The following is a 72,089-nucleotide window of genomic DNA, read 5'->3' as shown; positions in this document are numbered from 1 at the left end:
TAGACCAAACAAATAATTAATTTATCTATTATTAAATCAATTGCCAAGTATTTTGATAATAAATTAAGAGGTTTTATTTTTAAGAAAAGCGTAAAATTTCCTGATTCCATTTTCTGGTGTCTTTACTCCTCTATAACAGTAAAATGAATGAATGAATGAATCTTTGGGTTGTGGGCAAAACAAGACATTTGAGGACGTCATCTGGGGTTTGATCTACATTTTTCACCATTTACTGATATTTTATAGACCAAACAATAATCAATTAAACAAGAAAATAATCAATAGATTACTTACAATGAAAATAATCATTAGTCACTGCCCTAGCTGTTTTTATGAATTGATTTTTTTATAAGGAAGAAAGAAAGAAAAAGAAAATAAAGTTTTGGGAATTTCTTTGTTTTTTTTGTTTTTTTTTTCAGAGAGTCCGTTGACTAATTAGAGCTATCTGTCTGAAGACCTCCTGGTATGATTAGACAACCTCTCCTCCCTCACTTCTCTCCCTTTCTCTAACACACACACACACTCACACACACATACACACACTCACACACCTACTAAGAAAACAAAACCCCACTAATCATTTGAAGCCTGTGCTTTGTAGGTGGGGCCCGGTCATTATCAGGCCTCAGCAGTGCAGGGTTTTTGTTGGTTTTAGCTTTTGCATCCTCAATCAATCGCTAACAGGAAGAACTTTAATCAGGGTTTTAATGCAGCTATACAAGAGGTGGGCCGGCCCATTGTCTGGGTCTGAAAGGGCCGATCGGAGGGGAGTCCTCTCGCGTTTCTTTACATTCACCTGCTGGGCCCTATTGGTTCTCTTTCTGAAAGAAAAGGACAAGGGAAATGAATAAAGAACACAGTGTGTCCGCTCAACCAGCCTATGGGTTAATCAAGGAGCTACTTGTCATCTCCACAGAGCCTCACAGTTCTGGCGGTTAAGCTCTCCCCGTCTCTTTTCCCATGCCAATTCAGACGCACTGAGGAGCCGGGACGGGACGAACAACAGCGGGCCATAACACAACCATGAGCTAATGATATGCTGCTCTGAAATGAATGTATGAAGCAGTGGTGGGAGGAGGAGGGGGTGCTGGGAAAGGAAAATGACAGAGAGGAGAAAAGTTTATGAATCACAGAGAAATCCAGTTTTGAGAGTGTCAGTGTGTGCAAAATAAGAATGAAAGTAAGCTGATCACACTTTATTTACAGTACACAAATACCCTTACTAGTGTTCCATTTCAGACACATTAAAATGGAATGGTTCTGTTAATTAAAGTATATAATTTCCCACTATTAGACCGTCAATAGACTTTATTAGAGAGTAATTTGGGACACATTACAACAGAACTGCACTGTAAACTAAAGTGCAATATGTCCCTAATTACCATCTAAAAAAGTCTAATAATGGTTAAGTGATGTACACATCGATTAATAAATACTTGTAAAGAGAGAATCGTCTGTTTTGATGTAACAGTGAAACCAGTCACTGTGACATTAGGCATTACTTTAAGTTCCAAACACAATTTTTACCCTTGCAGTTCTGATAGATATTATTGAAATATTATAGAAATAGGGCTGGGCAATATGTCAGTATTACACTGATACTAGGATATGAGATTAGATATCATCTTTGGATAGTGTTATATCATGATATAGCACAAGTGTTGTCTTTTTCTGGTTTTAAAGGCTGCATTACAGAACACTGATACGGGGATGTAATGTATGGACATCACAGTACTGTAAACCAAAGTTTACCAAATTAAGACAAATAAGGATCTAATAAAGGGCCTAATACTGTTTAATAAAGAACATTTATTTATAGTTTTGTCTAATTTAATGCGAAGTACAGCTTGTTACATCTTATTAGTGTACTGTCAATAAAGTACAAAAAAATACTCTACTGCAGGTGATAAAATGTCTTTTTCATAAACTTATTTTGGCTCACAGTAGGCCCTCTCAAACTGCACTACAGGCTCCACTTAGAGCAAAAACACAAATGCAACACGCAACACACACACACACACACACACACACACACACACAATATATATATATATCTATTTCATGGCAGGCATACTGATATGTAACAGTAGGGTAAACACAGGTGCCAATGATACTAATTAAGGTCCTGTTCCACTTAGTGTAGCAGAACCTGTTCAGTGAGCAAACATGCACAATAGCAGCACCCTGACCTGAATGGAACAGAACCTTAATTAGTATCAGTGGTAACACCTGTGTTTACATGACTATTTCATGTCAAAATGGCTGCTGTGAAAAAGCTTTATACACACTTTTTTCTTTTGTTTACTCCTCAGCCATTACGCATACACCAATTGTTGGATTTTTTTTTTCTCCAACATTCAAACACCTCCTTCAGAGATTTCACACATGCACAACTTGCTCAGGTGATGTAAGTTCAGACCTCAGCGAGAACCTGGATTTCTAGAAAACCTCAAGAATTAAAGTGCAGTTTTATCAAGGTGTTATTTGCAAAGGTGCAGTGGGGCAACATTTGCTCAGTTTCAAAGCCTCTTAAATGATGCTCTTACCCCATCTAGTGAAAAGAGAGAGTAATTCCCATCGTGCACTCAAGTGACTGAGCCTGTGTCAGTGTGTGTGTGTGTGTGTGTGTGTGTGTGTGTGTGTGTGTGTGTGTGTGTGTGTGTGTGTGTGTGTGAGAGAGAGAGAGAGAGAGAGAGAGAGAGAGAGAGAGTGGTTTCTTTTAAATGAACCTCTCAAGACTCAAGAAACAGAATTAAAAGAGGAAATGAAAGTGTCAATATAATTCAAAATGTCATGTAAGTACAGGAGTATATTTTGAGCTGAAGTAAAAGGAAGAAAAAGCACATAAAAATGAATTTGAACTATTATCATTATATTAATTATATACTGCTTCCGCTTAATATTCCTCACACAAAGACCACAAGAGGGCATTATTTAATCAGGGCATTGTCGTAAAATCTATTACAGATTACACACTGTAGTTGCAAAAATACAAAAAGCTTTAACCTCTTCATATAAAGACAGAAATAGATGAAATGTGCCTGTGCCACTGAAAAATTATTATCATCATCATCATAATCATTATTATTATTATTATTATTATTATTATTATTATTATTATTATTATTATTATTATTAGTGGTAGTAGTATTAGTAGTCTTAGTAGTAGTAGCAGTTGTTTCAGAAAGGACATAAAAGATTAATTATTAATCGATTCATTGCCAGTAAGAATGTAAATGCAAATGATTAAAGATATATTAATTGATAATTAACTGACTGTCTAGAAATGGCAGTAATTGCACCACATTTGACATTGTTTAGTCTGGCAGAGCCATTTATTTAATAAGAAAACTTAAAAAAAGAAAACACATAAAAAAAAAAAGGAAAAAACATGTGTCCTATATCATATTAATTATAAATGATTAATTGATTGTTAGTGTTTTCAACTACTGGTTAAGGAAAATGCACAAAATTTGCAACCCTTGTTTCATCTAACATAAAAACTGAACACACATCAGACTAACTATAAATTCTGTTTCATACCATCACAAAATGGGTTAATATGAATTACAGTTACAAAGACTCTATTAAATAAATAAATGAAGTCATATCATATGATAATAACAGCAGTCACTGTTGAATATTAAATGTATTATATCAGACGTTCTCTATTGCCACACATTAGATGCAATGAGATTTAACTGAGCAAAGGTTCAAATCAACATTTGGTATCAACATGTTTTCTGTAAAAGAGAGAAAAGAGAAAAAAAAAGTTCAGCCTGATGTGTAGGCTATGACATTTCCAGGAAAAACGTGTGCAATTTGTGGAGCACACAGGGTGCTTTGGAAATATGCATGTACTTTAAACATCAGCATTTGTAGACTGGTGACTAATGGCTGATCCACCTGACAGGGCTTTTTGTTGAAGACCACGGGAAGTCCGCAGGAAGCCTTCAGTGCTCTCCAGCAGGGATTGATGCACTTATAAGAATGCTCTCCAACAAAAGGGACGGCGGGCAATTAAGAAAACAAAAGAGAGGAGGGTGCCAGCGATTATTAGCTGGAGCACTCCAACAGCCAACACCCAGCTCTCACACTGTCAATTAGAGGAGCAGCTAAGAGCGTCAGAATATATACCTTATAGTGGTTGATTTGTGAAATAGGTTTTTATAAAAGTCTGTGATTATACTTATAGATATTATATACAGAGGAAATATGGATAAAATCATGATTCAGTCAAAAAATATGTATTTGTATATGTATTTGAGATGAGTGGATCAAAATGAGTGTTATTTTTAATGTCAGAGACATGGTAGAAGATATATTTTGGCATTTTTTCCTATCCTGTCTGTCATTATATTTGGTTTTATTTCCTGGAATAAACGAGGCATGCAAACTGAGAGTCTGTCTGAGTGGAAAATTAAAAAATGAGCATCGTGTTTAATTCATAATGACTGCGTTTAGTCTCACTTGAGTTTGCTCAATTAACAAAATTCATAATGAGTAAAATGCCTTACATGTGTGCACATGCCAGTTCAATTCTATTCATTTAAATTTTTCACAAGCTACATTTAAAGGCTTATTTTGGCTGATTTGTGGCGTTTGAGTGCTGATTTTGACAGGCACTCACTGCAGAAGGTCAGCAATTCACCTGTAAGTCGAGAAATTACCCTGCCTAATTTTTGCTGTCCTTCAGGTGCAGCCTGACAGCCTCCTTTGCATTTTAATGCAGACAACCTGATTATTAAATCTTAGAGGGGCTCTTTTTTTTGTCTGAAATAAATGGCTTGGGTTGCCGGGCAACCATGACTTGATCAAACACGGTTCCCCTCCCCCCATTTTCAAGCTCATAATTCTTCGTCTATATTCAGGCATCCAGTTCTTAATTAGATTAAGATGCAAAGCCCCCCCCCCCAAACACCCCCACTGAGAGCAAATTCACACTGATGTATGAATCTGTCTCTGACACACACACACACACAATATAAAGCTTTGCTTTAGTGATGTACACACCCATTTAAATATGTTGCTTTCAGGGCGAAAGTGGTGCCTAATTTCTAAAGTAATGAATAAACGTTTGTAAAGAAGAATGCATTAATTAAATGTAACAATTAAACCGAAATGTTTAGCTCATTGTGACATCAGGGATCACTTTCAGTTTCAAATAGAGCTTCTAACCTTGCATCCCTGACAGAAATTATATAAATATGATAGAAATAGGGCTGGGAAATGTAGTGATATTATATCAATATCATGATGACAGTAGATATCATCTCTGGATATTGTTATTTGGCATAAGTGTTGTATTTTCCTGGATTCAGAGGCTGCATTACAGTAAAGTGATGCAATTTTCTGACTTTACTGGACTGTTCTAGCTGTTCTATTACTTGTCTTTAACCATTTAGTTATTCTATCCACATTACTGATGATTATTAATAAAAAAAAATCTTTATGTTAATATTTTAAGAAAGTAACAATAGTCATCCTTACAATATTATATAAATGCTTACAGTTTTGATATCGAGGTATTTCATAAAAAATGTTGTGATGGTTGATTTTGTCTATATTGCCCAGACCTTGACAGAAAAAAATTAAATATGTTTAAAAGTAAAAAAAAAAATCTGCCACACAATTTCACAATGCCAAATGCATCCCAGATTTTAGGGCTGAGCAAACTATCATTCAAATCATCATTCATATATCAAATCATATTCATATTGTGATATGAGACTAGATATTGCCTTAGATTATGGATTGTTATACATACGTATTTTCCTGGTTTTAAAGGCTGAATTATAGTAAAGTGATGTAATTTTCTGACCTTACCAGACTGCTCATCGGCACCTTTTTTATATACTGCTGTGTAATCTACACCAATACATCATATCCTATAAGATCATCACATGGTCACACTACTTGAGAATTTACAGGATGTTATTTTATAATGTATATATCGAGATGTATATCCTATATCACAACATGACCTAAAAACATTGTGATATTATTTAAAAGCCATATCACCCAGCCCGACCAAATAGTCAAACACATTCATGCTCAAATACACAAATACACTCCAGGAAAACAGTGCCAACAGACAGACCATACGTTACTATACATGCACCCATTTCACCCAAATGGCCTGGCGTATTTGGAAAGGTGAGGACACGGCACATTGATATAAAGGGTCATTTGGAGGACTTGTTGGAGGTCCGTACAGTGAAGGATTGGATTTTCACCAGAATGGCTGCACTTTAACATCACTCTATCTGTCCTTCTCTGCGTTTCATTCAAAGCTAAAGGTGCTCCGAATGATGGAGAACAACGATGTGTGTGTGTGTATCTGTCTTCACTCCCCACTGATTTAAATCCTGGCCTTTACAAATGAGCATGAGTTACTTTGTTTTCCAAATAAAACATTTCCATCTAAGCTCAAAGAGGGGAGAAAAAATCCGAAACATTTTTTTTTTTTTGCACTGTTTGCATTTGTCTTCAAGGTAAAGTTAAATGGGTCATTAAATTTCACTCAATTCTCACTGGTCTTACTGTTGAGGAAGGAGAAGTTGTATGCATATAGCAAACCAAGGACAGTTGGATTTGCCATAAAGAGCATGCCATTTTTGCTTTCCCTAGAGCTATGGCTTTGATTGAATCCTGAAATGAGTTGAAATGTCACAAATCCCTACCAATGTGCTCGAAAATGAAAATTGGCCTTGGGGTTTTAAGGTTTCCCATTAAGGGTGTGCTTAACACATTCTGTTAAGTGTGGCTGGAGTGCATCAAAAATACAACATAATCACGTGTCTGTGCGCACTCAAGTCACTAAAATATATTGATGCCGAGTCTCTCTGGTGAAGTGCAAAGAGAGAGCTCAGGATCAGGCCTCAAACAGGACTGAAGCGTGAGGAAAGCCAAGGGGCAGCTGGGTACAAATTAAAGCAGAAGGATTTGAGCAAAACGGGAGCAATTATCATGTCAGACTGGTAGCAAAAAAGGTGAATAAATTCTGTATTATCCTGCAGAATGTTTCTGATATGAACTTAAAGATAGAGTCAGTGGGATTTTTCCAAGCTGTTCATAAACGCGCCAGAAAGATGCCAACGTGGTTGGTAAAGCGCCCCGAGCACAGCGAAAATAATGAGAAAATGAGGAAATACAGGCAGAGGGCAGAGTCTCTGCAGGTACAGACAACACCAAACACTTCTAGTGGATCATAAGTGATGAAGGGGATTATGTTTACATGATTCTACACGTTGTTTTGTCAGTAAATGTTGCAATCTATGCCTTTAAATCAATCACCAACTACTTTTTCATTGATTAATCGTTTTGGTAAGATTTAAAAAGAAAAAGTCCAAATTCTCTGATATCAGCTTCTTGAATGTGAGTATTTTCTTTTTTTTTAGTCCTCTGTGAAATTAAAATGAATATCTTTGGGTTGTGGTGTGACATTTTCTGGACAAACTACTGATGAATCAATAAGTCTATACATTATTTCATAAGAAAATGTTACATGTTATGCCTTTAAAAGCAAAATTCTGCATAAATCTGAAATTGCATTCAAACCGGAGCACAAACATGCATGTAAAACTGGCTTCCATCACCAGCTTCCTTTATATATCGCAGCATATCTGGCTCCTTTTGATGTCAAATTACAGTTATGATACCCTCTGCGGTGTCTTGTTTTATTAAAAATAATAAACTCTGCCTAGACATCAGCATCTCCTTTCAGCCTGTCTCGCTCTGAACGCACTGATTTGATACAACCATCCTCCTTCCTCGTCTCTCAGGTAGCTGTATTTTCAGGAAACAGGAAAATGACTCTCCTCACTGCTTAGTATTCACGTCACGTAAAGTGGGTCTGTGTTCCTCATTTAGTTCTGTACTGTACAGCTGGGGAGCTGTCCGGTGTGCGGCGGCAGTATGCAAATGACTCTTGGATTTGAATGGAGATGGAGGTAGACACAAAGCTCAATTAGAGACAGAGAGAGAGGGAGAGATGGTGGGGGAGCATTGAGTGTCTGGAGGGGAGGGGGGGAGGGGAGAAAAAGAGGAAAAAAAAAACCCTTGGCTGCTTAATGCCAACCTGAGGAAACCAATGTACGGACACATTCGAACACAAAGGCACACGCACGAATGTGAATGCACTTAAATAGCCGGGCAGATTTTTGAATTCTTCAGTCAGACAGGCAGCTGATCTCTGAGGGGCTCAGACGGCTCAGCTCTGTGATGCGTTTCGGTCACACCAATCATGCTGAGGATATCCCACATCATCCATATCACACATATCATCAAAACAAAACCAGGCGAGCACAGGTGCACTTTTGTTTAAAAGCTGAAAGAGAGACTCTCCCCATGCGGCAAAAAAAAAAAAAAAAAAAGTATGAGCGGCCATTTTGTTCTTGGATGTTAGTCAGTCGATGCCCAGCAGCAGTACATATCACCTGACCCAGCCAGTGCCTGCATGAGTGTCCTTGGAGGAGTCTCTGACATCAGTGCTGCCACCCCTGGTTGCCACGGCAACCACGGCGCAATCGAGGTGGGGGTGGTTAGAGTAGGGCGTTTGAGCGGGATGGAGGGCAGAATAATTAATATGCACATACAGGGAGTTTGAATGAGGGTTTAATTGTATTTGTTGGTGTGTGAAGCCGAAATGGATTGAACGCCACATGCAGCAAAAAACGAGTGGAAAAAGAGATTAAAGCGAGCTCATTGGTCAGAGAAATCATTTGCATCGTCGTCAAGGTTATTTCCAAATGATTTCCTCTTTCATACAAGAAAGTAACTTCATAGATGAGACGGTGGGGAGGTGGGCCACAGGGGTGGGGATTATCCTCATCCTCCTCCTCCTCTAGATCCTCCTCCACAACATTATCATCATCATGAATAGTTTACAAAGCTGTGTACAGCCAAGGTGACGCTTCACACAGCATCAATCCATCGGTCAACGGCTGACTTTGACTTTTCTTTTTATCATTGTGTCACTACTTTAAATATTTTATTTGTCTAATTATTTTATTTTTAATATATTTATTGTTTTCTCTTGCTCTTTGTAACTGTGTTGTTATAAAGGAGAAATCTGTAATATATTTTACTGTAATAAATCATAAAATGACCATGTGTGTCATCAGAGAATAAGGAAACACTAAATTAAAATACTGGTTTCCCTGATGACACTATAGCTGTGGTGTTCTCCTTTGAAATTTCTATTAATAACTTGTGTTATAATTTGACTGTTTCACATTAATTAGAGTTCAAATTAGTGATGAATATTAACTGAATGAGTTAGTGTCTGTTTATGAGTAATTTATTATTAAAGTGAGTTATTTCGCTATTTATTAAAACATTAATAATGTTTTAGAAGACGTAGATGTTTATAACAATTGTTGTGCAATGTTAATGGAGTCTGGCAGGCAGTAACTGAACTCCAACTCCAGAGTGTATTTTTGTAGTTCAGGATAATAAGCTTAGCTTTACATCGACAGTCGACAGTTACAAACAGCTGATTAACTCAGAGTGTAGGACTCGTCGTTGCTCGTTGTTGTCAAATTACAATGCTGCGCGCTGTCTTTCCCTCCTGCAGTGTTCTGCAACCTACCTTAGCCTCCTTCCTTCCTTTTTGGGGGGACAGTTGTTACATTTTGCTCCTATAACTTGCAATGTGTTATGTCTACTTCTCCACACAGCACCTTGAATCCATGTCTGAGTATGAAAGATTCTTTATAAATAAAATTGCCCTGCCAAATTTCCTGTGTGTCATGAATTGCATTAATAATTTCACCATGCCAGCACAGATTTTAATATGCAGGTGAAATCTAACAGACAGAAGTGCAGACTCGACTCTGGGTGGAGGAGACTAACTTGATCAGGGAGGCTCAAAGATCATTCAGCTGATCTGGTGATGCCACAGAATCATCCAAAGTCTGATTTCCCATAAAACACTGCCTGTCAGGTTAGATAGGCACAGCGTTTAGTCACAGAGACACACACACACACACACACACACACACACACAAGTCTGACCCAACATTTTGTCTCTCTTGTGCAAACCACCAGGCACGATGCTGCACCAGGGCGAGAGTGTGCTGGTCCTATAGGACCATATATATATCACAAATCTACATAGCATTTTGGTACTTTTCATTTTTAAATAAAGAAATATGTAAAATCTAATATCCAGTACCCTTTAATTTCTGATGTTGTGATACACATCTAATCAAACTTTAAAACAAATGCACAGTAGGACATATATCATTGGCCTACAAGTTATTTTTATTTTCAATAGAAATATAATGACTAAGATGGTGATTATAGCTGGGTCGTTTTATAAGTGTGCGCACAGTTAACAGACACAGGCTAAATACAATGTACTTTTCATTGTGGCTGTCCCTTCGATGTTATTGCAGTAATTTCACTTCTGATGTTATGATAGCCATTTCATGTGAAACGTTACTACCAACTACAACTACAGTTGTATGATTAGACATATGGAATAAATGCACTTGCTGGTGTTACATTTTGGATGTATTGTTTTGTAATTATATGGCTCAATGGGTGCTGTCTGGTGCTGAATTCTTTCACCTTTGCATGAGAAAGTGCCTTGTGGTCACTTGTATTATGGGCTTGTAGCTATTTGGTAGAATATTCTTTGGCCTAATACAATGAAAAACTATATTGAATGAGCTGTGCCAGGTTTGTTTTTACTGAAAGAAGTGTGAATTTGCAATAGCTGTGATCAGTTATTGCAACATACATACACAGGTAGATCCACGAGTGTATGCTCTCTCTCTCACACACACACACACACACACACACACTTGACCTCCATGGCTTAAGTGTAAGAGGTGGGACTGAGACACACCAATGGAAAAAGGAACTTTCAAGACCTGTGACACCTGCCACAAGTGTCTATGACAAATGGTTCATGAGTTATGAAAAGGGGCGTGGCTACAGTATTTGCCCCCCACCTTCCCACCCACCAACCCACAAAAATCTAACTAAAAAAATCTGTCAATCTTTTTGTAACAGGCTACTCCAGTTACTGCACTCCTTTAGTCAGTTGCCATCACCACATGAACACAAACACACACTTGACCTCCATGCCAAATTTCAACCCCCTAGGGTGACAACTGTAGCCACCAAAGGGTAGGAATTTTTTGCAGACTAACCAATCAACTGATGGAGCGACCTATCAAGCTGATGGTTGCAGAAGGAAAAAAAAAAACTAAAAACCTTACATTTCAACTTATTTTGAAGTCTTGAAAATCAAGCATTTTCTAAGCACCCCATGTCAAGTCCCCCTTTAGAACTGGGAGAGAAAAATCCTGGAGCCGGCCGTGAAAATCATCTCTCATACATACTCAATACACAGAAAAGGAGTTTTTGCTGCATCAGTGTCAACAGCATCCGTGAATTGCTTCTGTAAATAAACTGCCGGCTGCATTGATCATCCATGCCAAAAGATATAAAAATTCAAGGCTAATGTTTGCAAAAAAAATAAATAAATAAAAATACATGTGTAGTAAAATATTCTAACAGAGGATAAAAAAGACAAAAATAAGTCAGCTACACCACACTGCGGAATTAAGCGAAACAGCAGAAGGAAGGAAAGGTGTTTGGTTAGACTGACAACATCAGACGTACATGCACACAGTCACTCACGCACGCACGCAAACATTATACGCCCTATCAGCGCGCACACATACAGTAAACGTTGCAATGGTCTCATCAATAATGCATCGGTACTTCATGTTTATGCAATTTACAGGGCAAGACCGAGCGATGGATACTGTAGATGTAAAGCCCGGCTGGCGCACAATAAGCGTCTATAGCGTTTTACAAGCGTCTCACAGACACAGCTCACACATAAAAAAGTTAAAATCTTTTCCGCCTGTAGAGAAAGAGATTAAGATAATAAAACAGTCCTCAGCACATACCTGTTAAAGCATTATTTCTTTGATTCTGGTTTATGCAGGCTTGAAGGGCTTCATGATAACAGCGCACTAAGGAAATAAAACTGTAGCTGTGGTGATATGCAAATTAACGGCTCCCGCTGAATGCAAGGGCATTTATTATTCATAAATTACTCATGTTTATGCAAATTACGGTATACGGAAACACTGGTGGGGGTTGAGTGGCTCCGTCTCCAAACATACTGTGTGATTCAATTTCTGTTCTGCTCTTCCATCTAAAATGATCCAAAATCCAGGCATTAAACATGGGCATGAACCCGCTCAGGTTTTCTCAAGTTTTATAACAGGAAGAGTCAGAGAGCTGAGGGCGGGAAATCAAGGTCAGCCTTTAACTGTTTAATCAACTGCAGGGTGTTGGTGTCTGTATTTTTTCAAAATAAATACATTTAGTATTATATTAAATGTGTACTATGTGGGGTTTTCCTAGAAAAGAAAAAAGGCACCCCCCCCCCCCCCCCCCCCACACACAAAAAACAAAAACAAAAACACAACAACAACCAAACAAACAAACAAAAAAAAACTGCAACCACAGAGACAAGTAATTCTAGTCAATCATCACTTCTCAACCACTACAAGATTGTGATGGCGTCTAATGATTCCGCATGTATTTTCTTATTTTCACATTATTTTGCTGTGTTTGGGACACTTCACCAAAACAAATCATCAGTATTTGACATAAACTTCAGCAAGCTCCGTGAACATCTCAGCCTGTGCTCTGAGTACACAAATACAATATAGGGATCAGTTTATTTAATGCATGTCAAGTATGAAGGCATATTTGCACATTTGGTCTCACACCTACATGAAAATGAAGTCTGCTTTTTAAACCCGGTCAGGCCGACATCTGTTGATGCAAGACAAATTACATCAGAATATAAAAGATTTTTGTTGTTTGGCATAAATTTGTCCATCTAATTGTCAGTATTTATTTAACTCTATTTAGTTGTACATACTTCCAGTGACGTTATGATGGTCAGTTTGAGAATTTATCAACTGTCAGTTAAAAGTTATTTGAAAATCTACAGGAGAGTCAAGTCATGGTTGCAGCCATGCCAGCAGTACAAGGAATAAAAATCTTAATGTTTCTACATAAGTCTTTGATCACAAGCAATAAAAATCAATCTGTTCAAAGTTACAATCAGATATTAGGATACTGTATGTTTAATCTTGGAGTGAAGGCAAATATTAGGTTACTTTTTTGGTTACTGTTGCTAGCTTATCTAAAAAGTGACAAGACCACCCAGTGTGAACCAATGAAAATGTGCATCAGGCACACGCTGTGTGACTCAGGACATTAGGCACCACCCATTTGACAATCTGGGACAGAGACTCAACAGTGAACTATCTTCCTGATGGGTTTACAAAAAACAGCTGTCAAATCCTGCATATTCTACCTTTAAGCTTAGATGTGTTTGAAATCTAGAGTCAGTTAATGTGATTTGGCTATAATACTGTTAGAGACAGATAGCATACCTTTACTTTTTTTTTTAAATAAATGTAATGCAGTGTCACACTTAAATTGATAAGACAATTAGGACTGCAACTAACAATTTCTTTCACTATAGATGAATCTACCCATTATTTTCTTGATTCATTGATCAGTCTATGAAATGTCAAAGTGGTGAAAAAAGTGGATACATGTCTCCCAAAGCCAAAGATGATGTCCTTAAATGTCTTGTTTTGTCCACAACCAAAAGATATTCAGTTCAATGTTAAAGTACAGGTATAAGGAGGTGGAACCAGAAGAGCACAAAAGTGCAATCACACATAATGATAATGAAAAGATTTAGGTGTCTGGGACTAAGTGAGAATGAAAATGATTCAAGAGCACACAGTATAAGATGCACTTGACTATTTACGTGATATGATCATATGTGAATTATGAAGATGATAATATATATTTTTTTTTTTACAATATCACAATTATCATCAATATCAGTATAAGGGCTGCACAAGTATTTTAATTGTCAGTTCATCTGTTGATTATTTTTTTCAATTAATCAATTAGTTGTTTGGTCTATTTAATGTCAGACAATGGTGAAAACTGTTGACCGCTGTTTCCCAAAGCCCACAACAGTTCACTGACACAGAGTAGCAAACAATTTCAAAATTTAGCAAAGTAAAATTAGGGAAGTTTGAGTTTATTTTCTCGGTTCATCCATCCATGCATCCATCTTCAACTGCTTATCACAGTTCCAGCAGCAGGACCCCAGACTTCCCTTTCCTCAGCCACATTAACATATAATCCCTCCACCTAGTTTTTGGTCTGCCTCAGTGGCTCTGTTCCAGCTGGACATACCTGGAACACCTCCTTAAAAAGTCTCAATCCAAATAATACATTATCAGAATAATAGGTGAATAATGATTGATTGCTAACTTAGTTGATAACTAATCAATTAATTGTTGCAGCTTTAAATGCGTCATCTCTAAATGCAACCACTTCTACACTAAGCTCAGTGGTAAGTGTTAATTTAATAATATCTCTTTAAGTCCAGAAAGAAAAGACAAGATGATTGAGTATGTGGTGTGTTTGTGTGTGTTTGTGTATGTGTAAGAAAGAGAAAGAAACCAGGGGCTGAGGACTAAATTTCTTTTGCGCACTGTATTCTAAATTACGGTAGTAGCGCGTCATCAACAGGGGACGACGTTGACGCGAAACAGTGGTGACGGGCATTATTTTGTAATACTGCTGGTGTTTTGTACTTTTGGACAGTCATTTTAAAGTTTGACGGGGACCCAAAGAGGCTGTTTGACACGCAGCTTCATTCTGCCTCACTGCAGTATCGTTGTCGTCAACTTGACCCGGTTTTTGAATGGACAAACGTACAATTAGACACAAATAAAGTAAGTTAAGTAAATGATGCGAGCGCAAACCTGTCAGACTGTGAGCAGCAGGGGGATAGCTCATTTTTAATTTCTGCTCTTTTTTTTCAGAAGCAGTCATGTTCCACAACAGTTCACACAAGAAATACTGGATTTTTAGTTGTGAAGATGAACTCGAGCAGATGAGGTACAAAGCCAATCAGAAATTCCGTAACAAGATCATAGAAAGTGGGAGGGTAAGTGCACAAAGATAACACCAGTCAGAATGAAAAAGGCCTTTGTTTGTTTGTTTGTTAGTGTCTCAGTTGACTTCACCTCCTCTCTTCTGTCTCTCTGTGTGGACCAGCCCGGGCTGAGCGAGTCCATGTTCCTGGAGCGTCATGAGGAAGACGTTTTATTCAGACACTATGAGAGGAGGATGCTGGACTTCTGCAACGCCTTCAAGCCTGCAATGCCCAAGTCTGTTGTGGTATGTATGTGCTTTCTTTTCATATGTGTCACAACTAGAGCTGCAGCGATTAATTAGTCAAACTTATCTGATTCCAGCTTGTTAAATTAGAATATTTTCTGGTTTCTTTAGTCCTCTATAACTGTAAACTGAGTATGTTTGGGTTGTGGACAAAACAAGACACTTAAGGACGTCATCTATACATTACCTTACTGCCTGTAAACAGGGCACAAAATTAGCACCAGTTAAATACTGGTAAAGCATGCAGTTGGCTGGTAGGTTTCCTTTACTTGGCAGCCAAAAACCAATGGTTATCTATTGAGGCTGGTAAAATTTGAACAGTCACTAGTAGGACTGGGCAATATCTTGATATCATATTGATATTGTGCTAAAAGACTAAATATGGTCTTAGATGTAGGATATTATATGATGATAGGGCACAAATCTTGTCTTGGTTTAAAAGGCTGCATTACAGTAAAGTGATGTCATTTTCTGAACTCGACAAACTGCTGTATCTGTTCTGCTATTTGCTTTTACCCAGTCAGTCATTCTATCCACATGACTGATGAGTATTTATCAAAAATCTCATTGTGTTATTATTTTGTGAATGCACCAGTAGTCATCCCTACAGTTTTGTTGCAATGTTGATACTGAGGTATTTGGTAAGAAATACTGTGATATTTTACTGTGTCCATATTGCCCACTAGCCAGTTTTGCACTTTGCTTGTAGATATCTGAACTGTGTGTCTCACCTGTGCAGGGTACAGCCATCATGTACTTCAGAAGATTCTACCTGAACAACTCCATCATGGAGTATCACCCCAGGATTATCATGTGAGTAGTGTTGGTGTGATGCACCTTATTTAATAGGAACATATCACTTGTCCCAGCTCTAGGTTATAGTAATCGGCATGATGGTATATCCAATCATTGAATTAAACAATTTGCTTCCACCTGTGTAAATGCTGGCAGCAATGTACAATATCACTATAGTTATAGATATTTTACATCTGTGGGTACCACCCTATTATAAGTGCTTTTAGTTTTTATCTATAGTTTAAAATGGTTCTATACATACACTTAACATGGTGCTCAGCTTGACACTGCCACAAGCAACTCAATAATAAACATATTAATAATAACACTAGTAAAATACTAATAATAGTATTTGAAAACCAGGACCTGAATGAGGATCTTTAGCTTTAAGTAGCCACATTTGGGGAAAAAAAGAATTTATTGATAATGCAAGTTGAGTAATGTTAGATGGAGAAATGAGTCAATTTAATACATGATGTTGGCTCAACATGATAATATTTTATTCAGTTCATATCAAGCCATCAATCCAGGCTCAATTCAGTGTTGAATAATGTATTAAATATGTTCCTTTCTTTGGCTTAAAGAAAATTGCTGAGTGGTGAGAGTGATATTTGGAAAGAATTAAATTTGCCTTATATCTTTTGCAATCCATCTATTAAGGAATACAAGGTCCATACAACCTATTTAAAACTCACCTTCTGTTTTCAGGCTGACGTGTGCGTACCTGTCGTGTAAAGTTGATGAGTTCAACGTATCCAGCACCCAGTTTGTGGGCAACCTTGTGCAGGAGAGCCCAGCAGGGCAGGAGAGGGTCCTGCAGCAGATTCTGGAGTACGAGCTGCTGCTGATCCAGCAACTCAACTTTCACCTGGTGGTCCACAACCCCTACAGACCCATGGAGGGCCTGCTCATTGACCTCAAGGTAGGTTGACTCCTGGAGAACTCCTAATGTTCCTCTTGTACTCATAACTTCACTTGGTCATTCAGATTATTAGTTCTGTCTTATTCAATTGTTACCTTTTCATAATTGTCATCCCTTAGACCAGATACCCTACGCTGGAGAACCCAGAGTCACTGAGGAAGAGTGCTGATGACTTTCTGACACAGGGAGCCATGACAGATGCAGGACTGCTGTTTCCTCCCTCTCAGATCGCTCTCACAGCGATTTTGAACAGCGCCTCAAGAGCTGGTCTGAACATGGAGAGGTAGGTTATTAAACATGCTCACATTAAAACAAAAAACAATGCAAAGACAGTTTTTTAAAATGCAAAAGAACTCCTGCACACTAACTTCTGCACATGCATTTAAAGATTTAATAACAATGTTAAATATGCATTGTTATTGATCTTTGATTGTAAGTGCCTGAGACTGTGTGTAGGCGTCTTTGTGCTTTGTAGTGTTGACCCATGGTCTTCTCCTATCCATCTGTCGTTCTATAGGTTTGCAAAAGTTTGGTTCTTGTAAGTTTGAATTTTAAAAAGTAGATTTTGAAGTAATTTAGAAATAATACATAATTTTCCTCATTTTTCAACAGCATTTAGGTTTCTTTTCTCTGACTTTCAATGTCAGTCATTTCAGACGGGCATATTTAGATAAGTTCCTAATCAAGAGGTATGTTTGCAAAGGATGAAATGTTGATTTTAGTCCTGGGAACTACACCACAGAAATTTGCCCGAAGTCAAAAAGTAATTAAATGTGCATATGTCTAACGGGCCATCTTTAACTTTGTATGGTAGTTATAGGCTATCAGAATAAAAACAAAAACCTTAAACTGAAATTTCTCCTGAGTTCATAAATGTTCCTGTTTTTTCCCTCAATGTGTTAATGGAAACCTTTTTTATTTTTCAAATGTCCAGCTACCTTAATGAATGTTTGGGACTGAAAGGGGACAAAGAGACTCTGTCAAAGATGTACGACTCAATGAGACGTGAGTAAACTGCACCTTCCATTTGACACCACAAGATGGTGACGTTGAGCTGTTCTGAGACTCGCTGTAGTGAGGTGCACAGAACTAGTCTGATCTGAGATTGAAATAAATGTTTTCTCTGTTCATCCAGGGATGAAAACCCTCCTAAAGAAGTATGAACTTCCTAAACCGGAGGAGGTGAATGTTTACAAACAGAAGTTGGAGAGGATTCATGCTGAATTTGCCACTTCGAGCAAGTAAGGAGATGAAGTGACCTGCTTGAGTTCTTTACAGGATACTGTAAGATACAATGACAACATACTGTCACTGTCATATCATCAGAATATGTGACTTTAAAAGGATATTTCATATTTTAGCCACTTAAGAAAGGCCCACCTAAAAAAGTCAATACAAGTTACGCTATGTTTAGAATATTTTCACCACTTTACCTTGCCATCAGACAGCCTTTTCTGACAGGAACCGTCATTATGCCAGTCAAATATCACTCTCTCCAAACAAACTAGACTGCTTTGGCAAAACCAGTAATTTTACCAAGTGGAACACAGGAGTTCCTATACTACTCTTGCCTCGGTTAGTTTGTTTGTGTTCATGGATTCATTTTGTGGGATCAATACTTGATTCTCACAAGCTACTCAGTTGGTATTGATTCCCTTAAAAACTATCATTAATAGCATTATATAAATACAAAACGTGTGGCTGCATCACTTTAGATGTTTGTCAGTACTTTTGTATAATGTTAGTAGCAGTACACAGCTCTGACGCTTCCTTTTAGCTGGTCTGTGTCACCTGACTGTGGAAACCTATGAGGCGTAAGAACCGAGCGAGCAGATGCACACAGTCACACACTTCCACTCTGGACTTGTGAGAGAGCGGCGGAAAGGAAATGCAGTGTGGTGTGATGCTACCTTTCACCTAATACAGAATGATGCACACGCAGCCACAATGCAGCAACATAAGTATAAAAACAACACATCCTGAAAGTTATAAGGAGGCTGAACAAGAAAGATATTTATGGATTTTATTATTTTATCATTTTTTTACACTTAAATTACTTGCTAACAGTTTTATTTAATCGTATTTGTATTTGCTTTTGTAATAAATTTGTTATTAATAGCTGGTATAAGTCATATGACTTTCTGGTCTTTTTTTGTTTCTAAAAATCTATATTTTTTAAAAATTAGGTACACATTTAAAAAATTATTTGTGTCATCAACATTGTAACAAAGTATCAGTTGCATATCAAACTTTAAAAATGTGGTTTTGCCTGTTTCTAGTTTGTATTGTGTGACATTGGTGAAACTGAACTAACTTTTTAAAACACAGAAGTGGTGAAAATCTACTAAATGTATCATACATTTAAATTGCTAGATTTTTCATTGGCTAAAATATGTTTTCTTGCCGGCCCTGTCCACAGCAGTACATTATTTAGCTTCAGTACTAGCCCTCCTCTCTGTTTCTCCAAACTGGGGGTGTTTCATCTACCACACTCACTATGGATAAGTACCTCATACACCCCACTTCAAATAATCCAAACTATCCCTTTAAGATGGAATTAGTGTAGTAAAATTTGGGGCACATATTCGGTTTTAACATTTGGTAATGTTAAAGTACTAAATTTAGTGTAGTGCGTTGGTTAGGATATGCATATGCTTTTGCTATCACAGATGTACTTTTTATTCCCCACACCAAAGTAAACAACTCCAGTTTTCCGTTGCCATACGTAGTAACAGTTTTATTTTAGCCAGGTTGTCGTATCTAAGATGCAAAAAGGTTCAAGGTTCAGTATCAGGTAGAAAAATAAAAAGGAACACATCATCAGCTGTATGAAATACAGAAAGGAAGTACAACAGCACGCCACATTCCTACCTACATCATCCATACCATGTAGCACAGCTGATATTGGTATTGCTGATGAGGAGAGTTTTAGGCTCATTCGTCATCACTTCTCTGTCGCCAGTCATCTGTTTTAACACTTGGTGAGGTCGGTGAGGTCCGTGGTATCATAAGTGCAACTACAGTAAACAGTTTGGTAAACTCTTGAGCTATGACAGGCACAGATTCAGACTTTTGCAGCTGCTTGAATCATCGCGGAGGCACGCGGGGCCCACCTTTACGACTATGAAGTTGATAAATCTGTGCGTGGCATGACTTCTCAGGATGAAATCTATATGAAAACAGTCGGTGCAGAGGTGTATTTAAAAAAAAAAAAACATCAGAGCAAGAGAAGACTGCAAATGCATGAAAGCTTTCGTTCACATCCCCAAAGGCTTTAAGAGGGAGTTCAGGTGATGTTTGTTAGAGCAGCATATATGTATGTAGGCCCACACACTATAGCAGGATCCATTCAGGGTTAACACATGCACAGGACAGGTTACACAGATCTCCTAGACTATCTCTCAGCTCTGTTCAGCTATAATCATACACAAAACACCTTTTTTTTTTACTGCTATACAAGCCTAAGTATATAATATCAACAAACAAAGCAGCTTATAAAAATGTAACAAGTGGTTCTGGTGCTGCGTGGTAGTTCATACACAGAGACGGTGGAAGTCGTCAATGGTTTTGAAGGAAGAGCTCGTCGTAAAATCAGGTGACGTGGGCAGGCAGGCGGGTGGTGTGTAGAAAGGGAGTTTAAGGCTTGTGTCATCTTGGAGAGAGGTGCTATGTTTATATTCCCTGATGACGGTAGAAAACGCTACTTCAATGCTTTGGATGGCCCCCCTGTTAATCCTCGCAAGATTTTTGTCCAAGGAAAGGAGCGATCAGGGTGCCCCATGACCAGTCTGAGGGGAGAGGCAGGCATACCAGGATAAAAGAAGTTCAAACGCCTCTGCAGTTGAGCGTCATCTCAGGTCCGTCTTCACAGAAATCATCTCTTCAAGGTCTAATGTAACAAGGCTTGAATCAGTTCAACACACTGTCGGCGTCTGAAGCATTTTGGGAAAGGGCTTTGGAAGGACAGTATTCAGATATGCAGCAAGTGGTTTCCCATGGAGAACAGCCGTATTGCATTTGAACTGCCAGAAATCTAGGCCACATGCTTATATAAATACAAACTGACTTTAGTCTTCGGTCGTGCACCTCACAGGAGGAGGAAGAGGCCTCACTTTGGCTGGCTGGCTGGCTGTGTGGTCTGACTACCACACTCTGATTCTCAGGTGGAAATCTGTAAAACTCACATTACCTGGATGGCAGCAGCCAGTGACATGATGGTGCACTCTGTCCTGGAAGATAAAGTGGACATGTTTGTGAAAGGCACAAGCTTGGAGAGTCACCTGATGTTGCTGTATATTAAAATTAGGCATGCACGATAATATCCACACAACATCGGTATCCAGATTATTTGAAGTGGGGTTGTAGGAGGTACTTATCGATAGTTAGTGTGTGTAAATGGCTGCTGACACATTCCCAGTTTGGAGAAGCTGTACCAGCACGGAAGCTAAGCAAAGTACTGCTGTGGACAGGATCAGCAACTGAAAGTATTTAAGCCACTTAAAAAAGGTCAGCCTAAAAACTGTATGCTAAATTTAAAAGATTTAGTAAAATTACTTTTACTTAAGTAAAATTCTGCCTATGGAGTTTTTTTTTTTTTTTGTCCACAGCACTTCATTGCTTAGCTTTAGTGCTGACACTCCTCTCTGCCTCTCCTAACTGTGAGCATGCAGACCAGCATCTACTGTAGCTTAACTATTGTTTAGTATCTCATTCAACCCCAGTTCTGTCCCTTTAAAATAAAATATCTGTATCAGCTAAATTCTGATATCACAGGCCGATAAAATAACCCCTTAATTATGCGCATGTGATGCAAGTGAAATTTTTTTTGAAGAATCTGAAACGGATAGCAAAGTTGCTGTTTGCAGTGATTGCTCTGCGTCCATCATGGGAGGAGCCAAACCTCGTTTCTTCAACACTACAAATTTAAATGCCCATCCTAAAGGTGGGGTCACCAATTCTGTAGAAAGATAGCTGACTGTTGAGTCTCATTGCATTAGGTTTTTTGAAAAGCACTAAAGGAGAGACTTTATTTTCTTTGCAGTTAGGTGGAAAAAATGTAAATATGTCAGGACTGGCTAAATCGAATTTGGGAATATTGGCATATCAGATTATTGGCAAAAATCCAATCTCGTGCATCCCTAATTAAAATACTTCTTACAGCAGAGCTATCAGTCTGTATGTATATCACACATGATGTGAGGTAGTCTAAATGTAGAAGTTACACATTATAACTATTGAAAATGAAGACAAACTACAACTACTGATGGTGGTCATGAAGGTGTCGTGGAAACTAGATGCCACATTCTTCACCTAAATGAGTGTTGAAAATGGACTTGAAGGGGTTGGTCACAAACACATAACACAAGGAACAGAGTTCACCAACAATTACGGCTTGCAAAAATAAGTTCGGCTCATGAAATATTCACAAAAGTATTGATGACCTTGCCATTCTGGCAACTTATCTACCTGCTCATAGTAAAATGTTTTTTGTATTGCAGCAAACGAAAGAGAGGATATGAAGAAGACGGTCATGTAGCCAAAGAGCCACGAATGACAGAAGAGGTGGGGCAAAATTATACATTCAGGCAAACATAGATAAGCTATACATTTCTTGTAATTAATCCTTCTAAAATTCTTTTTTTTTCATTGCAGGAATGGACTGATGAAGACCTGATATGAGCCCAATATTTGCCCCCAAATAGTTTTGGATTCAAGCAAAGTTTAAAGTTATTATAATACTTAATTACAATGTTGACCAATTGAGGTTAGATGACCAAGTCTTTGTAGAAAACATGACGGAGAGGCATAGACAGTTTGCATAAATGTACATGTTATATTTACTTTCTAAAAGATATTGTAGAAACTTGGATTTGCCTTTGTTTTGCAATAAAAATAAAGATATTTTTCTACATCTTGTGTCTTAACGTTTCTGCAGATTAAAAACAATCTTTAGACGTAACCAAGCCACATAATACTTTCTCCACCTTTGTCAGAGGACAATGAACGACTCCATAATCTACTTTACAAAAACTGTTTAATAAGTGCATGCATGTCTGATACAGTCTGTACTATTCAAAAAATTTACTGCTGTAAACACTTTTCATTTTACTTGGTTTTTCTGATTATGTGTCTTGTCTGGCATTGAGAAGTTTCAAAAAAGACTTAACCAAATAATCAAAAAATAGCTGATACAATCGGAGGAAAAAAAATTCAGCTCATCTCACTTATATACTCATGATTCCAGCAAGAGAATTTATTCTTATTATAAAATAACCATATTTTTCTGAAAGACTTTGTTCCAATCTAGAAAACAAAAGAAAGGAAAAAAAAAAGAACGAATAGACAGAAATGCTAGTTTCAGCACTTTGCGGATATTGTCACAACCTTAAAATAAATCAGTCAATTACAGTATAAAAAGCATCATCGCTCATAATCCAGTTACAAGAAAAGGGGGACTGAGAACTAGCTTCTTCATGTCAGTTTCCTCATATTGAGCAGGAAGGTGGGGGGGACACTTTGGCAACCTGTGCTGTCAAAACACATCATGGGTACAAAGAAACCTCTTTTGAAATCTTAATATTTGGCCCTCGTGATGAAGGGAGTGAAATGTACCCAAGTCAGACTCGTGAACACAGTTTATGAGGGAAGAATCTTGTTTCCTGTGCATACAGCTGTCAGTCACTGGTGCAAGTTTTTTTTGTATTTATTTGTTTTTAAGTACTGCGTTGGCTGTTGTACTCAGCTGCTGTTGTTGCATAGCTCTCTTGTGGTGAACGCGACAAGATGGCAGGTGGGTGGGGATGGGCGGGACTATCGGAGGAGGACATGATGGAGGGTGGTGGTGGTGGTGGTGGTGGAGGGGTTGCCATGGTGATGAGGGTAGAGCATGCTAGGTCTCCTCTGTGCTGCACTCCGGTGGAGGAGACTTGACGGAAGGATGGGAAGATGGGAGGAGAGGAGGAGGAGTGCAGTACTACCTGTTGCTGTTGGACATGGCATACTGAGCCTGCTTCTGCTGGAGGAGCTCTGTGATCGCCAGCAGCTTTTTCAACACATGCTACAGAGAGAAAACAAGCAGATGTTATCAACTTATCAACAAAATATGGACACAACCTATTTTTCCATGCTGCCTGTTGTGTTTGCATGCAAGTTTGTTTACATAAAACTGTCAAAAATTTAACAGGGAAATTTATACTTTTTTAAAAATCCCAGATTTCAACATTTACATTTTCTATGTTTGACCTGTAAAGTTACGAATTTAAAAATGTGAAACAATGCACCTTTTTGTTTTGTTCTCTACCCTCTTAGTTTTCACAGTTGGAAAAGAAAAACTGTTTACAAATGGAAAAATCAAGACACCTCTGTAATCCTAGATTAGAAGTAGCTTGTTGTTTTAATAAACACAATACTGCATTTAACATTTTTTACCCCTCATGTAACATGTTTAAGCCCCTCAGCTTAAACAGCTAAAGTTAAGCCCTTTTGAAATAATGTCTCTGTGCTTAATGTATACCCAATGAAAGGGCTAATTAGGCTACAAATAAAATCATCTGCTAATAAACAACACCCACAATCTTAGAAAGTTAAAAGTTATTTAAAAAATATCACAATGATATACTTATTTTTATATTTTTAAATGATGAAAGGGCTGGATTGAGGAGAGTAAAGGGACAGATTTGGCCCATGGACCATCAACTGAATTGGCCTGATTTGTGTTTTATTTCTTTAGGATGTTTTAACATTTTTTTCACTTTCCAATGTCTGATTAGTCTTAAGAATTAAAAGTTAATTTCTCTTTCAAAGGGTGTCCTTGCATTATTATTCTATTCTGCTTCCAGTGCATCAGTCTCTTAAAATGTCAATAATATAATTTATCCCAATTATTTCTGGAATCTGCCAGTTATGGTGACAGGCCTACTTGTGTGTGTTCACGGCTGTGATATGATCATTCTCTGACCTGCTGTGCTCCCCTCTCATTGCTCAGCGTCCGCAGCTCGTCTGAGTGTGTGGCACAGACCTCATGCAGCGCAGCCAGGTCCCGGGACAGGTCTGTCCTAAAGTGCTCTGTGGTTTCAGGGAGGTCCGGGACATTCTGCAAACACAGTGGACAAACAGAGGAATGAGAGACATCTGATTCTATCTATGAAGGAAGGAATCTCTGTATGCATGTATATATGTCCCTCTTTATCCAATTTATCAAAGAATCAACAGATGAACTGATTATTCTTACAAGCATATTTGGATGACTAAAACTGACTATTTTGAGCAACAATTGCTACCTTTAAATGTTACTTGTGAACTCGGACAAAGTGGTGTACACAGCTCATGAACTCTGGGCTTTCAGACAATTTCCACTTACAAGGATGTGAAGTTACTTCTTCAGAGTTTTGCTATTCCTTACAGTTTTGCTATAGCTGGCTCTCGAAGTTTGCTCAAATGCTGTAGGCAGGACTTAGATTACATAAAATGTATCTCCTGAACATTTGGCCGCTCTGAACAGACATGCATTCTGAATGGGCAATGCACTAATTTGATCAAAAGGTAAAGTATGTTACTCACCCCCAATTCATCCAGAAACATGATCATCCTATGTTTGTTGTTTTTGATGAAAGGGTTCACACCCTCCATGTAGGGTTCCTGTTTAAAGTTAGAAAAAAAAAAACATTTGTTGAAAGAGTCTATCATTATTCACAATGGTCAGAACAAACTCCATGATTTCAGGTATATAATCCGTACCTTAGCACCGAATTCGACCAGGTTGGCCAGGTTCTGGACAGACTTTGCCACCAGTGTGAGTGTCCTGCCTGCAGCTGAAGATGGAGGGTCTGCAAGAGGAGACGGTGGAACAAAACACACATTGTAACATGTCACATGAGAAACACAGGAATTTTTGTGTTTTCCTTTTTCAACAGATGCTCACCAGCAATGATGTTGAACATTCTGGGGTTGAGGATGGCAGGACAGATCAGTCTTAGAAAGACAAAGCCACTGGAAGAAGAACAGATGAGATACATTAGACTGAATCATAACCAACCCTAAATAATGTTAAAGTTAAAGCTGTAGTTCTAATAGACAGTAAACACAGACAAGAGATATGTTGACATGCTTTTAACTCAGTCCAGCATTGACTATTTGTTTACCTCACAACTCTCGTCCGCATTGTGGTGTTGGTGGGCCATTTCTGCTGCACAGACTTTTGCAGACAGCCATAGATGAACCTCAACGTCCTGTATGGGTCATCACAGAGAGACACTGACTTATTATTTGGGTGCATTAAGACCTTAAGGCTTTCTATTTCTGTTTTAACAGCCAGTTTAATCCCACAAAATAGGACAACACTGTGTGTGAGTATGTGTGTGTTTGCTCTTACGGTGGAAGGATCTCAGCAGCCATGAAGATCTTCTCCACCAGCTCAGACAAAATGTTGAGGAGATGAGCCAGGTTCAAGTTCACATCCTCGTTCTTTTCCAGTTTGGAAGGGTTTAGCTTAAAACAAGAAAAGGGAGACACAGAGAGAAAAACAGAAATAAACAAATTAAGAAGAATGAATTGTGTGTTGGGTGGATATGGAAAATATTTTTAACTGAAAGCAGCACAATAAAAGTTAAGAAAAACACTATCACTTATACACTGACTAGACATTTGTCTGTATGGGTGCCTGAACTCTATAAGAACTGCAGAGTGTTTTGAAATATTCCTTACAACTAAGACTCACAGAGCAGCCTTAAGACCATGTTGATGTTGTGTCACTGCTTTATGTCCTTCGCTGTTATGACATAAATGTCATGTACTTAACCTTGCACAACAGATAGGTGGAGGGGAAAATAGCTTGGCCTGTATTGCTGCGTGTAAGAAAGAAAAAACCTCTTTGTAGTCTTTACCTCACAGGACTGTTTGCTCTCCATAATCTTGAGGATGGTGTCTTTGAGAGCGTGGTGGACAAAGGGTGTGGCTGTGGCCTTCATGTACTGCTCCATCAGTGTGCTGGCCAGTGTGGTCGCTCTGAACAACGTTGTAGCCTCATCTGGTGATAAATCAATGTATGAGCACAAGTAACACAACAAAGAAACAAAAACAATCAGCTGAAGCCTACAAAATGATGCAAAATTAGTCATTTTATGCAGCATTATTATATTGTGGGTTCCTGAGGCAAAACGTGAGCCTACTAATGTTGTCACTGTACCAAAATCTTGACTTTGAGACCAATACCAAGCTTAGTATCACGTTATTTGATACCAAAACAAAACTCGAGACTGTAACAATACTGGCTCGATACTTGATACCTAATGCCCAAACAGAATGTCCACAACAGACATTTAACCCTTAAAATATATGTTGTTGCATGACACCCACAGAGTGTACAAAATACATTTACAATCAATCTCAGCTATTTCATTTTGATTTCATACATATGAGGGCAAATTGCTAAGTAATGTTTATTTGGCAAAATGCTAATATATTATATATTCCAGACTAATTAATATTTCCAAAACTACAAACCATGATTCTACCAACAGGCCATTACACTTTGAATGTTTGAATGTAGCTAATGCTAGTTGCCCTATGCTATTTAGATATTAAATGTTTTAACAAGCACCAAAACGAGACCCTGAATTAACTGTAGCTTAATACAGTGTTGCTGGCAACACTGTATTACATGCAATCTGAGAATATTCAAGTTCAGTGAAAACTCTTGAGTGTTTTGCAGGGCTTTGCAGAGTGTGTGGGGAGGACTGGGCAGAGCAGAGAAACAGAGCAGCTGCTCGCCGACAGAAAGCTGTTGAATGCTCAGACAGAACAAGGGTCAGAGCTGGACCTTCTGGAGTAATAAACACCCAGAGTCATGTCATTCTGCTCTGAGCTGATGTACGTTACTTCATGAATTTACAGAGAAGAGAGGGGAGAAAGAAGAGAGACTGGAGGGAAATAATAACTGGAGTCTCTTGAGCTGGTAGTTCAATCAGAGACTGAACTGAACACAAACACACACCCTTGGTGCTGTGTCTATTGTGATGTTGTTTTCTTACTGTAACTGATGTTGCTGACACTGTTGTACCGAGTTCACCCAAAATGCAGTACCTCAAAAACTCCCACTGACGTTAGTTACAGGTCATTGATAAACAACTGATGGCTTGTTTTACACAATTTTTTGTTATTACTTCTTGCTTTCTTACCCTCCATGTTAATCTCTCTGTCATTGAGTGTCCTGAGTAGAGGGGCTTCAGCCTTCTCATGTCTGAAGATCCGCAGAAGGAGGCTTGCCAATAAGGTGCGATCCTGACCACACACATGGGCCAGAGCATAGATGACATGGAACTCTTTCTGCAAAATCATCTGCAGAGGATACACAACAATGACATCATTGTCATTTTAAGTGAATGACAGAGCAGCAGACTGTTAATGGGCATTGCAGAACCACTTTTCAGCAGAACAGACCTCTTTGAACTCGCTGTACTCCTCTTCGGGCATGATCTTTTCCATGGAGTACCGGGCACGTACACGTAAGGAGCCCGGCTCAATGCCCTTCAGAGGCACGTGAGAGCTGAGAGGGAACCACTCATCAATCATCTGGCCCTTCTGCAGACGGTTCAACTGGCAACGCATGAACACTGAGAGAGAGAGATGGAGGTGATAGAGAAAAAAGGTAAGGTGGATGCAGAGACTTACAGCGATATCATTTATTTAAAAATGTACAGATGTACTTACAGATGTCACTTTCTTTGCTCTTTTTTGTTTTGTTGCTCAGGCTGATTTCAAATCTGTTGATTTCACTCGACAAGTCACTGAAACAATAGATAAATACATTTTGGAATTCAGTAAAGAAGTAGAGAAAATATATGCAAGAAGGATTCGTCCAGATATATGACAGACTCACTCAAAGATAAACTCCTCAGTGAAGACAGGGTTTTGTCCCTCCCTGTGGTGCGTCTTAGCCACCTGGACACTGTTCAGGTAGATGTTACAGTAGGGGTTGGTGAAATACTTCACTGGCAGCTTGTGGGCCTCCTCCACATACAGCACCAGGCTGCTCACCTGAGAGAACAGAAGTGATTTAGTACACAAAACATTATTATGCAGGGATGGACTGTTGTAAGTGCTCATGTTTTAAACTTAAAAAAACAATTACTAATGTTGTCAACCCACTTGAAGATTTTCAAGCCTAAGACTTCTTCTAAATAGTATATTGAAACCAGCTAATGAACAGAACTGCTCTGAGAATGAAAAATCCCAAGAGCACAGCAAGGGCTTGTTTTATAATCCAGAGTTGCTTTCTTCTGCAGAATTTCCAACCATTACCACCCACTCCTGATGATGCGCCATCCCACTCCTGCAGAGAATATGATCATTCCCACTCACAACACTTTCATTTTCTAATGAAAATCTGCCTGCCATGTTCCAGAGAGAAAATAAGACACCTAAGAATTGCCAATGGTTTCTTGTTTGTTTAATAAGCCACCTACAAACAGCATTAACTATAAGCTTTAAGAATTAAACAGCTTAAAAAGCAAAACAAAAGTAATGTACAGGACATGTCCATTATTTTTGAAGTTTTTATAGCATTCTGTAGCCTCCCAGTAGTGTTCCTTCTGTATTCAGATCCAAGGAATTAAAGTTTGGTCGAAGCATGTATGTTTTAGAGTCAAAATGCTATTTTCCCCAACCCCTTCTAAAAACGTTTTTCCACATGATCTATGTAGTTTCGACATACTATGAACCAATAAGGCTGAAGGTGGGAACAGGAGGGCATCAGCACTCTGACCTACAACACTGATTTTTGCTACCAGCTAAGTGGAAAACAAACATGGAAAACATAGAGCTGCCCTTTAACAGATTACTAAGCCTGAAGACTTCAAAATAAATATTTGACCCGAGTCAAGTATGGGAATGGTGATTATTTATGGGGCCAGTGATGTTTTGGGCATCGAAATAATCATTGCCATTGAAAACAAAACCTAAACTGAAAAAGCAAACTTTTGTACTGAAACACCTGTATTAGAAAAAAAGTTGTATTGGCACTAATACATTCCACTGAAAAATAAAATACAGACATTAAAAAATATTGTATTTTATTTTGAGGATTTTTTTTTTCCAGTATCACTGGTTTTCAATTTCAACTTTCTCTCATTGTTGTGGCATAGAAAGGAGGGGTTTGAGATGAGCAAGATTGGCTGATTTACATATTTGCATACTAATAAGAAAAAAAATCACTCCTCTGAACCAAAAGTGAGGCTCAGAGCAGACCTCAGGGTCACAGAAGTGACATTTTCTCATTAGTATGCAGATATGTAAATCACATGAAAAATACATGAAAAACACTTTAGAATACAAAAAAAATCTAATTAAAATCAAATAATTTTTATTGTCTACATTAAATTTTTCTGTGGAACTTTTGTAAGTGCCAACACAACATTTCCCAGTACAAGTGTTCCAAGGCTGATGTTTCCTTTTTCAGTTCAGTTTTTTTTTAATTTTATTTTCAATACCAAAATTTTAACGTATCTGTTCTTGCCCCATAGCAATTCTGCTGGACAAGACTGACTTGTCTCATAATAGCAGTACAGTGAACTTGCTTGATGTGTGTCAAGGCAGCCATGATTAAAGGTCACTCAGCCTTTTGTGTGTGTGTGTGTGTATTTTTAATTTACACACTTGGCCGTTTCAGATATTGAACTTAAGACCTCTCAAACAAACAGAAGTCTTCCTGAATTTCTCAAAGATTACTCAAGGTGAATTAATCCTGATCTTCACATTTTGATTCTGAAACTATTCATTGCTGGTGGTTGTACAGTGATAAATACATTTCTACTGGTTTCTTTGTTTTCAAAAGTTTTCTACAAGAGTCAAATCCAGAATTGGCCAGAATTGTAATCATGACACTAACTAATTATTGTTTGTATACTTGACTATACCTGAGCGCGTTTGTCTGTTCATATGTTTGTGTTTTGTCATGAATGGTTGATGGTCTTCTTCTTACTAATTGCTATCAATGACCATCAAGGGACTGGTGGAAATTAGCTTCAGCTACAAACAAGTGCACAGTACATCAGACACTGCCTCTGCAACTGTCACTGGTTTTCTGTCCTCATCTCTTACAAATAAACAAATTAAATGAACTACATGAACACACTCCTGCTGACGGTACACACACCTGTCTGAGCCTCTTGTTGGAGGTTGGCTGAGTGGTTTTCCTTAAGTTACTGCAGAACGTTTGAAGGCATTTCATCCAGTCCTGCAAAAACAGAACAAAACACTGTCAGAACATTTATAAAACACAGTTGTCACAGCTTCTGTCTCTGTGAGAAGTCACAACGTTGTAAATTGTTCACACTGTTTGTATTTGTTTCATGAAAACCAAACAATGGGCTATTCCTCACATACAGAGGTGCTAATTAATTCTTAACCCAACCACTCAGGGGTCCTCCAGTCAACCAGTTCAGGGTGGAAACATATTTTCTTTTAACAGATAACAGAAGCGGTTCATAGCGTTGCGAGTCATTTTCAAGGCAGAGCACACCGTTATAGCTTTCTGGAAATAGATGTGCAGGTATTTCTACCCTGTTTGATAAGACAATTATTAGTGACAGGGCAGTTCTGACCCTCTTCCTACCTGGGCCTGCTCTGGAGCCTCCCCAGCAAAGTAGAATATGTACTGCTCCTCACTAAAGTGCTGGACAACAATCTGGAAACAGTTTGGCCTGAAAAAGAATAAGAAAAGAGAGGAGGACATTTTGACACATTTCATAAAGATCACAGACAAAGGTACACATGATAAAAGTACTCAAATGCTTCGTGGACTAAATAAAATTGAGAAATAACAATTTAAAAAACGATTGCTGTATAATACACATTTTAAAAAAAATCAAGTGGTGTCAACTGATCATTCAGAGTGTTACTAAACTTGACTTTTACAAAATTTCAACCAAGAACACTAATTTTATGTCTCACCTGCCAAACAGACTGTCATGCACACCGTACACAGAGCACACACTTAGGTCGATCAGCCCTTTGGGTTTGGTGGCTCTCTTCTCGCTCTCAAAGTAAATGAGCTGGGCGTCGTTCCCCTCCAGGATGAAGTAAAGATTCTTCCATCGTTTGCCTTTGCCTGAAGGTGAAAGGAACAACAGAAAGGTTTGTTGTAATCGTAGAGCCTAACTGACCTGATTATTAGACTAGATAATATTATTCTTGATATTAAAAGGTGCTATTGAAAGGCTTTATTACTGATGCTGTACAAGACTGGTGTTACACATACCTTTGTTGAACAGGAGGTAGCCTTTCTTGACAATGTTTTTGTAGAAAGCGTCTTTTGTTTTCCGTCTGATAGTGTTATAAATTTCTCTCCCATCCACTGTGTCAGTAAGAACTTGTTCCTGGTGCTGCAGTAAATACAAAAACAAATCGAGCCCATCACACAAAGGACGAAGGCAAAATCAATTAAATTCAAATGGCCAGCTTACACTACAATGCAAATAAAGAAGTGCTGTTGCCCCTGAGAAATATCATCAGAAAATGTTTGATGCAATATAATTACTTCAGTGCATACATTTACAGTTCAGTTTTTACAGTTCAGTTTTCCAGCTTTCATCTTTATCCAAACTGGTAAGCACTGACATAAATATCTGGATACTTTGCATGGCATCCAGGGTATGAGCAACGCAAGTGTTTTAAGTCTTATAAAACACCTTTAATTCTCAAATATCATCCATTTAAATTGGCAATCTGAAATATTTTCATTTAAATACATGCCTGTTAAGTCACTACCACCAGCTGAGGTTAACACAATGGTGGCAGAGACTATGGTAAACTGATGAAAGTATTGCAATATTTATATATTTGCAGTACAGCAAACTAGTTGTCTGTGGCACCATTCCCAGAACTGCTGCAGCTTCACGTTAAAAGCATTAAACTGGTGAAACACAAGTTGATTTTTATAATGAAGTAGCCACAGGAAATGCAACGTGTTTGTCAATGAACTTGACACTAACTGTGATTGTTCATCAAAAACAATCCTATAAAACTAGGAAATGGTCATTTTCAGCAGCAGTGCAATGACAGCATGGCAATTCAAAATACTGTGGTGCATAATGGAACAAGAAGGAGCAGCCAAAGTGAGCTGTTAGATGAAGAGCTGCAGATGACAGCCCAACTTCTCAGCCAGGTAGCCAACTCCTTTCAGTTCCACTGTACCCTAGTGTTTGCAAACTCATGCTGTGTGCAGCATAAAATAAGATCCTTGTTACTCAAACAATGATGGAAAAAGGTCAATTTTTTCCTTAAGATGACAATAGTTTGTTTTGCTGCCCTCAGAATTCTGGGAACTGTTGTATCAAATCGCATTTGCTGTTATCACCAGTAAGTACAGGTGTTGCCAAATCATAGAACCAAACAGGTTCAATAATGGTATCAATAATGGTAGCACAGATTTGTACCCACCTGCACTGAAACAGGCTCCTTCAGGTTGTAGCCCTCGACAATCTGCTCTTTCTTGTAATGGTCAATAATGTCATCGACGCTGCCGGGAGAGAGTGAGAGAGAAAAGATGCAGTGCATCAACACCTGCTAGTCAAAATCAACAGTAGATGCTAGTCACAATTTGAAAAATGCTACAATGACCATATCAATTTTCTTTATATTATTCTAATGTAAGGACAAATGAAGGCAGAGACATTGCTAGACATACCTGTTGTAGTATCTCCCACCCATCATATACTGATTGTTGGGGGTGGGGGAGATCTTAAACCTTTGGATGTTTTCATTGGTGCGAAAAAAGAGGGAGTAGTCCCCAGGTGTGTTGTCTGATGGTCGGACTAGAAAACTGCACACCTGGCCAACTATCAAATGAGAGCGTGGGAGAAAGAGAGAGGTTTTAGTGCATGCTCAGCAGTATATTTTGATAAATGGACTTTGATGATCACAACTCTGACAAAAAGGGATGCATGATAATACCACAAGTGATTAATAATGTTGCCCTAATGAAAGGTAAAGAGGAATAGTACCTGTCATCAGCAGGTTGTAGGCTTCTTGCTTGGTGATCTTTCCGTGATACCAGCTGTTCAGGAGAATGAAAGAGAGCAACAGAAGAAAGGCGTGCAGACAATAAGATTAGCTCAATCAACAAAAGACAGAACCTAATGCAACAACACCATCACTCACAACACAGAATTCATAAATTACTGACATCACTGTTGTCAACATTTATGTGATATTCCCAAAATTAACTGCTGTACAAACATATGCAATGTGTGCTTTCATGTTCTATGTATTGGTCAAAAGTGCTAAAAAAGGTCAAGGCTGAAAAAGAGCTTCATTTTTTTCTGTTATGTTAAAGTTCAGTTTACAGCATTAGGGCAGCTCAGATGTGGAATTATTTACCACCGAGTATCAGAGAGTTCAGTGCTTTTAAACATAATGAACAGAGTTTGAAAACATGGTTGAAGGACAATCAGATCTGTAAGCACTGAGCTAAAAGACACTAAATATAGCCGGTATTGGTACTGAGTGTTTGGTTGGTAATTTCTTGTACATATGAAATGTTGGTTTTTAATGGTTTTGGTATCACTGATTGTGTGTGCCTTGGTGGGACTACAGTCTTGTTCTATAACCTGCACATTAGTTGTGGCTATATGTGGTACATGCATTGTGCACTGTCACTGGTAAATAAACAATAAAATAAAGAACAAAGTTTAAATCTGACTATAATTTTATTTTTAACTTATATCCTCTCACAGGAGCCCATGGGCATTATGCATGCTGAAGGTTTTTTTGATAGTCATTAGCTCTCGTCAAACTTTAAGACTTGTAAAAGCTGAAGGGTATTACAGGAGAGGAGACAATGATGACTCATACTGTACACAATGTGCTATCATCATATTCTGTTTGTTAAGGTGTTTATAAAAATATAATTTATGTCTTGAGATCAAAGCCAGCTGGTGAATGGAGAAAAACAAGGAGGCTGAACTAACAGGGGTGATATCATCCCATAAGAATATGAAAGCTGTGTGACAATTTCCCACTGAACAGGTATTGGACATTAAAAAAAAATAAAGATCTATGTAATACAACTTACACTTTTCCCTCATGTGGATCCTCCTCCCGCCCCTGAAAAATATCAGAAACAGAAATATGTGAAAAACCAACTCTAATGGGCCAATGACAGCAGTCTTAGTGACATCTATGGACTGTTACACTGTTTATTCATACATTTTTTCACGGCCCTGAGTGCTTTGCAATGATATATTCACATCTGTTGCTTTTGACACTATACAGTGTTAATATGTCGAAGTCACTGTTAATTTTGACTGACATGAAAAATTCTTCAATGTTTAGATACATCTTTTCTTAAAAAATACCGTACTTACCACCTCCTCTACCAGATCCTCCACTATGAGGCCCTGCTCCTCTGTGCGAACGTTGGTCACCCACATCCAGCCATCATCCAGTTCATTGTGAACAATAAACATGTCCCCTTTCAGGAAGCTGAAGATACAGTCAGTCAAAATTAACATTAGTAGAAATAAATAACGTCAAGAAAATGTGCAGAATGTTTGAAAAAGGCATATGTAAAACACACTAAACTCTGCTATACACAGGCTGTTATAATGTCACATCATCTGTCTCACTGTTGCTCCATGAAAAAAACATTTGGGGATGAGCAGATCTATAACTTAAAATTTTCCAGCCGAAGAACTGGTCAAGAGTCTATTTATTTTGTGTCACTTGTAATACCAAAGCATAACCAGCAGGTGTCTCCTCTGACTCATAACATTTTAGGTGGATACTGAATGTCTATCTACTCAGTTAAGCCTGTGGCTGGCTGGCAGACTCCGGGCTGAGGTTGACTTCAGACAGATGTTTATCAGATTTAGGAAATCAGGGATAGCTGGGATCATCAGTGTGCCTACTGCAGCTTAATGACACAGACAAGACTGTTTTTATTAACAATTCAGATGATGAACTTTCCAGGCTGCTGTGAGGGGAAGAGCATGCCTGTGACATGCCAAAAAAATCAAAAGGAAGCTAGGCTTCTCTTTGGGAGTAAAACAGCCAAATATTATATTTTTAACTTAAGGAAATCACCAGCACTTGTCCATTTCATAAAGATTAAGTATGATGCTTGTGACGGTACTATTAGGACAACAACTGATAGGATATGAAAATGTTAGACTACATGTGTAAGACAAAAAAAAGTCTATTTTGTATAGTTGTGCACAAATACTTACCTGATCTCATCAGTATCTGGCACTTTGGTGTATGGAAGTATGGCCCTGACTCTCCTCCTGTCTTCTACAGGCTGTGAAATCACACACACAAAGAATAAAACTCATTCTTAGCCTTGACCTTCCAAAACCACATCCATGTTAAATCCCCCAATTATTCAAAAAATATCAAGTATTCTACTACAGCTCCCACTGGGATATATCACACTCTGCTAAAAAATGGTAATTAGCATTAACTTGAGCTTTGCCTTAAACAGTTCTGAATACCGCCTGAGGGCAAAAGAAAAAAGGGGGAAAAAGCAGACAGAAGAAATACTCTTGCACAATGAGCAAGTAGCTGAATAAAGGAATTAAGGTTGACTCAAAATGGTACATTTTCACTTGAAACCATGAAACATTTCATCAGGTGTAAGTATTTTTACTGGACAGCTCTTCAGGAGATAAGGTTTCATTTTGCATGCCTCACTGTTGACTGTTGTATGTTTTTGCATACATCTGGCATATTTAAGAAATGTTTAGATTCAGTTATGCTAGATCTCTGGGGAAAGTGCTATTCCATTCTAAACAGTACAAGGGATTGCTAATTCTGCTTAGTCAAGGTGATCCATTACTGAAAACAAGAAGGTGCCAATCACATTTAGATCAAAATGCTACTATCAAGCTATAAAGATTTTTGTTTTCAAGGAAGCAAACCAAATTAATCACATGCAATTTGTCAATCACAACCCAGTCAAGCTAACAGAAAGGCCAAAACAAGATGCACAGTCCTGAAAATGAAACCTGACACCATTACCCTTGTGGGAGTGCCTCATACTATTAAGACAGGGTGTATTTCATAATCTTTATTTTGACACACAACTACAAGGGGAGAAGCACAAGTATCATGTAATGTCATGCCACACAAGCAAAGGAAAGAATTTTGAATAACATGAAGTACCAGGGGAATGCTATGAAATCTAAAATATGCTAGAATTGACCTTTTAAGTATAGTATTTTGTTATCTACTATATGCTCCATGCAGTCAGTCTCACCTCTGGGGGCGCCACTGGCGATAGCAGTTTCTCTCCTTTTAGCAGGCAAGACACATAGCTGTAGTAACCAATCAGGTCTGATAGAGAGGAGAACCGCCGACCACCAATGTAATAGTCTCCACACATGGCGATTATCCTGTTGAGAAAAAAAAAACAATCAAAAAACACAGCACTGCAATTTTATATACAGGCCAACTGCTGTGAAGTGAAATTAACCAAAATGGTACAGCTTAATTAGCACGTGCAGCTTTTTTGGAACAGATATTAGGGCAAATTAACCTTGAATAAAACTGCATATCAACATTTTTTAAGTTTTAACGTTTTCTTAGGCCAGAAAGTAATTATGTAGAATCCAAATATGTGGCCAGTTTATCCAAATAATGGCCATTGTCCCAGAATTGTCCCAGACACTGTAACTTTGTGTCCCAGGTATTATTTTTATTGCCCCCAGGACAACGAGATGTTCTTAATCTCGAGTGGCATCTGGACTACGTCACAGATTGTTTTTCATTTCAATTTCGTAAAACGTCGCAGGAATTGTAAGAGGTAAGAAACGCAACTTTGCTTATAGTAAAACCTTGCCTTCAAGATTTACACTTTATCCTAATACTATGGATATTTCTCTCCTCAATATGACAATATAGAAAACAAAACAAGTAGATAATAAATGAATAAATAAATGAATACTTAGAGACACAAATACATGACACAGACACATAATTAACACAGTAACTATGGCACAGGTGTTATTTTTTCATATTAGACTTAAATATGGATAATGACAGGCAGGTTTTGATAAAGTGGGGACTGGTGTTCCAGAGTAACAGTATTTGTTAAATAAATTAAATCATACTGTCCAAGACTTGTGTGATAATACGGTGGATGAATATGTTTTGCTTGTCCAGTTGGATAAGAACGAGTTCATTAAAAAGAAGTTATAAAATACATTTGAGGTGTGCTTTTGAAACATACTTTTATACATAAAAATACATGTTTGATAAATATTGATGTTGGAAATGCACAATAGATTTCATTTCTTGAATAGAGGAGCCAGTGGTTCACAATGATTTGATGCAGTTGCCAACTGGACACATTTTTTTGGATTAAAATGATTTTAATCTCCTACTCCTACACTGCAGATGAACCATTGCTCATATTAAATTTCACAAAATAAGCCAAAACATCTGAACCACAATCCTTAAATGTGAGAATAGTAAATATCTATCTAAATAGGATTTCAGACAGTATGAGAAGGATACAGATATAGATACATACTGCCCTGGTGAATCCAACTATCATGATCATGATATTTGTAATTTGTGACTCATAAAAACCTGTAAATCATTACAGTCATTACAAAGGTAAGATAAAAAATATTTCCAACTGCAGAGCCACTAATCCTGATTCTGTGCCCATCAGTGAAGTGGATCTCTAATTGTGGGTTTATAATAAACCCACGTGTGTTATTACTCATTTGCTGCATGCACAATCTAAGGACATCAGCCTTCTGAAGAGTAAGTGTCACGCAATTAACCTTTTGTTCATAATTCCCTTACAGAAAGGGCTCCTTTCTTCCAGTATCAGTGACATCATGGGTCCACATTAAACCAATGTGAGTGAAGGAGATGATGTCATTGTTACTTAATTAGGAGAGTGCATTTCCTGGAGAAAAGGATTTCTCAGAGCACCAACCTTTTGCTTTCTAAGATGCTAAATCAGGACTAGCAGGTCAAATATGAGCAGTAGTGTAGTTCCAGAAAACACTATATAATGCACAGATTCTAGTTTAGTTTAAACCTGCAGTATGCTTAAGAAAAGAGGTGGGAGAGTGTGACCAAATTCAGCACAATGGCCTAGACAGATATGTGGTGATAGACAAACTTTCATCGCACGCCCACATTATGTCCTCAAGCACTAACAGTTGGTATTAAATACACACCAGTAAGTGCTGCAACCTGGGTGCTACTTGTAAATGCAAAATGATTTTTCTCTGGAGCCTGTTCATTTATCTCTTGTACCACTTTATCATAACTCACCTTCAAGAAAGTCACTATAAAAAAGCTATTTTTTAAAAAAAGAGGATGCCAAATCATTTGACCTTGATCTGAAAGAGCATATTTTCACCTTTTATGTGTGAGCCTCAGGGTTAATGTATCCTCACACTGAATGTAACATATCCATTGAGGGGGAAGACACACAGTGATCTGTCTCATTTTATTGACTGTAAGATTGTAGAATGCCCTAAATGTTGCTGCTAGAAAAGTGTGCTGGCTTTTTGCTTTTACCTCAGGTCTACCCACATACATTGCATGAAAGAAAAGTCAACCACACAAACACACATATAATAAGTCATTAGTTTCAGCAGACACCCAAGCATGCCACTTGATATGCAATATAAAAAACCTTGGCCCCAGACTGTGATGTCTTTTTGAATGACTGTTACACAAATAGTCAGAAGTAGTCTGCAATGGCACAACCACCGGAAACCAGTTCATCTGTGATGTTGATCTTTCACTGCAGTGTCCACGGCTTTCTTTTCTTTTCTTTAGTAGGTAATAAGTAACTTCTATAATTCCCCTATCCTTATCTACTACTTGAGGGTGGCTTATTGTGAGATGTCATATTATCTTTTACTTTACCTACTAATAGGAGAGAATAGAAGTGCAACAGTTCAAACTTTTGTTTGCCCACAAAGCCCTCTAAGTTGCAGGTTGTCAGCAATACCATGCTAGATAAAGTAGCTAAGTCAGCATAGCATATACTATAATCAGTATGGTAAACACAACTGAGCCCTTGAGGACCCTCCCATGTAATGCAAATTTTGTTTTGAGGCAATTTTCGTTAAATTATAGTAGCTCCAGCTTAAAAAAAATAATAATTTGTTACATGAAGACAAGTCAAGTCAGGTAAGGATACACCTCTGAAAATAGCTACTTCAAACATGCTAACTAATTTGTGACATTATTACCTGAATGTGCCAATGTAAAAATGCACTTTTTCTTAAGGAATTTAAAGGGCAACACCACCTGGGTTCTTTTCTAGATTTTTCAAATGGAAACTACCACCCAGCTGTTAGCAAAAAGGGGTGATATAGGTTGAAGTGCTGATGCCCTACCACAACCAAAATTTCAATGTTTGGAACTGCCTACATAAGGAACACTACTGGGAAACTACAGAATTATATAAAAACTAAGAAAAAATGATCTACCCTTTAAGTAGGCTCTTGCTGCTGATTCAGACTGGGCATAAAGCTCTTACCTGAAATGGTTGACCACATTGGTCACACTGAGGAAAGACAGGACGAAGGAACCGGGCCGGCGGTCACTCTCCCTGATGAGGTAGCTGCCAGGGTTCCGGGCCTGGCGCAGCCGCTCCTCAGCAATGGTTCGGTCTAGCTTGCCATGGTACCACCTGAGAAAGAATGACAAGGAAGGAATAATTAGGAGACAGGGGACGGTGGGATGGTGTGTTAGGCTACTATATATTTACATAAATGACATCTTAATGTATAGTTATGACATTTCTTGTGACAAGTGAAACTATACTGAGGTGTAATTGACAGGAACTTTAGCAGTTAACCTGTTAAGCAGGGAAGAACACAGACAGTGCCTCTCTTAGCAAATATCTTTTTAATGATACCAAACAACACTTAGTTCTTTTGCGTTCTTCTTGCTCACAGGTCCTTGATATATATTCCAGTATAGCTCTGGTGACAGGAGGTGTGTCACTTGCATTTTGTTGTTAACTCTTGACTGTTAGTGATGTTGTTGAGGAGCACTTTGTTGTTAAATAATGGTCTTCAGCTTCTATACCCCTGCCTACTTGTGGCATCCAGCATGTGCCAAAAGAACAAAACAACACTTCAAAGATGACACAGCATAGCTTACCAGCTGTTATAGCACACTTGATACCATATAGACAAACTTTTTAAAGAAGAGTTTGAAAATGTGACTGTGTGTAATGACAGTCGGGGCTATGAAACAATGATCTTCACAAATAAAAACTCTATAGTCTAACAATGGCATAATCAGAGCAAAATATAAAAAATGTTTAAATCGAAAAAATGAATTGTGACCTTGAAATATAAAAAGTCATATCAAATTGTGGATTTGGAGAATCGTGACACTGCTGTAAACAAATCTAGCTAACTAACTAGCTTTATAAATTTCCACTTTAACTTAAAGAGCAAAGTGCTGTTTTTCTTGTTATGATCAGATCTGGGAAATAAGGGATATGTCTAAAAAAGTAAATGATCAGTCAAAAAAATGTTGACAGACTGATAATGAAATCAATGTACGGTATGAAGATTCGTATTTATATTTTACTACATACTTTCATGAGAGTTCAATCCAGACTGAACGAGCAGGTCATGTATTCTAAAACAAATGGAAAGGAAAAGGCACCTAAAAGCTTCAATCCAAAAACTTTTTTTGGAGTTTCCAGGACACCATTAAAGTCTTGCTGCTCTCTGAATTAAACAGAAGCCTGTGGAACAACACTGGTTAAAATTTCAGCAGGTGAAGCTGAACTCAACCGGGCCTTGCCAGCTGGGGTAAAAAATTAACACACTTTTCCAAATTTAGGCCACTGGTGCCTCTCCGAACGGAGGGCAGTGACTGGAAAAACATCCAGCGGTGAGAAGATGAATGAAGTGCTGCAGCAGTTCTTTTCACAGGAGACCTAAAGGGCTCCCATCTGGTTTAGGTGAGTAGAGGCCCTTTACTTGTTAAAAAAAAAAAAAGTGATGAAGTCTGCTATCATGTAGTGAGCTGGAGAAGGCTTGCCAAAGTGGAGAGGGAGAGTTAAGTGTCTGTGAGGGGGCTTTGGGGGGGATTTGGGTGATAAGAGATCTGAAGAGGGCAATTGCGAGCAGTTGGAGAGTAGGTCCAAGCAGCCCTTAAGGGGTCAGGGAAGCTCGGGGAAATAACACTGAAGGGAAATGGAGAGAGTGAAGAAGGAAAGACAGACTGATGTCTGCAAAAGAAGAACTGCAGAAAGCAGAGCTGGGCACACATCCTACAAATCAAACTAGTTATTATGGCATAATACAATTTAAATAGTTCACTCGTTATTACCTGTAGGCTAAATATTGACATTAAAAGCCAAATAAAATTTGGGTTGCAAATTCAATTAATCCTGAACTAGGCCAAAAAAGCTTCTAGCTCTCAGAACCAAATTATCCAAACCACAACGTCAACAAAAACATTCTATGATCAAAACTGTGACAAACAATGTGAGACCCAGTTACTGTTTCCATTGCTTTAAGCCTTTCTAAACAACTAAACAGAGGGGGCAGCCAATGTCAGGCTGGGAGACTGGCAAGGAACAAGACTGCTCAGATAATGATGGACAGGAAGATGCTGGTTTGTAACGAAGGCATGTCCTCTCTGTCCTGGTTTTCTGTCTGCTCTGTTTACCAACTCTAAAACCACTTCTGACGTACTAGCTTCAATTAATGCCATTTCAGAGGAATGTGTGGTGTATTTGATAGGCACACCTAAGTCCTTAGATCACCATTAATTTTTTTTTTTTTTAAAAAGTCCTCACAACAGTAACTATTAACCCTGTGCAGGACATTAATCTAAGAAGCTCTCCATACCTGTGGAGGAGAGGTACAAACAGGTAAGAGGATCACTCAAATGAGGCAGCACGAAGCGAGTTGTTGGGATTTTGGTGCAAAATGTGTTTTCGGTGTAGTGCTGAGAATAGATGTCTCAAAAACCCATCAGTTTCTGGTGAAAGTCAGTTGCCACATTGGTGATTTTGTCAACAAAGCAAACTGAATACTTAGAGCAAAGCACAGAAATAGGCAGTGGAAAAAAGGCAAATAGTCTTCAGTCAGTAGATGTGTTTAAATTATAATTTAAAAAAGAAAGTTTAAAGTAAGGCTGGGCAATATATTGATATTATATCAATACTATGATATGAAACTAGATATTCATATCTTATGTCATATCTTGATATGGCATTAGTGTTCTGTGTTCCTAGTTGTAAAGGTTGAACTACAGTAAAGTGTCAAATTAATTTTCTGATCTTAGTCATTATATCAACATTACTGACGATTACTTATCAAAAATCACATTGTGCATATATTTTGTGAAAGCACTAAAAGTCATCCCTACAATATTGTTGCAAATTCGATAGAGATATTTGATCAAAAATGTCATGTCTGATTTTGTTCTTCGTCTAGCGCCACTTTTGGGGAGTTAAATCTACATTAATGCCACACATATTGCAAGACCATGTTGCCATGGCTGTAACTTTTCTTTTGAAACATTAAACCATTTATCCAGTTTTGCTTGCCTGCATTATGCAGCCAAATCAAACTGTCAACAATGGTGGTGTCAACAATATGTTACACAATGGTAGCCTCACTCCAGTGACATTGTGTCTACTGTTTTGACTGTAATATACCTGAAACTCCTTTGGCTTAAGTCATGCATGTCTGAGGCTGTGCATAATGCTGCCACACAGCCTGCTGCTGTAGCTGTGGGTTTGGCCGTGGCATACATGTCCAAGAATTGCAGCAGATAGCTTATTCTGGGTTGTTTAGAGTTGCAGGTGAAAGTAAAAGATAGTAAATAGTCGTCCACCACACCTCTGACCAAGCTGCATGAAGTGTACCATTTGTGTGTTAACTTTAGTGCATTAAGGTATTAAGGGCAAGACTCAAGGAAACTTAACAGATTACAAGGCAGCGGTGTGAAATATCTTAGACCTTGTTTTTTGTTTGTTTTTTTTTTGTTTTTTTGCATGAACGCTGTCACTTTACCCAGATGACAAACAGAAATAAACAAAATTGTAATCAGAAGGACAGGGCTAAGAAATTAAGAAATCACTACTAACTGGTAACTAGTCTCAATTTAGCAAATCACCTATGGGTCACCACCACAAGATTATTTTTTCTCATCCAAGAAGTAAATTCTTGCTTTAAATAGGAAATAATCCAACTGAGATTTAATGTGGTGGTTAAATTAACAAAAATGATTCATAATCTTTGTTTTAAGATTAAAAACCTAACCTTCATTATCACATTTCAGGCTGAATATGTACATTTTCTGACAGAAAGTCATTCAGTAGACATGATTACCACCCCACAATTATATCACTGACTTGTTATAACAAAACAGAGCAAATGACTCACAAATGAAGAGGTCCACAATGAAAATATCTAAACCAGCGATAACAGTATCAGTGGCCTTACAGTCAGCTCCAAAAAATGTCATCATAACTGTTTTGCTCACCTGCTGCTGCATTAGTTTAACTTTCTCATCTTTAAAATACTTGGTTCATAAATATTTCAACACAGACCTGAAGTTTTCAAGTTTTCAGTCAATCAACTTTATTCCAACTGTGGATTAAAAATATATTTGTTTGCATGATGCATTTAAGCCAGGTCTCAACACAAAACAGTGCTTTGTATTAGTGCAGGATGCAGCAACACGGTTGGTGCTTTGTGGAGCTTAACAACAGGTGAGTTTAAATTAACTGTTAAACAATACAGATAACCTATCATATTTTGCTGTTATAGCTGGCTTTAGGCAAACAAACAGCTTGCTGGCAACTTGTTAATTATTGAATCCCACTGAGACTCTATGCCTCAAATACAGACATAGTGGAATAGACCTCATTGTTGAATCAAGCAGGTGCATAAAATTCATAAGGCAGGTTTGCTTCTCAGGTAGCTTTTAATTCAGTATTGATTGTCAGTATTCAGCACAAGCAAACATTCTGCTTGGTTACATGTTGGGTGAGGCTGCTTTGCTGTATTTTCATTTACGGTTGCTGTTCAACGCACTAAAACATATGTTTTATAGCTGTGGTATTCCTCTCATACTTCACCGCTGTACACAATGTTTCCTGCATTGCCATAGCAACCCCAGCCATGTGGATTTGTTGCTATACAGCGTCTTTAGGTCATCTGCATTATTTACGCAGCCTTGCTGATTTAGTTTACCATAATACATATTCCTAACATCCTGGTGTCGGCAGGAAAGTCGGAATAAAATGTGACATATCTATATTCTTAGGGGAAAAAAATTAGATAACGTTTCTTGTAGCATTATGAATGGACTACAATATTTAATTCTTAAATTACACTGTCCATGATGACATGGGATGTAAGTGGATAAACCAGAGAGGAAGGATGTTATGATAAACAGACAATGAGCATAAGCCATGACAGCGTTAAAAGGATACAGTGCTACTATCAGCGTGAGGAATGCCCTGTCATGTCAGTACATGAACAGCGAGCAGCACAGTGACATGCTGCTTCTCTCCTCTACTGACTCTCAACTCAGGATAAGGCATGTATCTCTATGCATGTAGTTCCCCTGCAGTCAAATTAAACTGGCTAAATATGCAAGATGACAGATTATCAAGTGTGCACAGATGCACTATATTGTGGCACTAGCAACTCACATGCGTATCAAATGACGGTGCTTTCTACACTAACCAGGCCACAACTACCTGTAAATTACACCACACCAAAATGTTTCAAACTGCAGAGGTGAGTGAGCAGGAGTCACCCACAGTGTTATCCTTCAACACCCTCAACGCCCACATCCTGAACCTTTGCACCTTTCATACAGGACACCACTTTAGTCACGTCACCATGAGACAAGAGGCAAGAGCAATCCTTAAGTTACTAGGTTAAGTCAAATGCATAGTTCAGCTAATTGTGTCATGCTGTCACGAACAATGTTACTGCATGCTGCTGAAATCAAACATGCCCGAGCCTAGTGAGCTTGGGCAAAGTGCCAAAACACCGGGCTTAGGCTCCAGCAAGCACAGAAGCATGATTTATTGTGTATACAATCCTTCTGGCTATATTTTTAAGGATGAATGCCTTAAAAATATTGCATCATAAGAACTCTGACAGGACAGGAGTGACATACTGTGTGTAGATTATGCCTGTAGTGTTGAGCCACATAAACATAATTGGAATTTTGTCTGTTTATAGCTTTTGATTTGGAAAGAACAACCTGTGGCACCATGAACAACCAGGAAATGAACAATGTAGCTGTTCTTTCAATTGCAGTCAGACGTATTAAAGTCAGAATCAATCAGAATGGTCTGAGAGAAACTCGAAAGAGATGACCAAATTTGTCCAAGTAAATATTTTGCAGAATATTAGAAGACTTTCTGAGAAAGAGAGAAGTTCTTACAAATTAATTAAGGAAATTACTTTATTTGGATTAATATTTATATATTTTAAACTCTACAATTCTGTAACGAAGTAGTTTTATTTTTGGAACACAAATAGTTTAATTTGTGCTGTTTTTGCAGTGACAGCAAAATCATTTCATGCATATCAGGCATATATGTAATTAACGTTTTAATTAAACGAGCAGCAGCTGTTGCATCCAGCAATATAAATGCTGCAATATAAATCAACTCTAGCCTCAACAGCATGCGCTGCTTGCTTTGTTTGGGTCATTAATATGCACTCAACTCATGATTAGGGTATTTTAGACAGCACTTGAAAATAGCAGTACAAGCATAAGCAAGTTGTATATTCCCCATAGGAGAAATTAGGCAACGGCTAAATGGATTCAGACAGTGACTGACAATAACATCAATAGACTGCTATGAGTAAAAAAGGAAAAAAAAAGTCTGTATGCTGTAGGTAAAATACAGTTGTCTGCAGTGTTTTGTCCCAAGCTAGAATTCTTGCTACAACAGTAGCAACAGAAGTTGAACGTTGACAAGCTAACCTACAGTTTCAAAAGGACACCAAGTATTCAGGAAAAAACTGTGTTCAAAATTAGGACACTGCATTTAGGACACTTTACTGACCAAAATCATTGAAGCGTAACTGTTTTTAAAAAGTAATCATACCCAGGGTGTGTTGGGTAGGACTTTAACCATTTAATAAGCCTCGGTTAATGGACTGCTGAAGCAGTTGTGCTTTATCAATTCTTTATAATACTGTAATATGCCAATATTAAAATTAAGTTTTAATGAGAATTTCAGGTAAAAAAAGATTTCAATATTTGTCTCCATCCACTCTATGCACAAATTTGTTGTTACTACAAGTTATGAAAACTGTTTTCTTCCCTTATTTCTGTTTGCTAGAGCAAAGTCTCTAGGGGCAACAAGACTAAGAGGACAGACACAGATTGACTTGAGTGAGTTGGACTCTGTCAGTCTGTCAGTCTGTTTCTCATTACGCTCTTTTGTGAGCTCTTTCTCTCCACCTTCTTGTCTCTCTTCTTCATCTTCTTCTGTCTTGATGGATGCGGCTGTACTCAAACATCTCCACAGACGTACTGTCAGCCCTCATCAGTATCAAAAAGTAATGAAACATTGCATTACTGTACATTAGTAATGCACCTCAGGGGAACTGCCCAGTGCCGACTTTCTATAAGGGCTGCTGAACACAACATATTTCCTACACAAGATACAATTTAATGCCCAATAATATTCTTAAATAGAGCCAGTATACCATTAGGTTGTCTGTCACATATTTCCATATGGTTGCAAATGTAATATGACCCTCGCTGACTTTCATGTGTTAGGTCTGTGAATTATGTGACTGGCACAACTGGCACATTACACTATTGTATCACAAGTGTTTGATTATCCATTTAACACTTTTCCAAGCAAAACATTAAGGACACAAAAAGATGTATAGTAGATTTCCTGTGATTGTCTAACTGGAAAGTCAGATGAGCTCAGTTGGCTGAAAGATCTGTCATACAAGACCGTCCCCAGCACACACGCACAATTTTCCTTTTCACAAACAATATTTTTAACAACTACAATAAAACTGGAATCCTAAAATAGAAACTAGTTGAGAAGCAGCAGTTGTCAGCTGTTTCTACCAGCCCATTGCTCGGGAGGCGAGGTTAGAGTTGCGTGGTGATTTGATGCCCCACTTACGCCGAGTTCGCCCTCTGCTGCATCTCCCTCCTGTGTCCTGTGGTCTCACAAGGTGCACCCACTCCACTGATACCGCTGCTGGCCAGGCAAAAACTGTGAGCACCGACGTGGAAAGCAGAGCAAAGGCAGCTCTAAATCCGTACAAGGCATGATGATGTGACCCCGCTGCCGCCCTGATACAGCCATCTCTCGTCACAAGGGTCAATAAGCAACATCCATGGAAGTAAGATGAACAGGAGGACACAGAGATGCAGACTGACACCCCACATGTATTTAGCTGTGCTAACTAATTTGAGGAAAATTGGTGGAGCATGTCTGGTTCCATTATCCTTCAGAGGCTGATCTGAAGAGGTTGATCTTTCAGAGACTGAGGTAGCCCTGTAGTCTTTGCTCTCACATCATCCTGCTCTGACTTTCTCTTTCTCTTAGCCTTCCCTCTTTCTCGCTCATAAAGCCACGCATCATGAGCATGCTGCCTATTGGTTTTTGAAGCAGTGGGACAGCAAGGGTAGGGAGTGGCATCTCTGCACACACACAGACGACGACTGTATGAACACACATCTATGTGCTGCCCAGGAACACTCCAATACACAGACATGCATTAATGGAAACAAACCACACGACCTTGTGACCTGCAGTGGCCTTAGAGAACACCTAGCTTCAAGCATGCCTAAAGATTAAAACATGCAATGACGTGAACCTCTCACCCTAAGAATTTCAGACTAGTTCAACCCCAAACAAGCATTCTTTAAGTAAATGAACAAACACCAGAGATTTTAATGCAAAACTGTGTGGGTTTATACATTAAACAAGCAGCCAAACAACTACTATTTAAATTGCGATCCCTTAACCATTTACTTCTATTTGTGTGCTCAAGTTTCCACAATGGAAAGATAAGGAGATGGAGAGCTGTGGAGGCCTGACAGCAGCTGTGAATTGGTTTTGTTTTTCTTTGCACATGACAGACTGCCACAGCTTGTTACTTCAGTCAGGGCAGGAGAGTGACAGCACGCAGGGGCAGACTTAAACTGTACAGATGGGAGAGATGGGAAAGGGCCATCCTTGCATCTTCAGCCCCGTTTAGCCTGAATGCTAACCAACCATCATCATTTTAATGCCCAGCCAGACATACAGGGACCAAAGCCGACATCTCGGCTTTCCTGCTGTGAATCAGCTTCCCTTAAATAACATCATTACATCAGTGATAACAGGCTTCACTGTCATCTACTCATATAATGTTCCTCCTGTGCTTCTGATATTTACAAGCAGGGGTGTCCAGTTAAGAACATTTTCTTCCTGCAGAATTCAAACCATCATTTCTTGTCAAACTGAACGTGGAATAACTTAAACATCCACAAGACATTAAATGGAAATGTGCCACACTAGCTTTCAGTTATGTGGCTGGTCTTTTGTACAAGTAACACTGCAATGACAACACTGTTTAAAGAAGCACCTTTATTATCCTTCTGCAGGAAGTAATGCCTGTGGCACTAAAGCATTTAAGCCTAACCTGGTACCGTAGCGTTTTCTATTCAAAGTACCTGCTTATTATTGAGCACACCTAATTAATGTGAAAAGTCAGTCAAATCAAAAGTCCTACATACTGTCAAACACAAGTGAAATGCTTCTGAGGATCCTGTTAAGGCCACAATGAGAGGCTCAGAAGTCTTGAAAACAGGATGCAGGAGAGAAAAGGCAGGGCACTGTGGGTATTGGAAGGGCATGACAGGACATTGCATAACACACTGAAAATGCATGGAAACCATAGGCTTTGCCTTATCAATGCACAGCACAGAGCTTACACTAATACAAGTGGGACTGGTATTTCAATCAATGAGTCTAGTAAACCAACCCTAAGCATGTGCATCCTCCACTTGTATGGTTGGGAGACTGAGGGCATCATGTCCTTTGCAATGTCAATGTGTTTACTGAGTTTCTCCAACACAGTTTTAAATTAGTAAAATCAGAAAAGGCAATATTCATGATGGTAATATTATTGCAGTTTATCATGAAACAGAGAGTTGTTTCATCCCTAATGTGACAATTTTTGACAGATATTGTGATTGTGATACAAGTGATGATTTCAGTGGAAATGCTAATGTTTGCTTTTCATTTTCACTTATAAAAATAAATAATAATAATGATGATGATGTAATTTTTGCTGCGATCTTTACCAAATAACACATTTCCTTACATCTGGCAGATATAATTTGTAGGTCAGGGCATCTCTGTAGCACCACACCACCTCACTTACAAGGGTATGTTGTGACACATTTTACCTATATAAAAAAAAAAACTGCAGGTCCTGCAATTTGGATAGAGATGCACTGATTTCAATTTTCTTGGCCAATTCTGATTTCCAATTTTTTTTTAAGGGTCTGACCTGCCGATTCCAATTTTGTCCGATTACGATTTTCAGTCTTTTCTATTAAATATTCATTAAATGCTATTTAAATTCTCTCCAAAGTCCTCCAGGTTACAACCAGGTCTTATTATAGTTTTATATTAAGATTACGAATCGGGTGAATGCAATCTCACGAGATCATGGAATATCGCTGGATTTCACAGGACACAATTTCACATGATCTGTTGTGAAAGCAAACCAGAGACAGACTTGGTGCAACAGTTTGCTGCAGTAAAACTTTGCTGTGAGACAAACAGATGCAGTTAAAGTTAAACGAGTCTGGATGAGAAAATGTTTGAGGAGACACATCAACACAGGTTGTTTATTCTTTAGCCAGAACAGGAGGCGAGATTTTAACTGTCCCTCTGTGAACAGCAGTCTGCTGCTGGCTAGCATTAGCTTGAAAAGCTAGAAAGTTTATGGCTGTTCTGCGACATTGTCAGCTGCTCTTCTCTTTACCCTGTTCTTGGAATCTGCCGCCGACACCATCGTCAAGCAAGCATGTGCAGTGCTGAGCGTGTGTAGCTGTTATCAGCACTGTGGTGATATCACGGTCAATTTGTCTGCTGCACACATGACGTGACCATCGTGCAAAACTCGTGTGTGACAATAACGGGCACAGAATCGGATATGTGACGCTGACCGGCCGGTTTTCAGCATGACCCACCCTGACCATGACCGACCGGTTCCGATCACTGGCCAGTCGATCAGTGCATCCCTAAATTTAGAAATTGCATTTGATTAATTTAATTAACTGTTTTGCCCTTGACAAGGTGCCAACTAGGGTTAGGCGATTGGTATACTGCTATATTTTTCTGTTTAATAAGGCACTTGACATTTTGTTTTGTTTACTGGACTAAGCGAATGTACATATTGTAAATAATGTAGTGAGCTCGCATACATCTCCCAGCTAAGACTCAGAATGATGGGAGGAGGTGAGAGGGGGGTATGAATATATCAGCAATCTGAGGTTGATGGGTTCACAGTGGCCGATTGGAAAATTTCAGCATATCTCTCAACCCTTGTGCAAACATAAGCTTATATATGTATAGCATATAAGCTGCAATAGTCTATGTAACTCTCAAGCAAGGAGTACTAAAGTAAATTAAAAAATGTAGAAGAAATTACAGGCTTGATACTAATTGCTGGGATCACCAGCCATCAAAACTATGTAATGACGGATCCAATCCCATTAACAAGACCCTGCTTTGTTATATAAGACTGTAACATTTTGGCTAATGGGAACAATCTCCATCAGGGAATAACCAAGTTAAGCTATGTGACATGATCTGCCATTTCAGAATTACATCGTCTTTGCCACCCTACTCAAAGGGTAGTTAGGTAGTGTGGTTACTCAATTAGTACTGCAGTTACATAGACGTTTCCACAGCCAACTGCTAAATCTGGTAAATTCATTCACTGATCTTCAAATCCATTTTTTCTTTCCCCCTTTTCTCCTTTCTCCTTCCTCCTACCACCACCTCCTCAGGGAAACCCTTTATGACTTAAAATCCTCACTAATCTTCGTGGAAACAGAGAATCAACGACTCATTTCCCAACGTGCTGTTTGTTTAAGCTCAGGCACTGGGCCCGAAGTTTCTAATGGCAGCAGGACCACGCACTCACATCTTGCCTCTTCGTTAAGCTATCATCAGTGTGAAATTCTTATCACAGTGCTGCATCCATTGTTCATGAATGACAGTGTTGTACAGAGGTGTGAATGAATGTGACTGCTGTTTGTCTCTCCCTCACACTCTCAAACATTTTCACTCTACCGTGCAGTGCAAATGTGCCAAGTTTAGCTTTCACAGCCACTGTGCAACACACAGTGGGACCACTTCCAACAGTGTGGAAGTTTTCCACCATCACTCTTCCAACATGCACTTTGCAGACTGCTAACATAAGTCAATGGAATACAAAATCAGCATTGGAGCCCCATTACAGAAGGCGTACACAGCAAACTACACAGCTGAAGGGGCAGGGTGAGATTCAGACTCATTCAGGGAAGTCAGCTGTGAATGCAACACCCATAGCTGCCAGTGGTAGATTCGCCGCTGGCATATGCTATTCTAGGCACAGTGGGGAAAAAGAAGTCCATCACAAAAAACAAATGTATGAATATCATGCATTACACATAAATTGCGTGTTCACATATATGATGTGAAACAAGATATGTTGATTTTCTGCCATAAAATGTGGTTGTGAGTTTCAGCTCATTGCCTCCAGGCCAGAACTTAAGCTATGTCCATGACCATGATGCATTTTGCCTGAATCACTCTATAATGGATTAGGCATCATCTATAGGACAGCATCACTGGACAAGGCAGTGACAGGGATGTGCCATGTGGCATTCACAATCATATTGTTCTAATTTTTAATTGATTATATTGTGATGATGGCAATATTCTGATATGTTAATGAAATGAGGTCGTACTGTCATGCACAGCAACAGCAAGCATAACTGAAGAAGTAACACTGCTACTGACTCCACGGCAGAGGAGCAAGTTACAAAAAGGGGAACAACTTCAAAGTGGTTTAGTTACAAAAGATCCGCTGTACAACAAACCACAGTAATATGTAAGAAATGCAAGAAGACTAACAACAAAGGGGGGGTAATAAAAAAAAAACTTCTTTCACTACTACAGGCATAAGAACCTGGTTGAGTATGAGGAGAGCTCAGTTGCTACTGGGAGCGCTAAACCAAAAATATTTTTTAGTATTTTGTAATATCATCAAGAATATCATAATCACAGCAATTCCCTGAAATGTCATGATATTATTTTAGAGCCATATCGCCCACCCCTATACAGTAACCTCACAGAAGGTCCACATATCAGCCCTGTCTATCACAGTGGATCAGTGGCAGCTCCTGAAGAAAGGACAGACCCTCGCCTTAACTGGGTCATCATTACAAGGCAAAAACAGAACCCTGTAACCTGTCTGTACTCGAGTAGCATCCGTTGCCAGACAAGAGGATAAATGAAGGTGTGTGCCAAGATCTGACCTTTCTTATACTGGCAATGACAGGTGCTCTCATTTTGAGCACACGCATATACGTACATTTAGCATTTGACCTCAGTGCTTTTTTCTAAATGTAAGCCTTGAAAAAAATACATAATATAGTATATCACAATAGCTAAGGGTTGCAAAATATGGTAAAAAAAAAAAAAAGAAGAAGAAAGAAAAATCATATTATTATTACTATTATTTTGACAAATATTGCAATTTTGATTTTTGCAATTTGCAATTAATGTGAATGATCATTTTTGCATCACAATTTTCATTGTCACCAAACCAAAACTACTGTCATCACAATAATATGACATTTGTTGGGGTCTGCACAAATTAAACATGATTTCCTGCATCTAGAGAACAGGATTTGTCAGTCAAGGCCTCTCTGCAGCACACACATTTTTCCTGTATCAAAAAGAGCAGCTTCTGTTATTATTATGTTGCATTTGAACATACTGCATTTCAAACAAATATTTCATTTTATTGTGCAGCCCTAATAAAAGCAGATTCTTTTGTGACTGTCCTTCTACAGATCTACATCCTTCCATTTGATGTGGACAAAGTTCAACCTCCATAAAGGCCATAGAGGTAGGCCTCATTTTAATAAACACTGCCACACATTTCTTCACAATACCTATTGGGAAATTGTGAGCTAATAATAACCAGAAAAGTAAGGTATGTGGTCCAGCTTTCTAGTGATTTTCATCACCACTACAAGCAATTCACAGAAACCACAAACCCGAAATAGGGGAAAAGCATGAGTTGTGTATGTGCCTTGCACAACTCGATTGAGTAAAAAAATCTCAGAGTAGGACAGAGTGTGAGCAGATTCATTTTGACTCTTACTACCGTGTTAAGTTATGTGTCAGTGAATGTGGCAGACAAACATTTGACTACAAGTATCTCATTGTGAAACAAGCAGGACCAAAGAAAATCAATGCCATTCATGCACAAGTGACAACTGTTCCACTGCCTCACTGGCAACCCTGCAAGTTGATAAACTGGAATCCAAGTGCAAACCCATTAAGTCTGTACCCCCTTGGCAAAACTATTATTTCCACAGCAGTGCTATATGTAAGAACTTCCATTCATGTGCAATTAATTCCATTTAGGGTTGTTCATTACCAGGATAGGCAAGACTGGTGAAATGCTGGCCTTCCCCTTCCGCTGTAATCTGACAGGGAGATATAGGGTGGCTCCTAAAATAAGAGCTGAATCCACACTCCAGGCCCAGTCACTTCCATATCTTACAGTATGAGGGCCAGAAATGACAAAGCTCAGCAGTTCTCTAATGAGACTGTAACAAATGGGAGGGCTGTATTTAGGTTATTACAACACCAGCACACACGAGTTTGGACATGTGCTTGTGTGCACGCCTGATAAATTCATAGAAATGCCTATAATTAGAGATGCAATTCGAAAATACAATGCTTAGGGTGCATTTTCCATGCTGCAATCAAAAAAGGCTCATATTAGCCCTGTTTTACACTTGTTTCCCTTTAATCACAGGCTGAATATTAAATTTCTGACACATAATGTCCATTAAGTCAGAGGACTGTAATTGGCTATTTAATAGACAATTGTACAGCAAAGCAGAATCATTAGATTTTGCTCCAAATGCATTTCTATTTCCCATGTAGCATGACAGAGTACAGTACTTCACTGAGAATAACCTGGCTATTATTGCAGTGACACACTAACAGGTGTTTTATGAAGCCACTGTGTGAGACTGTATCAATGGTTTGACTAACCTCACTCCAGAGTAAAGCTGTTATTGTTGGTCCATTCATCAAATTAAGCATTTGATTAATTAAGAATATTCACTGAACATCAGGTCTATCTTTGCAGGTATTCCCAGCAGCTTGACTCAAGTTGCTGGGAATACCTGCAACTGCAACTCCATGCAGTTGTGTGGAACTGTAATCAGAGCTCACAATGCAGCCATGACACAACTGGATTTTGATACAACCAAAAAAGCACAGATAAAGATGTTGCTCACCTAGATAACATGCACTGACCTCACCCAGTCTGAAGTAAGCGCTTGTCACATGCAACTCTTCATCAAACCAGTTTTCCTTAGCTACTTCTCGTCACCATTCCTTCATGGCAAAACTTATCTGCCTTTTATTTTGCTAAAGAAATTGATCAGTTGATTGCCACATGATGACAAGGTTGTACAATTAACCCCCTACTAAGTGGATGTATAATTGTGCACAAAAACCAGTAAGACTTAGGAGTATTTAGAATGCAAGAGCCCATTTTGTTAGCTTTGTTTTAAGGGTCTTGTATCTTTAGTCTCTTCTCATCTATGTAATACAAATGTAATTTTGTTAGGACATTTGTTGAATGATGACAAGAGGATCAGGAGCAGGAGAAGCTAATTTTTATGGTTTTCTTTTGCTTTATTAATTTGTAAAATCATCAAATTAAGTATTTGTGTTCATTATTTACATACTGCGTATTTACTTGGGTTGTGCTGTTAAGTAATCACATGTCAACAGCAGCAAGACTTAATCGATTAAATGTCAATTATTAAATTGATCTACAACTATTTTGATGATCAATCAATCAGTTTGAGCATGTTTTTTTAAAGAAAAAAGTCACAATTCTCTGATTCCAGCTTCTTAAATATGAATATTTTCTGGTTTCTTCAGCGCGTTAAGACAGTAAACTGAATATATTTGAGTTGTGGACAAAAAAATGACATTTGAGGACATCATTGTGGGCTTTGGAGGGAAAAAACTGATCAATTCATTTTAGAGACCAAGCAACTAATCCATTAATCAAGAAAATAATCAACAGATTCATCGCCAATGAAAATAATCATTAGTTGCAGCCCTAGATCAAGTTTTGATCAATTATTGATAAATCAAGTGTAGAAACTCATTAGAAATGCTTAAAATGGATACCTATATTCTGAGTGCATCTTATCTCATTGAAGATTAATACCCTCCTGTTAGCTTCATTTTAAATATGGGTGAAATAATTGGACCCAACAACAATTTGACTTTACTTTGACATAGGGCTGAGTAATATACTGATATATTATTACTACATCAATGTTGTGAAATAATACTAGATATCATCTTAGAATCTGGACATCGTTGCATCATGATATGTCACAAGTATTGTCTTTTCCTAGTTTTAAAGGTTGCATTACAGTAAAGTGATGAAATGTTCTGATTTTACTGTTGTAGCTCTTCTATTATTTGCCTTTAGCCACTTATTCATTACATCCACATTACTGGTGGTTATTTATCAGAAAATCAGAGAAGGCACCAATAGTCATCCGAACAAAGTTTTTACCACTGATATTGAGGTATTTGTTCAAAAACACTGCGATATTTGATTCTGTACATAACATCTAGCCAAAAGGGCTCAACAGCAAGGACTGCCCGCTTGCCTGCAGCAAGTAAAATACTATCTTGGAGGTAGTAAATCTAACAACTCAGGGGAAAATTATTAAACAACTAAACTACTTTGATAGTGGATTAGTAGTTGTAGGAAATTTCCTGCTTTTTTCCGTTTATTATCTTAGTACACTGAATATCTTTGGGTTTTGGACTAACAAAACAAGAGATTTAAAGACATTACCTTAGATTTTGAGAAACTGAGATAGACATTTTTCACTATTTGCTGACACTGCACCACTAGATTAAACATGCCAGTTATCTTAAGACTGTTTTTGATATCTGCTGATAAATAAGATCAATTGTGCAGACATAAGTAAGTATTGAGCTGGAATAAGTATATTTCTGACCCATTATCGCTGAACCCTGGCCAAACTTTGTTTAAACTATGCATCATCAACTCGGCCTGAGTAATTTCGATTCTTCAGAAAAGTAGAACAAGTTTGCACATGTATAAAACACAAACAGTAGGTAACTAGTATTGTTAAAGTGTGATTATTTCATGGCCACACTGGTTTGATTATTTGTCATAAAAGTCCACTTGTACATGGTGTAATAATTGTGGGCTGTAAATGTAGATTATAACTGATGATACCTGTGAACCTGCATGAGTCAATTACACCGTCAAATTCAGATCTCATGTGTTAACAGGAAGGAAGTGAACCAAAAACAGTCACAGGATGCTTGAAAATGTTGATTTCTAGGTGTCAGTGAGCAAGGTGTCATATTTGGTCGTACAGTAGCATACTCACTGGTTGGTGGGAGGTGCAGAGAGGGGGAAGACCACCTCTTCTTCTTCGTATTCCGGTCCATCCTGCATGTCGCTTTCATCCATAGTGCCGCCGAGCCCTCCACAGCCTGGAGGGGGAGGAGGTGGTGGCAGTGGGGGGAAGACAGTGGGAGCATCAGGGCCTGTGGATGTGGGTGAAATCCGACTAGCTGGACCCTCCGAGGTGGGAGAGCAGCAAATGCCGCCCACAGTCCCTGAGCTTGTTCCTTGGAAAACTGAATGTCCACCTCCTGATCCTGCTCCGCCACTCCCTGCTGCGGTCATACCCCCACCAGACATGGAACAGAGCATGCTCATGTCGGGAAGTGAGTCCGGAGAGGTGTTTGAATGTTGGCGGAGGGCTGGTGCTGGTCCTTGTCCCAAATCAGTGACTCGCACTCTGTTCGACTTGGGATAGTAGGGGAAAGGGGCCGTCTCCGGGCCTCCTCCGCCTGCCACCCCTGTCCCTGTCGTGACCGAGCCCGTATCCTCGCTGCTGACCTCCGCAGCCATCATATTAGGAAGATATGTAGAGGGGAAAAAGTCCAGAAGGGAACCTGCCCTTCCCCTCCGTTCTCACAATACTCCTTCAGTGTTTGAGCTCCGGGGAAACAACACCAAAAGTTTCTCTAAAACGCGTTTAGCCAGCCAGCTAGCATTAGCCGACAAGCTAACTTAGCTCACTTGGCTGCTGCACTAGCGGCCGTCAGCCGAGCTAACGCTAGCGGGACGGCTAGCAGCTTCGAGACACTTGATGAGTTCTTGCTCGCTATGTCTTCATTGTTTCCAGAGTTTAAAGTTCACACAGAAACGCTGTCTGGAAAGTAACATTTAAAACGCTTCAAATAGAAAATCAAATCACCAATATTTCCTGTTTTGCTCTGTTCGGACTTCACCCTCGGCACCAGGCAGACCACTTGTCGGGGAGTGTTGTTTTATTGTCACTGTTGTGTGTAACCCCCGTCTTTTTTCCAGTGTTGTTGTTTTCTTTCCTCCTGACTTTCCAGCCCGTCTCGTTGTAGCGTCCACAAACCCTACCACCTAAATCCCCGGAACCGTGTGTTGTTTCATGCGAACAACCATATCGCAAAGCACAGTGAATTATTCTTGCGCATTCAAGCTAAGTTCGCCTTTATTTCTGGGTTTCAGGGCTGGTGGCTTGCCCGCTGCTGCCTGCGCTGCTCTTTCTCCCCTCCCTCTCCCACTCCTCTCTCCAGTCACAGAGCAGACACAGCCAAGTGAACACAGAGCGGCACCGCTTCAATCCATGACATCTTCAATCAGTGCTCCCAAAGTGGGATCCTAAATATTATTAAGATACATTAAATATGATAGTGTTGCTTAAACTGCCGTTTCATAATAATTTATTTCAGAAGGTACAACTGCACAACTTGTGTGTTGCTTCTTTAGTCTTTTAACCTATGTAAAGTGTCTTTGAATACAAGGAAAGCATTTCATAAATAAATTGTATTATTATTATTATTATTATTATTATTATTATTATTATTATTATTATTATTATACTTGGTTTCCATATGTTTCTATTATCTTATGTGAAGGCTATCATATACTCACAATAAATGTTGCTATGAGGCAATCAGTCATACTACAAAAAGTCACTCTTTTTGTTTTTCTGATGATTCTCTGATTATGTTTATCATTATTATTATTATTATTAGGTTTTCATAGTTAATCAATGATCAAACTGGGATCATATAAATCATGGACTTTCAAAGACTAAGACTATATGGATCACCTGCACAAGGTCATTTGAAGTGATATTTTAACTGTCTCTTGTTTATCTCAGGTAATACAATATGTTTTGCTAGGCTGAAAAAAACTGGTGCACGTGTGTTTTCGGGGGGGGGGGGGGGGTGTAAAAACCCACTTGTCAGATCTGAACACACAATTGCGAGCTTGCGAGTCACAAACAAAAGACACCGGCAGAACAGTGACAAATTTGAAACAAAATGTGTTGGAGAAACTATTAAGTGCTGCAGTTGTGAAGAAGAGAAACTCAAGTACAAAATGTTTGCAGAGATTTGATTTTTTTCTAGCCTAGTATAACACCTCAATACCTGGTTTCAAGCTTGCAAAAGTGATCTTAAATTAGATTTAAAGCTTTCAGTCACTAATTTTCAACCTTAAAGTTTTTTTTATGTTTCAAATAATGACATGACATTCGCAGAAGAATGGGATAGAGGAAATGAGGGCAACACTACTGTGGCAGAAATGAGAGAAAATTAGTAGAAAAGAGGACATTATATCAATCATGAGGTTTGATCACATTGGTTATAAAAGTACATTAATATAGAAACTTGCTACAGGTAGATGTGGACATTGTGGGCTACAGGAAATGATAAAGCATGCATTTATATATCGTCAGAGATAATCAAGAGACATGTTTAAAAGCACACTTCAAATGACACGAGACATTAGAGGAATTAGAGGAATGACAAAGTCTGCCTTGTGCAGCTGTAATGTGAGGGTTTCATGTATGCTGGTTGGATTACTCTTAAGAGGAAACAGCAGGATGATGAAAGATAACTTTCATGCACTGTTCTCCACACTTCAGCAGCTTCAAAACAACACTTCCTGGTAGTTATTCAGCCCATCAGTCCTCTTGCTGCACCACAACTCGGTGAGGCCCCGCCTTCAGCCTGCATTTTACTTGATCAACCGAATTCTTCATGACCGATTAAGCGATCATCCATTAATCGTTATCATCCCAACCTATAACCCACTCAGTGACTCTTGTTTGCTCCTGAACAACAGTTTGAAAACCACTAACAAGAAACAGGAGGTGGAAAAAATATTAGACTACATTGTCAACAGGATTTATTTGCAGTCCTTTTTTGAATCCACAAGTGCTATAACTCCTCATTTTATTGATTGTGCTCCTTATTCCACTTCAATATAAGGATTCTTTGCTTTTGGGTGACGTAAAGCTTGTCAGCTTGGATTGACATCATTCAGTATTTCCAGCCTGGCAGTTTATGTAATAGTCTTTCTTTGTTTCTAACTGCTGATGATTAAATTAAATATGTGTAATGGTCTAGTGAGAGTTTTTAATTATCACTTTGATACACTGCTGAAGACAGTCTGAATATAGCTCTGGCTTTGTGACAGGAAGTGTAAATTTTAGCTAGACTGACTAATCCATTTTAATTTCACTCACTTGGCCTCTGAATTCTGTTTGATAGACTGGCACAGATACCAAGTGGCCATTTATACAGCAGTGAGAAGGTATCAGGACAGTGATAGGTTGTCAATTGTTTGGGGTGTTTACCTTCATATTGGATATACTACATCTATTTGTATGCATTATTGTTCACTTTCAGGTCAGCGCAGCAGGACAATGGTCCTAAAGGCAACCAAGGTTTTTATAGCCAAATGCTTGACTGACTAAGTCAGATATATGGCCACAATAAAACGAACAACCACACTCAAGAAAAGTGAAAATGGCCACAGTGAAGTACTGGCAGAGCATCACCAGGCAAGATAACAAATGTCTTATGACTGTTGGTTGTAGACTTTGTTTCAGCGACCACAAAATAACTGTTGCAGCTTTCACCTACCATCTCATAAAAAAGATGAGAGAAAATATGGACACATGCTAACGTGTGATGTTTATTTTTACTGGACTTGCTGTGAGTGGGCTCACTCAAAGGTTTTCACACTTTATTTTAAGTGCTTTTAATCTGCTCATATTATCACACTTAGCACATTTTCTTTAGAGCACAGTTTCAAAACAGCATTTAAAAAGAAGCTTCAGATTGCACTCTGGCCTTGTTTTTAAGGTCCCGTGTGTGAGATTTACAGGGATTTATTGGCAGAATATGGCAGAAACGGAATATAAAAGGGCTGCGATTTACAGTTATTTCAATGATCGATTCATCTGGAGACAATTTTCACAATATATCATTTAGTCTATAAAGTGATGAAATCATGAAAAATCATAATTTCCCAGAGCCCAAAGTGACATCTTCAACTTTTGTTCTTTTGTCTAACCAACACTCCAACACCCAAAGACTCTTCATTTAATATCAGAAACAAAGCGAAGCAGGAAATCCCTACTTTTAAGAGGCTGGAACCAACAAATGTGTGTTATTTTTGTTTGCTCAAATATCAAAATAGTTGGCAATTAATTTTCTTTTGATCGACTAATTGATTAATCAAGTAATCATTCTAGAATGATTATAATATAATAAGATAATGGGCTAGTGTTCACATAATGGGGAGAGTGATGAGAGAAAAAAATAGTTAATTGGTTTGACATTACGATTGACATTAGCAACTAAGGCAGCCTAATTCTATGTTAACAGAGGACTGACTACATTGCTAACAAGTTTTTAATATGTATGGTGATAAAAGCACAATGCTCAACAGCAACATCCAGCTTTCGCCTGCTCTGCTCCCTCAAATGGGCTTCCCTGTCTCTGTTGAGATGCATTATGTCTGACACTGACAGAATAAGCTTCTCCTCCATTTCCTTGGTTACCAGGATGAATCTCCTTCTAATTTATGATTTTATGACTGTTACGACACCAGTGCGTCTCAGAAAATTTCAGAGTTTTTTAACTAGAGGTGCTTGGAGCAGCTGCATGAAAAAGGTGGAGCACTTTGACCAAAGATGCTGGGTGCAGCACCTTTACTTCAGGCCGCAGACGCTCTCTCCTCATTGAGAGCAAATGACCAGACACTGGTGCTAGAACAGCCTTTTGCATTCTGTGCAAGTTTGTGTTTGTTTAATGTCAAATACTTGACATATTATTTACTCACTGTCATATTATTTCATTTTTGTCTAATTTGATACAAAGTACAGCTTGTTAAGTCTTATTAGTGTACTGTAAAACTTTGTCAGCTGCAGACTGGGAAGCTGATTGGTTAGCTGTAGTAAGTCAGCCTGAGGCTAACCTTGATGTGCTATAGAGTGGTTACATAGTGCTGAGCAGCTACAGCAGTGGGCCGCTGTTGCTCTTCATCCACCACCTCCAGTCATTCCCTCAGTGCAGCTGCCATTACCATTCTACCTTCACACTGATCCATCTTAGAGCAGCTGGCACTGTAAAAAAAAAAAAATGTCTGGACCACTTTCTCATTGCTCACAGGACAAATCTCGCTCTTGCTTTCTGTCTTAGTCATTTTCTCAATTTATGAACCCTCATCTCTCTGTTCTCTCTCTTATTTTAGACCATGATATGACAGTCTGTCCGAGATAGATAGATAAATAGATGAGGGATTTAAAGTAGAACTAACTGACATCTGCTGTCAGTCCCCATCTGTGTATCCAAATCTTTGCTGATTTGCAGAGTTCTCTGATCTAATGTGAGTGACAGCCCATCAGTGCCCCCTCCATTTCTCCACTCCCCCTGTTTTCTGATTCGTCCTCTCGTGACGAATGGCTCCTGACAGAGGTGGACAGGCCAGGGTGTGAAAAACTATACTGCCACTGCAGAGGAAGCACACCTTGCATTCCCGTGGTGGGTCTCTCAGGGCGCTGATGCCCATGTTCTCCACTAGATAACACAGTGTTCCCTCAAGTCCTGTGACACAAAAGGTCAGTGAACTGTGAAATCTGAAGGCTGACATTGACTTGACATGTAACCATAAAAGCCACTCCGCTCGAAACGCACAAATACTTAGTTGTAAACACGCATACAAACATGCACCACTAGCCATACACTCTGAGAAACAAGGGTGCTAACCATAAAGGGTTCTTTGGTTTGTCACCGCAGGAGAACCCTTCATGGTTCTGGGTGGAACCTTTTAAATTCCTTTCAGAGAGTCCTAACAAGATACCTAGAAACATCTGTGAAAGGCTTTACCCAGAACCCCTTATGTGAGGTTCTACAGAGAACCCTTCTATGGTGTAATGGTTCTACCCAGAACCCTCTCTGGGGGTTCTATACAAGGGTGCTAACAATAACGCACTTGGGGGCTCTCCAAAAAAAAAAACTTTTATATTCTAAGGGTGTTATCTACAATGCAAAGGAGGAGTTCTACTGAGAACCCTTTTATATTTTAGGATTTTGTCTAGGGTTCTATTGAAAACCTTTTTAAATTCCAAGAGTCTAGAACTTTTATATTCCAGTGTTTTTATCAAGAACCCACCAAGGGCTTTTATATTCTCAGGGTTCCATCTAGAACTCACCTCTCAAAAAGAAGAACCTTTTTTTGCATCCTTATTTCTAAGAGTGTAGTCATACACTCAAGCCTGCTCATTAAGCACATAGGGCACTCCAGTGTGAGCGGCCTCTTGAAGTGGCACTGGACTTTTTTTCACCAGGACATTATTGCCCCTGCGTTTACTGTATGGCCGTGCCTTAGGCGTCATGGCTGCTGGGTCTAGTCCCCAGTCCTCATTTGGCCTTATATGGTGGTGTAATCTAGAGGACGGGGGACAACCTCTGTTAACTGTGTGGCAGTGCGACTGTGTCCTGTGGATCCTCCCTGACTGAGCATAACGAGATTCCAGACCGGATGCGGCTAATCTTCTTTCCCTGGCAGACAGATGATAGGAGAGTTTTATACCTGCTGAGAGGTGGACAAACCGTTCTCTACCATGCTTGACTTCAACAGCTGACTCTGTGTGTGACAGAGTATGAAAGAAGGAGATTTCATATCTGTAAAGGTTAAATAATCGAGTCCAAAATCTAACCTCAAGGGTTCGACCCCTGTGTGCATGTGTATGCTGCGATTTTGTTTGTATCTGTGCACACCTTCATGTCTTTGTCTTCATCTCTGTATCTCTGCGTGTGTGTTGTGGGAGGGGGGCTGGCGCTGACAGTCTGCCAAGGGGAGGAAGAGTGTGTGAAGGAGAACGACAGGGCAGCCTGGCTGTTCTGCTCTGTTTCACCATAACTGCGTTGTCAGATTTGAGGATGGGCGCTGATTCGAGTTACCACGGGAGGCTGACTGGGTGTCGACTGAGGGTTCTCATCCATATTAATTGTCATATTATCATAACACATCGTTGCCCTCAAAGACAGCACATGGGACGATCTCCACCCTATGCCTTTGAGGACAATGATGTTTTTGTGTTTGGTTTGCATTTACTGACATGTTGCTTGCAGAGAAGTAATTATACCAAAAAATCAAGGTACGATAATACCACAATTAAAATTTCACAATATATTTATTATGATATTAAAAAGCAATTAATCTAAAAAGAAATTTTTAATGTTAATACAAAATTCATTTTCTATTTTTAACTTAAAGTGTCCATGAAACAACTAGTGGAGTGATTATTGCATATGTGTGTCCTGTAAAACTCTAAATATATGTATATAGACACTGCATTGGCCTTTTGATCATAATATTGCAATATTAGACAGAGTGAGACAGACCTGTGAACAAATACATGTAACTGGGGAGTTGTATTTTCCTTTACTTGTATTTAAGTACACATTTCACTCCAGGATTTTGCAGAATTTTGTGTGTGTGTGTGTGTTTGTGTGTGTGTGTGTGGGTGGGTGTGTGGGTGGGTGGGTGGGGTAAAGAAATAAAAATACAAAAAGTCAGTTCACTGACACCAACATGTATGACATGGGGAGCTTCTATGACTGATGGAACTTGTGAGAAGCCAAAATGATCAAATGGTCAAATTTGCAAAAGAAAGTCATGCATGAATCATCAACATCGCAACTTCCTGGAGGAACTGATTAAACATCAGTCATAATCAAAAAGTAACTAATACTCTGAGTAGTTTTTGAGAAGAATTCTTTTTACTTTTACTTAAATATTTTCTAACACCAGTACTTATACTTGTAATTGAGTAATATTATAGTAATCTAACAGTATTTGTACTTGAGTACAGATTTTCAGTACTCTTTCCACCACTGTTTGTTTCTGGATAAAGAAACACTAGAATGTTTATTTCTCCATAAGATATGATCCAGTTTCATCCAAATCAGTGAACAAAGTTATAAAGTTGTGCTTTTGTGCAGTGAGACCTGTTCCCCAGAAACATTCTAGTCCAGTCCTTTGAACCAATGTATTCTCCTTTTATGGTCTTCTGCATCACAAGATAGAAAAAGGTTCATTGGATGCAAATTAAGTGTATGCCCCACAGAGCCGGATGACTCAGCAACACTTTTTAATCAGTTTTCAGGAACAGACAAACTGTAAAAAACTATTAGAAACACCACAGAATAACTACAAACAACTTTTTTTTGTTGGTGTTGAGGCAGATACTGCAATATAAGTAAGGTATAGCACAACACATATGTCATAAAAACACATAAACTTTAATTTACTACATGGGAACCTTAAAGTGCCTCTGCTTTCCTTCTTTGATAAAATAAAATATAGCCAGCCATGACCAGAGCAGGTACAAAAAAGTCAGTCCCTTTATAAATAAAATGAAAATAATAAAATAAAATAATTAACCATGTGATATTATGGCAGATATCATCACAGTGTGGTACAGTATTAAGATGTTTTTTTTAAATTGGGGTATTGTAATATTGAATATATACTGTAGTTACATTTCTAGCTGCTTATGTTGTTAGGCTGTAGCATTGTGTCTTTCATGTAATTTTGCTATTTTGTCCTCATTAACATTTACAAATATGAAAGTGTGAAGTGGGCAGACTGTGGCTGCCATGGCAACCACGATTTTCTGTGTGTGTCAGTTGTATTTATACTGTGTGGTAACGATATGTAAGATAAAAGTCATACATTAAAAATAAAGTGTCACACGACAGTGAGTGTGAGAGGCCAGAACTGCACGTAGACTTCCTTTCTCAGTCTCTCTTTCTTTCATTGCTCTCACATGCAAACCACACACACAAGCAAGCACACCTTTAGCAAAAATGTTCATACTGTGTGTCAACTGACAAAGTCCTTATGATCTGATCTCATATAAAAAGCTAAAGTGGAGAGAATCTCAGGTGAGGTACACACATTAACACGTACAGTATGTCTCAGGTTCCTGGATTGCTGCACAACCCCACTTCTCTTCCTCAGCTCAATCAGAGGATACTTGTCAGCACATCAGGGCTTATGTGAATAAATAACCAGATTAACATAAAATTTTTAAAAAGGGGAGTGAGTGACACGAGGACGGATCGCGTGAGCAAAGGTCCTCGGGTGCAGCGGGCCTGGTTTTCTAACATTCATGGGATTTATGAAACCTTCCCAGGCCATGTCCAGTGTTAACCAGATGCTTAAAGTTTAATATCATGTGTGAATTAGCAATGTGAATCTCAAGATGTGATATGAAACTTTAAGATGTCGTCTGAGAAAATAACTCTTTCTGAGTATATGCCGTGCCAGCATGTACTGTAGTGTTCGCTGTTAATACATATACATTAGCTCACATTAAAGTCTATTTTGTGCATTAAAGTTGCATGGAACTGGTCATGCAAACCTGCACAAGACACTGCACTTATTACAAGCAGAAGTGGCAAAAACACCCACATTCTTTACTCAAGTAGGAATATAGATACTTGTGTGAAAAAGACTCTGGTAAAAGTAGAAGTACAAATTCAACATATTTTGTCAAGTAAAAATGAAAAAGTACAGGCTCTGAAATGTACTCAAAGTATAAAAGTGAAAAGTCGCCATCTGAAGGACATTTCCACCAGTGTAAAGTTAAATGAACCCCCCCTTTTCCCCCAGGGTTGCGTCTCCCTCTGTTGTTTTAGTCTTGTTACATCTTTATTGTTGTTTTTGTCTTGCAACACCCTTTACATAGTTTTTGTCTTGTTATGTCCTTTACATCATTTTCATCTTGTTACATCTTTTACATCATTTGTTTTGTTACGTCTTTTACATAATTTTTGTCTTGTTACATCCTTTACGTCATTTTCATCTTGTTACTTTTATGTTGTTTTTGTCTTTTTAGGTCTGTTGTCCGTGATATGCACTGATAGATACACCAAATAATCGTCTTTTCCATGTGTTCTTGTCTGATCCATTTATCTACTTCACTATTTGTGATTTGTCACCTCCCACCTCTGATTATAAACTATGTTTAGGGATGTGTTTTGTAAAACTCATTAATTGCATTCAAGTTTCATGTTACCAGTACACCATAATGTTGGCTTAACTTTCTGTTTGGTCAGCTACAGTGATATTTCTTTCTGTTAGATTTCATCTGGTCTGCTTACTATATAAGGAATCTGCATGACTTCAGTTCCTTCTTCGCACAGGATGGGTATTATGCAGCAGGTCCTTCTGCTGCTGAACAGATCTAGTGTGTGTGCATGTGTGTGTGTGTTTATGTATGAGGTGACATTTCATTGAGGGTTGTGGTGTATGTAAAACAGAAAGAGTGAAAGAGACGAACGCATGAGGCCTGCTTCATATTCAAGCCTGTGTGTGCAGCTCACTTTTGTGAGAAACCAATTTGTTTCTCTGGCTACAAACACTTGTCTTGTAATATTCTAATTTGTGCAGGATGAGACTTCTGCTGGTGTTTTGGTTCAATATGTGCAATATGTGGCTGTCCAACCTTCATGTGTCACTGAGGTACTATTGTGTCGAGTGGGTTATGGTGCAGTCTGCTGCTCTACACCTCCCGCAGTCCCCCAAAAGGAGTTGGAGGAGGCAGATGGGGAGGCCACCGTGGCGCTTTAACTGCAGGTTGTGTTTGTGGTGCTGTGTGCACACATGCATGCAATTAATGCATCGGTTTAATTACAAAACAGTGTGAAAATTGAGACTTCTTTTCTTTGCAGATAAATGCTGCAGACGGTAGACTCCTTACAAATGACAATTTTCTACAATAATAACCACCAGAGGCTGTTTCGTTTTGTTTTTTCCTGACACTCACAGTTGCAGCCAGACACTGCCTGACCAGGAAGGCTTTCCTACGTTTGCTGTGGTGTGGGGGGCTGTTTTTCACTTTCTTTTTTCAGAGGGCAAGCGGGGGAGTTTGCAGCTGCCACTCGAATGCACATATGGGCAGAGCGGTTGTGAGATGGGGGTGGGGGGCAGAGAGCACATGGCCCCCTCAGTTACACTTTTAGAGTGGGATGGTGGTAGAAAATGGGCAGCTCGCTCTATGCACTACTTTTCAATGTATGACAACTTCTCAAAGAGAACCTTGAGAAAAGAGACTGAGTAATGTGACGAACATTTGACTATGTGAACTACATGAACATGATGTGGACATGAGGTGCAGTATTATTTAAGAACAATCAACACTGGTACTACTGCACTGTCCTCATTATTTATCTCCTAATTACTGACATAACAGCATCAGCAATGACTTCTCAGTGTTGTTCTTATGGTTTCTTCTGATAAAAACAACACATCACTAGTTAGCTCTGTCACACCTAAGTGTGGTGTTAAATATCGGGTAAAACGTGGTCACAAGTTTTTTCTTGCTGAAATAAACGTCAACGCTCTTAGACAGACACTGCAGCAAAGAAATTATTTCTCTGCTCTCTCTTTCACAGACCAGCTTAATAAATATTATTCGTGGGGACCTGATATTGACATAGTGCAGGGGGTTTCTTAATTTTGTTCAATTCACTTATCCTATGTCTCACCTCTTTCTGCTCTGTACTTGTCTTTGTTGCAATGAAAACCAAATTTTGTAGATGATTAAAACATGTTCCTGGGCAACCTGTAAAAGCATTGTATATATAGTCTCATCCTCAGCTAATATTAGCAAAGTGTTTGCCAGCTAGCTAGCTGTATGAATGATGTAGATTAGCTAACTAGTAGCCAGCATTTTGCAAACAGTTGCTGTAGATTAGATAACTATTTAGCTAAAGTTTTGCTGCATAACAAAACAACAGCCAACTAGCAAGCTAATGACTAATGCAGATGAGCAAGCCAGTTAGCTAGTGTTTTGCTCACATTAGCTAACTCGATGTGACTATATGTCACGATTGCAACACCTTTAAACCATCTTCAGATTTTTATTTTATTTTTTTTTTAACATAGACTAGCCAAGCACATAGCATATCTAAATACAAGAAATAGAAAAGGAGAAAATTGACAGAGGTTCCAAAACAGGCAGGGTGTCTATCGGCTCACAAGGTTATTTTACATTCAACAGTTGAACCGCAAAAGGCATTTATTAGTTTCAGACTGTGGAGAAGTGGGAAAACAGTCACAAACATGGTCAGACCCCACAAGTGGGCAACTGCTTTTTGGACCCTACAAATTTAGTTAAACACGCTCACACACACTCACACATACACAGTTACCAACATTCAGACAGTTCAGTTTTTTTTTCTAAATTTGTTTTCCAGACATGTGAATTCTTTTCAGAGAGCTGGATTAGAGAATAATATAATTACATTTGTCCCCACTTCCACCCTCAAGCACATTTTTAGTTATTTGATGTTTGTTAGTTGGAAGAGGATAAAGGGACATCACAAGTCCTCTGCTATTTATTGATTATTTTATTGTTACACATGCTGTACGTCATTGAAGTTGTTTATAAATGCAGTGCAGCATGACACTGCTTCTACATGTTAGAGACGTATGTAAATTCAGGAACAACTGAAATGACTGGTGTAAACGTCCAGCGTATGTGATGCCTGCATCTTAATTGTGCGTGCCCTGTCATAGCTATTGTTTGAAAAGCTGCTTGTCCAGATGGGCTCTGGAGGGAATTAAGAGCACTCAAGCACAAGTAGAACGACAACTGATACTCCACAGACAGACTACTATTACAACTAATGGACTGCATCAATAAGACGAAGCTACATTCAGCTTGAGGTTTAGAAAAAAAAAGATTTTACAGATTCAAGTTAATAAGCCTAATTCACTTGGCACCCATTCAGATATATAACGCTCACAACTTCCCATTTTATATGACAAGCCAATTTCACTTGTTCTGCAGGATTAATATTTGCAGATAAAAGGCCCCTGAATATAAAAGGGGGAAAGTGAAGGATGAAGACCTTCCACTATATGAAAATGCACTGTGTGGCTCAGCGCCCATGTTTGAGGTTGATGATCAGATGATATCACCCTGGCACCAATGGTCTGGGCGGTTCCTTTTCCCGTCTGGTGTTGCCATGAGAGATGGACAGCAGCTCCCCGAGGGCCAATGAAAGGGGTTGTCATTAGAGGCACTTCCTGTAAAAAGTTACTTACAAATATCAGACTCATAAAACACACAAGTGTGTATGTGTGTGTGTGTGTGTGTGAGAGAGAGAGAGAGAGAGAGAGAGAAAGACATAAAAGCATGATCTTATTCAGCAGATAACCATTTGAGACCTTGCACAATCACGTTTGCACTAATCCATATCATGGGTTAACCCTGACACTGATTAGTATGATTATAAACATACAACATGCACAGTGAAATGTAAAAACCCACACTGTAAAAATAAGCTATTTGTTTTAACTTAAAAAAAAAAAAAGTTATGGTCGTTGCTGCTTTACAATTAAAATTTTAAGTTGAATTTGAAAAGACAAGTTGAAGTAATTTTGTAATTATTTAAAAACAAATAAATGTTATAGTAAGGAAAAACTTGATATTAATTCAGTAATACAATAGAAAACATGTTCAATAAGTTTAATCTTAAGATATTAAGTTGAGCCTACAACTCTTAAGTCATACTGACAATATATTTCAGATTTACTGTTTAGTAACCTTTAATAACTAATTCAGTCCTAACATACATCATGGTTTTCAGCGTTTTCTTCAAACCAGGGCTGATGTAGTCATTTCTGGGCCTCAGGCAATTCCTGCTTTTTCAGCCCAAACCTTGAATAATCATAATTATATAATGGGATATTATTTTCATAATATATAGTGGAGTGCTGAGGATGTATTAAGGAGTTTAACAGCCTCAGCAAAGAAGCTGCTCTGTTGTCTGGTGGCACAGCATGTGGATACTTCCGTATCTCTTGCCAGATGGCAGCATGTTAAAAAGGTTGTGGCTGGACTGGGTATTGTCTTTAAGTATCGTATCACTTTCTCTTTTGTCAGCACTGCTGGGGTAACTTTGCTTCATTAGTTCAACAGACTTGAAGCTCAGGCCGCAGGAACACTGCAGCGCAAGACGAGCACAACAATGTGATTTTCAATAACAAGCAGCTAGTCCCACACTTTAAGTGAGTATTTCAACTTGGCATGCTTCCTTAACCTCTCATGACATGTTATGATATATTACCATAAATATATTAAAGATTTCTCCTTTTAGAAAAGATTAGTTGTTTCTACTAAATTCCTGTATGACTTTTTTACAGTGTAGTGTATATTGATAAGTTTGCAGGAAATTCATCATCTATCAAAATTCAACATCCATGACTGTGACCTCAATAGCCATTAGTCAAATTTTATCACATCACTAAATCAGGAAGGGTATTGCCTGAGTCTTTTATTATCCACAGCTACTGTGTATTGGTTTGCTGCATCAGGTGATGAGTCACAGCCCAAATGAGGTTATCCCATCCATCCGGACATGCAG

The 72,089-nt window shown here is 38.6% G+C and overlaps 2 protein-coding genes across 2 annotated transcripts; one reads left to right on the top strand and one right to left on the bottom strand.

Moving 5' to 3' along the window:
• Positions 1 to 14,614: 14,614 nt before the first annotated feature.
• ccnh (cyclin H) lies at positions 14,615 to 22,881 on the top strand. Its single transcript, XM_084729012.1, has 10 exons — positions 14,615 to 14,810; positions 14,901 to 15,025; positions 15,136 to 15,258; positions 15,998 to 16,071; positions 16,762 to 16,975; positions 17,095 to 17,258; positions 17,910 to 17,980; positions 18,111 to 18,216; positions 22,474 to 22,537; positions 22,628 to 22,881. The coding sequence occupies exons 2-10, from the start codon at positions 14,909 to 14,911 to the stop codon at positions 22,652 to 22,654; spliced, it is 960 nt and encodes a 319-aa protein (XP_084585138.1). The 5' UTR covers positions 14,615 to 14,810; positions 14,901 to 14,908; the 3' UTR covers positions 22,655 to 22,881.
• Positions 19,685 to 58,949, bottom strand: LOC146320682 (ras GTPase-activating protein 1-like). The gene is made up of 26 exons (XM_084729013.1): positions 57,686 to 58,949; positions 40,482 to 40,634; positions 37,224 to 37,359; positions 36,196 to 36,266; positions 35,335 to 35,452; positions 35,043 to 35,074; positions 33,973 to 34,025; positions 33,657 to 33,807; positions 33,410 to 33,488; positions 32,229 to 32,352; positions 31,922 to 32,078; positions 31,584 to 31,671; positions 31,125 to 31,205; positions 28,851 to 29,008; positions 28,682 to 28,758; positions 28,412 to 28,584; positions 28,150 to 28,309; positions 26,857 to 26,999; positions 26,346 to 26,461; positions 26,116 to 26,202; positions 25,896 to 25,963; positions 25,712 to 25,800; positions 25,535 to 25,612; positions 24,933 to 25,067; positions 23,953 to 24,032; positions 19,685 to 21,204 (listed from the first exon to the last, which is right to left on the bottom strand). The coding sequence occupies exons 1-26, from the start codon at positions 58,216 to 58,218 to the stop codon at positions 21,156 to 21,158; spliced, it is 3,189 nt and encodes a 1,062-aa protein (XP_084585139.1). The 5' UTR covers positions 58,219 to 58,949; the 3' UTR covers positions 19,685 to 21,155.
• Positions 58,950 to 72,089: the final 13,140 nt, after the last annotated feature.

This window comes from Lutjanus erythropterus, chromosome 10, assembly GCF_056507025.1.
Source record: "Lutjanus erythropterus isolate fLutEry1 chromosome 10, fLutEry1.hap2, whole genome shotgun sequence".
Lineage (NCBI taxonomy): Eukaryota > Metazoa > Chordata > Actinopteri > Lutjaniformes > Lutjanidae > Lutjanus > Lutjanus erythropterus.
Note: the sequence above shows the minus strand (reverse complement) of the source record. Positions and strands in the feature narration are given on the sequence as shown.

Coding starts and splice junctions, on each gene's coding strand:
- ccnh (XM_084729012.1), top strand. CDS start 14,909: ATGTTCCACAACAGTTCACACAAGAAATACTGGATTTTTAGTTGTGAA. Junction 16,072..16,761: donor TATCACCCCAGGATTATCAT/GTGAGTAGTGTT, acceptor TTCTGTTTTCAG/GCTGACGTGTGCGTACCTGT. Junction 17,981..18,110: donor GATGTACGACTCAATGAGAC/GTGAGTAAACTG, acceptor CTGTTCATCCAG/GGATGAAAACCCTCCTAAAG.
- LOC146320682 (XM_084729013.1), bottom strand. CDS start 58,218: ATGATGGCTGCGGAGGTCAGCAGCGAGGATACGGGCTCGGTCACGACA. Junction 33,489..33,656: donor GGTGGGAGATACTACAACAG/GTATGTCTAGCA, acceptor CTCTCCCGGCAG/CGTCGATGACATTATTGACC. Junction 26,462..26,856: donor AGAGCAAACAGTCCTGTGAG/GTAAAGACTACA, acceptor TCTTGTTTTAAG/CTAAACCCTTCCAAACTGGA.